This window comes from Phragmites australis, chromosome 5 (assembly GCF_958298935.1).
Source record: "Phragmites australis chromosome 5, lpPhrAust1.1, whole genome shotgun sequence".
Lineage (NCBI taxonomy): Eukaryota > Viridiplantae > Streptophyta > Magnoliopsida > Poales > Poaceae > Phragmites > Phragmites australis.
In genome coordinates, this window is record NC_084925.1 from 8,110 (window position 1) to 78,950 (window position 70,841).

Here is a 70,841-nt window from a genome sequence, read left to right on the forward strand (position 1 = left end):
AAACCCTAAACCCTAAACCCTAAACCCTAAACCCTAAACCCTAAACCCTAAACCCTAAACCCTAAACCCTAAACCCTAAACCCTAAACCCTAAACCCTAAACCCTAAACCCTAAACCCTAAACCCTAAACCCTAAACCCTAAACCCTAAACCCTAAACCCTAAACCCTAAACCCTAAACCCTAAACCCTAAACCCTAAACCCTAAACCCTAAACCCTAAACCCTAAACCCTAAACCCTAAACCCTAAACCCTAAACCCTAAACCCTAAACCCTAAACCCTAAACCCTAAACCCTAAACCCTAAACCCTAAACCCTAAACCCTAAACCCTAAACCCTAAACCCTAAACCCTAAACCCTAAACCCTAAACCCTAAACCCTAAACCCTAAACCCTAAACCCTAAACCCTAAACCCTAAACCCTAAACCCTAAACCCTAAACCCTAAACCCTAAACCCTAAACCCTAAACCCTAAACCCTAAACCCTAAACCCTAAACCCTAAACCCTAAACCCTAAACCCTAAACCCTAAACCCTAAACCCTAAACCCTAAACCCTAAACCCTAAACCCTAAACCCTAAACCCTAAACCCTAAACCCTAAACCCTAAACCCTAAACCCTAAACCCTAAACCCTAAACCCTAAACCCTAAACCCTAAACCCTAAACCCTAAACCCTAAACCCTAAACCCTAAACCCTAAACCCTAAACCCTAAACCCTAAACCCTAAACCCTAAACCCTAAACCCTAAACCCTAAACCCTAAACCCTAAACCCTAAACCCTAAACCCTAAACCCTAAACCCTAAACCCTAAACCCTAAACCCTAAACCCTAAACCCTAAACCCTAAACCCTAAACCCTAAACCCTAAACCCTAAACCCTAAACCCTAAACCCTAAACCCTAAACCCTAAACCCTAAACCCTAAACCCTAAACCCTAAACCCTAAACCCTAAACCCTAAACCCTAAACCCTAAACCCTAAACCCTAAACCCTAAACCCTAAACCCTAAACCCTAAACCCTAAACCCTAAACCCTAAACCCTAAACCCTAAACCCTAAACCCTAAACCCTAAACCCTAAACCCTAAACCCTAAACCCTAAACCCTAAACCCTAAACCCTAAACCCTAAACCCTAAACCCTAAACCCTAAACCCTAAACCCTAAAACCCTAAACCCTAAACCCTAAACCCTAAACCCTAAACCCTAAACCCTAAACCCTAAACCCTAAACCCTAAACCCTAAACCCTAAACCCTAAACCCTAAACCCTAAACCCTAAACCCTAAACCCTAAACCCTAAACCCTAAACCCTAAACCCTAAACCCTAAACCCTAAACCCTAAACCCTAAACCCTAAACCCTAAACCCTAAACCCTAAACCCTAAACCCTAAACCCTAAACCCTAAACCCTAAACCCTAAACCCTAAACCCTAAACCCTAAACCCTAAACCCTAAACCCTAAACCCTAAACCCTAAACCCTAAACCCTAAACCCTAAACCCTAAACCCTAAACCCTAAACCCTAAACCCTAAACCCTAAACCCTAAACCCTAAACCCTAAACCCTAAACCCTAAACCCTAAACCCTAAACCCTAAACCCTAAACCCTAAACCCTAAACCCTAAACCCTAAACCCTAAACCCTAAACCCTAAACCCTAAACCCTAAACCCTAAACCCTAAACCCTAAACCCTAAACCCTAAACCCTAAACCCTAAACCCTAAACCCTAAACCCTAAACCCTAAACCCTAAACCCTAAACCCTAAACCCTAAACCCTAAACCCTAAACCCTAAACCCTAAACCCTAAACCCTAAACCCTAAACCCTAAACCCTAAACCCTAAACCCTAAACCCTAAACCCTAAACCCTAAACCCTAAACCCTAAACCCTAAACCCTAAACCCTAAACCCTAAACCCTAAACCCTAAACCCTAAACCCTAAACCCTAAACCCTAAACCCTAAACCCTAAACCCTAAACCCTAAACCCTAAACCCTAAACCCTAAACCCTAAACCCTAAACCCTAAACCCTAAACCCTAAACCCTAAACCCTAAACCCTAAACCCTAAACCCTAAACCCTAAACCCTAAACCCTAAACCCTAAACCCTAAACCCTAAACCCTAAACCCTAAACCCTAAACCCTAAACCCTAAACCCTAAACCCTAAACCCTAAACCCTAAACCCTAAACCCTAAACCCTAAACCCTAAACCCTAAACCCTAAACCCTAAACCCTAAACCCTAAACCCTAAACCCTAAACCCTAAACCCTAAACCCTAAACCCTAAACCCTAAACCCTAAACCCTAAACCCTAAACCCTAAACCCTAAACCCTAAACCCTAAACCCTAAACCCTAAACCCTAAACCCTAAACCCTAAACCCTAAACCCTAAACCCTAAACCCTAAACCCTAAACCCTAAACCCTAAACCCTAAACCCTAAACCCTAAACCCTAAACCCTAAACCCTAAACCCTAAACCCTAAACCCTAAACCCTAAACCCTAAACCCTAAACCCTAAACCCTAAACCCTAAACCCTAAACCCTAAACCCTAAACCCTAAACCCTAAACCCTAAAACCCTAAACCCTAAACCCTAAACCCTAAACCCTAAACCCTAAACCCTAAACCCTAAATCCGATATCTTCCCAGTCAATTTTGAGGCCCTAAACGACGTTATTTTTTGGAAAAATGGATTTTTCTGTGCCTCGCGATGACAGTCAGATGCGTCCTTATGGTTATCCAAAATTACATCTTCCTTAGCTTTCCAACAAGCTAAAGTAGGCCTAAATTGAATAAGCACGTCAAATTTTATGGCCATTTTACTGAACAAGTCTCTTGCTCTCTGAGTTCCTGTTTGACAACCCAGTAAAATGTAAGTCCCTGTAAAACATATATTTTTCTTTTGGATGCCATATAGACCTTTAGAACTACGCTTGTCTAGAGCAAGACAAGCTTTGAACCGCATTTGCGGCCCCTAATTGTAGAACAATCACATGAGGAACGGTTCCGATATCTTCCGAGTCAATTTTGAGGCACTTAACAACGTTTTTTTGGAAAAATGGATTTTTGTATGCCTCGCGATGACAGTCAAATGCGTCCTTATGGTTATCCAAATAGCTCTCCAACAAGCCAAAGTGGTCCCAAATTGAATAAGCACGTCAACTTTTATAGCCACATTACAGAACAGCTCTCTTGCTCTCTGAGTCCCCGTTTGACGTCGCAGTAAAATATAAGTCCCCATACAGCATCAATTTTAGTTCAGGATGCCACAAAGACCAGCGAAACTAGCCTTGTCTAGAGCAGGACATGCTTTGAACCGGATTTGTGGCCCCTAATTGTAGAAAAATCACATGAGAAATGGTTCTGATATCTTCCGAGTCAATTTTGAAGCCCTAAACGACATTTTTTTGGAAAAATGGATTTTTATATGCCTCGCGAGAACAGTCAAATGCGTCCTTATGGTTATCCAAAATAACATCTTCCTTAGCTTTCCAACAAGATAAAGTAGTCCAAAATCGAATAAGCACGTCAAATTTTACGGCCATATTTCTGAACAACTCTCTTGTTCTCTGAGTTCCCGTTTGACAACCCGGTAAAATATAAGTCCCTGTAAAACATAAATTTTTCTTCAGGATGCCACAAAGACTAGCCGAACTACCCTTGTCTAGAGTTGACGTGCTTATTCGATTTTGGACCACTTTCGCTTGTTGCAAAGCTAAGAAATTGTTATTTTGCATCACCATAAGGGCGCATCTAACTGTCTTCATGAGGCCTAGAGAATTCCATTTTTCCAAAATAACATCGTTTAGGGCCTCAAAATTGACTAGGAAGATATCGGAACCGTTCCGCATTTGATTTTTCTCCAATCAGGGGCCGCAAATGCGCTTAAAAGCATGTCCTGCTCTAGACAAGGGTAGTTCTACAGGTCTATGTGGCATCCAAAAGAAAAATATATGTTTTATAGGGATTTATATTTTATTGGGTTGTCAAACGGGAACTCAGAGAGCAAGAGAGTTGTTCAGTAATATTACCGTAAAATTTGACGTGCTTATTCGATTTTGGACCACTTTAGCTTGTTGGAAAGCTAAGGAAGATGTTATTTTGGATAACCATAAGGACACATCTAACTGTCATCGCGAGGCATAGAAAAATCCATTTTTCCAAAATAAAACATCGTTTAGGGCCTCAAAATTGACTCGGAAGATATCGGAACCGTATCTCATGTGATTTTTCTATTACGGGGACTTATATTTTACTAGGACGTGAAACGGGGACTCGGAGAGCAAGATAGTTGTTCAGTAATATGCCCATAAAAGTTGACGTGCTTATTTAATTTGGGACCACTTTGGCTTGTTGGAAAGCTAAGGAAGATGTTATTTTGCATCACCATAAGGGGGCATCTGACTGTCTTCATGAGGCCTAGAGAAATCCATTTTTCCAAAATAACATCGTTTGGGCCTCAAAAATAACTCGGAAGATATCGGAACCGTTCTGCATTTGATTTTTCTCCAATCAGGGGCCGCAAATGCGCTTAAAAGCTTATCCTGCTCTAGACAAGGGTAGTTCTGCAGGTTATGTGGCATCCAAAAGAAAAATATATGTTTTGCAGGGACTTATATTTTACTGGGTTGTCCAACGGGAACTCAGAGAGCAAGAGAGTTGTTCAGTAATATGGCAGTAAAAGTTGACGTGCTTATTCAATTTGGGACCACTTTGGCTTGTTGCAAAGCTAAGAAATTGTTATTTTGCATCACCATTAGGGCGCATCTAACTGTCTTCATGAGGCCTAGAGAATTCCGTTTTTCCAAAATAACATCGTTTAGGGCCTCAAAATTGACTCGGAAGATATCGGAACCGTTCCGCATTTGATTTTTCTCCAATCAGGGGCCGCAAATGCGCTTAAAAGCTTGTCCTGCTCTAGACAAGGGTAGTTCTACAGGTCTATGTGGCATCCAAAAGAAAAATATATGTTTTACAGGGATTTATATTTTATTGGGTTGTCAAACGGGAACTTAGAGAGCAAGAGAGTTATTCAGTAATATTGCCGTAAAAGTTGACGTGCTTATTCGATTTTGGACCACTTTGGCTTGTTGGAAAGCTAAGGAAGATGTTATTTTGGATAACCATAAGGACGCATCTGACTGTCATCATGAGGCATAGAAAAATCCATTTTCCAAAAAAACGTTGTCTAGAGGCTCAAAATTGACACGGAAGATATCGGAACCGTTCCTCGTGTGATTTTTCTCCAATTAGGGGCCGCAAATGCGCTTCAAAGCTTGTCCTGCTCTGGACAAGGGTAGTTCAACTAGTCTTTATGGCATAATGAAGAAAAATTTATGTTTTATAGGGACTTATATTTTACTGGGTTATCAAATGGGAACTCAGAGAGCAAGAGAGCTGTTCTGTAATGTGGCTATAAAAGTTGACGTGCTTATTCAATTTGGGACCACTTTGGCTTGCTGGAATGCTAAGGAACATCTTATTTTGTATAACAATAAGGACACATCTGACTGTCATCGTGAGGCATAGAAAAAATCCGTTTTTCCAAAAAAAACGTCTTTTAGGGCCTCATAATTGACTTAGAAGATATCGGAACTATTCCTCATGCGATTTTTCTCCAATTAGGGGCCGCAAATGCGCTTAAAAGCTTGTCCTGCTCTAGACAAGGGTAGTTCTACAGGTCTATGTGGCATGCAAAAGAAAAATATATGTTTTACAGGGATTTATATTTTATTGGGTTGTCAAACAGGAACTCAGATAGCAAGAGAGTTGTTCAGTAATATTGCCGTAAAAGTTGACGTGCTTATTCGATTTTGGACCACTTTGGCTTGTTGGAAAGCTAAGGAAGATGTTATTTTGGATAACCATAAGGACGCATCTGACTGTCATCACGAGGCATAGAAAATCCATTTTCCAAAAAAACATTGTTTAGAGCCTCAAAATTGACTCGGAAGATATCGGAACCGTTCCTGATATTTCTCCAATTAGGGGCCACAAATGCGCTTCAAAGCTTGTCCTGCTCTGGACAAGGGTAGTTCGGCTAGTCTTTATGGCATCCTAAAGAAAAATTTATGTTTTACAGGGACTTATATTTTACTGGGTTGTCAAATGGGAACTCAGAGAGCAAGAGAGTTGTTGAGTAATATGCCCGTAAAAGTTGACGTGCTTATTAAATTTCGGACCACTTTGGCTTGTTGGAAAGCTAAGGAAGGTGTTATTTTGGATAACCATAAGGACACTTTTGACTATCATCGCGAGGCATAGAAAAATCCGTTTTTCCAAAAAAAAAACGTCATTTAGAGCCTCAAAATTGACTCGGAAGATATCAGAACTGTTCCTCATGTGATTTTTCTCCAATTAGGGGCCGTAAATGCGCTTCAAAGATTGTCCTGATCTAGACATGGGTAGTTCCGCTGCTCTTTGTGGCATCCTGAAGAATATTTTTGTTTTACGGGGACTTATATTTTACTCGGACGTCAAACGGGGAGTCAGAGAGCAAGAGAGTTGTTCAGTAATATGCCCGTAAAAGTTGACGTGCTTACTCAATTTGGGACCACTTTGGCTTGTTGGAAAGCTAAGGAATATGTTATTTTCAATAACCATAAGGACGCATCTGACTGTCATCGTGTAATGCCCTAAAATTCTGGAAAGAAATTGGAAGTCGTCATCTCCGGTTTTTTGGTATTGAATCGCTCTCGCCGGGAAAAAAAAGAAGAAGAAATTGAAGCAAATTGCAGCAGTGTATTTCTTTTAAAATAGAGAAGCTTTTAACAGGAAGTGGGCTGAGCCAACCTAGGCTTGGGCCGGTCAGCCCAACCCCTTCCCCTAGGCCCATGCGCCCCTTTTTTTTTCTTTTCCTTCTCTCTTCCTCCTCCAACCAGCCAAAGACCCTCCACCCGATCTGTTTTTTTGCCTCCACCCGACAGCCCTAGCTTGCCTTCTCCCGTGTGCCGCACCTCTCCCTCCCTTTGGTGGCGCCCCTGCTCCCTGCTCTGCCCTGCTGAAGGTGGCTGCTGCTGCTAGGATTTGGCTAAGAAGAGGAGAAGAAAGGGAAGGGAAGGGTAGCAAGGAAAACAAGGAGAAGAGGGGAGGAGGGGGTTCTGAGCTAGTGATTTTGGGGTTTTCTTGTTTGAGAGGTTTTGGTTAGGGGAATTTGTGGTTTGGGGTCGAACTGAGTGTTCTGCGCGCAGACAGATTGAGCAGTGTGCGTGTTCTTGATGTTTCGGCGACCTAGATGATTTTTCCTATGGAAGTAATCAACTAGAAAGTTGTAGCTAACTTCAAAACCTAGCTACCAGTGAAATTTCAGATTTTTGGCCATGTGGTTTAGGAGATATTGCTGTCTTAATATGATTGTTGTACCTCTATCGAATTTCTGTCAGTGTTGGATCTATTCTGTTTTTGGGCATCTTAGTTGCTAAGCCAATTTTTCAGAATGCTAGAAGGTTGTAGAGGATTCATTAAGCTTTCAAATGGTGTGAACAATGCAATTTTTCATTGGTTGTAGCTCTAGTTACGCTGTTCTGAACTTTTCTGCAATTAATGGTTGACAGATTTCGTTGTTGAAGTTCAGAACTTGATTAGGCCTTGTTAGAGATGTTTTATGTAGATCTGAATGATACAAAAGTTGAATCTTGTGTGATTATCTACATGTCCACAAAATTTTAGAATTTTTCGTTGCGTATTTCTGGAGATAAACAGGTTTGGGTGGCTGCTGTCTGAAAGTGATGACAGATTTCTAGAGCTGTTTTGTTATGGCATTTAGGAGACCTTAGAGGCATGAGAAAATTGTGTTATCACAACGAAAGTTGTAGCTCTTGTTCTGTAGTTTCTGAAAATGTATTCATTTGCTATTATATCTGTGGTAGAAAAATAGATACGAAAAAGATAAGTACTGCTGCTCCTGTCAAACTAATGCGTGTGTGCTGTTTTTAGTCGATATGTCTTGATTGAGGGTTTCGGGCGTAGGAACGCTTTGTTTTATGTATTTGCATGTTATGAGGAGTGTTGGTGCTGAGTTATGGTTATATTTAGGTGGTGGTTCTTCGTCTCACACTTGAAGTTGGCTATTATCGTCGGTAGAAGGCAAGTAAACGTAGCTATGTTGTTGCTACCGTTTTGACTTGTTATTTTCATCACCTACACCTTTATTTCAGAACCATGGCAATTTAACTGTGATCTGAACTTTTTGTTATGCTTTATGTTTAAACATGTTTAATCATTGACTTATATCTATCCTTACGTTGCTATAATTCTTGTGAGCTATATTGTTATTTGACTTGAGGATGAAGTTGAAGTATTATTGGTAGTATACTTTAATGCAATTGCAGCATATTTCTACCATGTGCACCTGCATTTGCATATGCATTAGAAGTTATGTCGTAAAGATCACACATCGTACGTTGCCCGAGGAGGGGTGCGATGTAAAAGAAGACATATCATTGCATTCATATGCATTCTTGGAAATTAATAACATTTATATGTTATTGTGGATATGAAGTTACACATGTGGTTGTGATCTTTATTTGAAGTTAATCTTTAATGTTGTTAATACTATCCTAATATGTCTTATGTCTTGAGAAAATTGTATTAAATCGATGCTTAATAAACTTGTGGTTTAAATAACTTGTCAAAATAAGTTTGCTTCCTGGGATTTATATCTCACCTTTGTATTACTCTTTCCAGGTATTTGATGCATGTCGTGAAGGGATGAGAATGTAGCAGCACGTTTTGCACTTCATGTCTATATTTTTTTTATCATTATGCTGTAATAATAAATAAAGTTTAGTCCTTAGAGTCGTACGTTTGAAGTTTAAAGTGTGGTGGTGAAGTTAAACTTAATATTTTCCTTTTGGTTCATGTTAGGATGTTTTTATCCGTTATTGTGATATTCCGCATATCTTGTTTATCTGTGTTAATGCTTCCGCGATGCTTATTTTTATAGAGGAGATGCTACCATTTTTTTTTATTATTATGGCAAGTTGTAGGCTGCGTAGTTTAGTGACATCCCAGGTTTTTTTGGCGGCCCTGGGGTGTTACACATCGCGAGGCATAGAAAAATCCATTTTTCCAACAAAACGTCGTTTAGGGCCTCAAAATTGACTTGGAAGATATTGGAACCGTTCGTCATGTGATTTTTCTCCAATTAGGGGCTGCAAATGCGGTTCAAAGCTTGTCATGCTCTAGACAAGGGTAATTCTGCAGGTCTTTGAGGCATCCTAAACAAAATTTATGCTTTACGGGGACTTATATTTTACTGTGACGTCAAACGGGGACTTAGAGAGAGCTGAAGAGCTATTCTATAATATGGCTGTAAAAGTTGACGTGCTTATTCAATTTGGGACCACTTTGGCTTGTTGGAAAGCTAAGTAAGATGTTATTTTCCATCATCATAAGGGCGCATCTAACTGTCTTCACGAGGCCTAGAGAAATTCGTTTTTTCCAAAATAACATCGTTTAGGGCCTCAAAATTGACTCGGAAGATATCGGAACCGTTCCGCATTTGATTTTTCTCCAATCAGGGGCCGTAAATGCGCTTAAAAGCTTGTCCTGCTCTAGACAAGGGTAGTTCTGTAGGTTATGTGGCATCCAAAAGAAAAATATATTTTACTGGGTTGTCAAACGGGAACTCATAGAGTAAGAGAGTTGTTCAGTAATATGGCCGTAAAAGTTGACGTGCTTATTCAATTTGGGACCACTTTGGCTTGTTGCAAAGCTAAGGAAATTATTGTTTTGCATCACCATAAGGGTGCATTTGACTGTCTTCACGGGGCCTAGAGAAGTCCGTTTTTCCAAAATAACATCATTTAGGGCCTCAAAATTGACTCGGAAGATATCGGAACCATTAAGCATTTGATTTTTCTCCAATCAGGTGCTGCAAATGCGCTTAAAAGCTTGTCCTGCTCTAGACAAGGGTAGTTCTACAGGTCTATGTGGCATCCAAAAGAAAAATATATGTTTTACAGGGATTTATATTTTATTAGGTTGTCAAACGGGAACTCAGAGGCCAAGCGAGTTGTTCAGTAATATTGCCGTAAAAGTTGATGTGCTTATTCGATTTTGGACCACTTTGGCTTGTTGGAAAGCTAAGATGTTATTTTGGATAACCATAAGGACGCATCTGACTGTCATCGCGAGGCATAGAAAAATCCATTTTCCAAAAAAACGTCGTTTAGAGCCTCAAAATTGACTCGGAAGATATCAGAAACGTTCCTCATGTGATTTTTCTCCAATTAGGGGCCGCAAATGCGCTTCAAAGCTTGTCCTGCTCTAGACAAGGGTAGTTCCACTGGTCTTTGTGGCATCCTGAAGAAATTTTTTGTTTGACGGGGACTTATATTTTACTCGGACGTCAAACGGGGACTCAGAGAGCAAGAGAGTTGTTCAATAATATGCCCATAAAAGTTGACTTGCTTATTTGATTTGGGACCACTTTGGCTTGTTGGAAAGGAAGATGTTATTTTGGATAACCATAAGGACGCATCTGACTGTCATCGCGAGGCGTAGAAAAATTCATTTTTCCAACAAAACGTCGTTTAGGGCCTGAAAATTGACTCGGAAGATATCGGAACCGTTCGCCATATGATTTTTCTCCAGTTAGGGGCCGCAAATGCGCTTCAAAGCTTGTCCTGCTCTAGACAAGGGTAGTTCTGTTGGTCTTTGTGGCATCCTGAAGAAAAATTTATGTTTTACGGGGACTAATATTTTACTAGGAGGTCAAATGGGGACTCAGAGATGAAGAGAGTTGTTCAGTAATATGGCCGTAAAAGTTGACGTGCTTATTCAATTTTGGTCCACTTTGGCTTGTTGGAAAGCTAAGGAAATTGTTATTTTGTATCACCATAAGGACGCATCTAACTGTCTTCACGAGGCCTAGAGAAATCCATTTTTCCAAAATAACATCGTTTAGGGCCTCAAAATTGACTCGGAAGATATCGGAACCGTTCGTCATGTGATTTTTCTCCAATTAGGGGCTGCAAATGCGGTTCAAAGCTTGTCATGCTCTAGACAAGGGTAATTCCGCGGGTCATTGAGGCATCCTAAACAAAAATTTATGCTTTACGGGGACTTATATTTTACTACGACGTCAAACGGGGACTTAGAGAGAGCTGAAGAGCTGTTCTGTAATATGGCTGTAAAAGTTGACGTGCTTATTCAATTTGGGACTACTTTGGCTTGTTGGAAAGCTAAGGAAGATGTTATTTTGCATCACCATAAGGGCACATCTGACTATCATCACGAGGCATAGAAAAATCCGTTTTTCCAAAAAAAAACATCGTTTAGGGCTTTAAATGTGACTCTGAAGATATCAGAACCGTTCCTCATGTGATTTTTCTCCAGTTAGGGTTCGCAAATACGCTTCAAAGCTTGTCCTACTCTAGACGTGGGTACTTCCGCTGGTCTTTGTGGCATCCTGAAGAATTTTTTTTTTACGGGGACTTATATTTTACTGCGACGTCAAACAGGGACTCAGAGAGGAAGATAGTTGTTTTGTAATATGCCCGTAAAAGTTGACATGCTTATTCAATTTGGGACCACTTTGGCTTGTTGGAAAGCTAAGGAAGATGTTATTTTGCATCAAAATAAGGGCGCATCTGACTGTCTTCACGAGGCCTAGAGAAATCTGTTTTTCCAAAATAACTTCGTTTAGGGCCTCAAAATTGACTCGGGAGATATCAGAACTGTCGGTGACATAGGAACCAGGGGTCCCCGAGTCCCGAGGCTAGAACAGCAGAGTGCCATGTGGCACCCTCCCTCGGGGATTATCTCCCCGAGGTCCGAGAAGATATCAAAACCGTTCCTCGTGTGATTTTTCTCCAATTAGGGGACGTAAATGCGCTTCAAAGCTTGTCCTACTCTAGACAAGGGTAGTTCCACTGGTCTTTGTGGCATCCTGAAGAAAGTTTTTTGTTTTACGGGGACTTATATTTTACTCGGACGTCAAACGGGGACTCAGAGAGCAAGAGAGTTGTTCAGTAATATGCCCATAAAAGTTGACTTGCTTATTTGATTTGGGACCACTTTGGCTTGTTGGAAAGATAAGGAAGATGTTATTTTGGATAACGATAAGGATGCATCTGACTGTCATCGCGAGGCATAGAAAAATCCATTTTTCCAACAAAACGTCGTTTAGGGCCTGAAAATTGACTCGGAAGATATCGGAATCGTTCGTCATATGATTTTTCTCCAGTTAGGGCCGCAAATGCGCTTCAAAGCTTGTCCTACTCTAGACAAGGGTAGTTCCGCTGGTCTTTGTGGTATCCTGAAGAAAAATTTATGTTTTACGGGGACTAATATTTTACTGGGAGGTCAAATGGGGACTCAGAGATGAAGAGAGTTGTTCAGTAATATGGCCGTAAAAGTTGACGTGCTTATTCAATTTGGGATCACTTTGGCTTGTTGGAAAGCTAAGGAAATTGTAATTTTGTATCACCCTAAGGACGCATCTAACTGTCTTCACGAGGCCTAGAGAAATCCATTTTTCCAAAATAACATCGTTTAGGGCCTCAAAATTGACTCGGAAGATATCGGAACCGTTCGTCATGTGATTTTTCTCCAATTAGGGGCCGCAAATGCGGTTCAAAGCTTGTCATGCTCTAGACAAGGGTAATTCCGCGGGTCATTGAGGCATCCTAAACAAAAATTTATGCTTTACAGGGACTTATATTTTACTACGACATCAAACGGGGACTTAGAGAGAGCTGAAGAGTTGTTCTGTAATATGGCTTTAAAAGTTGACGTGCTTATTCAATTTGGGACCACTTTAGCTTGTTGGAAAGCTAAGGAAGATGTTATTTTTTATCACCATAAGGGCGCATCTAACTGTCTTCATGAGGCCTAGAGAAATCCGTTTTTCCAAAATAACATCGTTTAGGGCCTCAAAATTGACTCAGAAGATATCGGAATCGTTCCGCATTTGATTTTTCTCCAATCAGGGACCGCAAATGCGCTTAAAAAGCTTGTCCTGCTCTAGACAAGGGTAGTTCTGTAGGTTATGTGGCATCCAAAAGAAAAATATATGTTTTGCTGGGACTTATATTTTACTGGGTTGTGAAACGGGAACTCAGAGAGCAAGAGAGTTGTTCAGTAATATGTCTATAAAAGTTGACGTGTTTATTCAATTTGGGACCACTTTGGCTTGTTGCAAAGCAAAGGAAATTGTTATTTTGCATCACCATAAGGGCGCATCTGATTGTCTTCATGAGGCCTAGAGAATTCCGTTTTTCCAAAATAACGTCGTTTAGGGCCTCAAAATTGATTCGGAAGATACCAGAACCGTTAAGCATTTGATTTTTCTCCAATCAGGGGCCGCAAATGCGCTCAAAAGCTTGTCCTGCTCTATACAAGGGTAACTCCGCTGGCCTTTGAGGCATCCTAAACAATAATTTATGCGTTATGGGGACTTATATTTTACTGCGATGTCAAACGGGGACTTAGAGAGTAGGAGAGCTGTTCTATAATATGGTTGTAAAAGTTGACGTGCTTATTCAATTTGGGACCATTTTGGCTTGTTGGAAAGCTAAGGAAGATGTTATTTTGCATCACCATAAGGGGGCATCTGACTGTCTTCAAAAGGCCTAGAGAAATCCGTTTTTCCAAAATTACATCGTTTAGGGCCTCAAAATTGACTCGGAGGATATCGGAACCGTTCCGCATTTGATTTTTCTCCAATTAGGGGCCGTAAATGCGCTTAAAATCTTGTCCTGCTCTAGACAAGGGTAGTTCTACAGGTCTATGTGGTATCAAAAAGAAAAATATATTTTTTTCACAGACTTATATTTTACTGGGTTGTCAAACGAGAACTCAGAGAGCAAGAGAGTTATTCAGTAATATGACCGTAAAAGTTGACGTGCTTATTCGGACCACTTTGGTTTGTTGGAAAGCTAAGGAAGATGTTATTTTGGATAAACATAAGGACGCATCTGACTGTCATCGCGAGGCAAAGAAAATTCCGTTTTTCCAAAAAAAACGTCGTTTAGGGCCTTAAAATTGACTCGGAAGATATTGGAACCATTTCTCATGTGATTTTTCTCCAATTAGGGGCCACAAATGCGCTTCAAAGCTTGTCCTGCTCTAGACAAGGGTAGTTTCGCTGGTCTTTATGGCATCCTGAAAAAAAAATTATATTTTAAGGGGACTTATATTTTACTGGGAGGTCAAATGGGGACTCAGAGAAGAAGAGAGTTGTTCAGTAATATTACCATAAAAGTTGACATGCTTATTCAATTTGGGACCACTTTAGCTTGTTGGAAAGCTAAGGAAATTGTTATTTTGCATCACCATAAGGGCGCATCTGACTGTCTTCACGAGCCATAGAGAAATCCAATTTTCCAAAATAACATCATTTAAGGCCTCAAAATTGACTCGTAAGATATCGGAACCGTTCCGCATTTGATTTTTCTCCAATCAGGGGACTTATATTTTACTGGGTTGTCAAATAGGAACTCAGAGAGCAAGAGAGTTGTTCAGTAATATGGTCGTAAAAGTTGACGTGCTTATTCAATTTGGTACCACTTTGGCTTGTTGGAAAGTTAAGGAAATTGTTATTTTGCATCACCATAAGGGCGCATCTAACTGTCTTCACGAGGCCTAGAGAAATCCGTTTTTCCAAAATAACATCGTTTAGGGCCTCAAAATTGACTCGGAAGATATCGGAACCGTTAAGCATTTGATTTTTCTCCAATCAGGGGCCGCAAATGCGCTTAAAAGCTCGTCCTGCTCTATACAAGGGTAGTTCTTCAGGTCTATGTGGCATCCAAAAGAAAAATATATATTTTGCAGGGACTTATATTTTACTGGGTTGTCAAACGGGAACTTAGAGAGCAAAAGAGTTGTTCAGTAATAAGACCGTAAAAGTTGACTTGCTTATTCAATTTGGGACCACTTTGGCCTGTTGGAAAGCTAAGGAAATTGTTATTTTGCATCACCATAAGGGCGCATCTGATTGTCTTCACGAGGCCTAGAGAAATCCGTTTTTCCAAAATAATGTCGTTTAGGTCCTCAAAATTGACTCGGAAGATATCGGAACCGTTAAGCATTTGATTTTTTCTCCAATCAGGGGCCGCAAATGCGCTTAAAAGCTTGTCCTGCTCTAGACAAGTGTAGTTCTACAGGTCTATGTGGCATCCAAAAGAAAAATTTATGTTTTACAGGGACTTATATTTTACTGGGTTGTCAAACGGGAACTCAGAGAGCAACAGAGTTGTTCGGTAATATGGCCGTAAAAGATGACGTGCTTATTCGATTTTGGACCACTTTGGCTTGTTGGAAAGCTAAGAAAGATGTTATTTTGGATAACCATAAGGACGAATCTAACTATCATCGTGAGGCATAGAAAAATCCATTTTTCCAATAAAAACATCGTTTAGAGCCTCAAAATTGACTCAAAAGATATCAGAACCGTTCCACATGTGATTTTTCTCCAATTAGGGGCCGCAAATGTGCTTCAAAGCTTGTCCTGCTCTAAACGTGGGTAGTTCCGCTGGTCTTTGTGGCATCATGAAGAAAATTTTTTGTTTTACGGGGACTTATATTTTACTCGGACGTCAAACGGGGACTCAGAGAGCAAGAGGGTTGTTCAGTAATATGCCCGTAAAAGTTGATGTGCTTATTCAATTTGGGACCACTTTGGCTTGTTGGAAAGCTAAGGAACATGTTATTTTGGATAACCATAAGGACGCATCTGACTGTCATCGTGAGGCATAGAAAAATCCATTTTTCCAATAAAACATCGTTTAGGGCCTCAAAATTGACTTGGAAGATATCGGAACTGTTCCTCGTGTGATTTTTCTCCAATTAGGGGTCGCGAATGCGGTTCAAAGCTTGTCCTGCTCTAGACAAGGGTAAGAAAAATATATGTTTTACAAGGACTTATATTTTACTAGGTTGTCAAATGGAAACTCAGAGAGCAAGAGAGTTGTTCAGTAATATGGCCGTAAAAGTTGACGTGCTTATTTGATTTCGGACCACTTTGGCTTGTTGGAAAGCTAAGGAAGATGTTATTTTGGATAACCATAAGGACATATCTGACTATCATCGTGAGGCATAGAAAAATCTATTTTCCAAAAAAACATCATTTAGAGCCTCAAAATTGACCCGGAAGATATCGGAACCGTTCCTCATGTGATTTTTCTCCAATTAGGTGCCGCAAATGCGCTTCAAAGCTTGTCCTGCTCTAGGCAAGGGTAGTTCCGCTGGTCTTTGTGGCATCCGAAAGAAAATAATATGTTTTATAGGGACTTATATTTTACTGGGTTGTTAAATGGGAACTCAGAGAGCAAGAGAGTTGTTCAGTAATATGGCCGTAAAAGATGATGTGCTTATTCGATTTTGGACCACTTTGGCTTGTTGGAAAGCCATGAGCACGAATCGATCTGTTCGGCTGCTCTGGCTAGAGGCGGAGTCATCGTCGCCACCCTCTTTGTTGTCAGTGTCCATGCATTGGAGAACATTAGGTTCCTTGAGATCCCACTCAAGATGTCCCGGCTCGCAGTATGCATCCAATGGCCTGGACTCGAGACATAGTCGATCCTGAAAACTAGAAGACCTCTACCCGCACCAATTATCAAAGATTTGTTCCTGACAATGTGTCCAGAAATAACAGGGTTACCTTCGTGGATTAAAGATCAAACATGAAGCGAGGCACACACGATGTATATAGGTTCGAGTCTCTGGTTGGAGTAATACCCTACATCCTATGTGGATGATTATGTGTATGTATTCACTTGAGTACAGTTAATATGACTAACCTATTACAAAGAGTAAATCGAATCTAGTCTAACTTAGGGCTAAAGTCGCCGAGTTCCTCCTACGCTAAGGTCTTGATATATGCCTCCAATATCCGAGCCAAAAGAGTCTTCCCAGGGAGTCTAGGTCCCCTCCTTATATAAGGATGATGTACCGGCTCCTATCTAGCCATAGTCGATACGGAGTCATTTTTCTTATTGTCCAAGTAGATAGATCTGTACTAAATACTAGTCTTCTTGAATTGGGTAAGCAATCGAAACTTTTCTAGTATACACCTTATGGATTCCGGACGTATCAGCTACTGCGGATTCGGTTTCATAATATCCGGAGTTATTAAGTATGCTCACGACATATCCCATGCATATATGATATACTTCTTATACGTATATACCTATAATTAAATATTTGACAATGTAATCTCGATCTTGTTTGTAAATTCATCTAAATTTCCAATCTATCTATCTAGGCTACCGCAAGTCAGAAAGATAGCCGTGAAGCAACAGCAACGTGACTCCGAAAGCACTACCAGTACTGCAGGAAAAGATCAAGGCTAATTAATACTACCAGGAAACCTAATTTCTTATGAATGATTGTAAGGGCAGAATTATTACATCCGCTTGACAAAGATGTCAAGTCCTTCCTACCTTCGTCCACTGCAAACAAAACCTAGCAATCGAAATGCCTTGCGTTTGTCAGCCGATCCATTTCCGTGGTAATGACTTGTTTCCGGCATCTTTGGCTGCATCTTCCGATTCACATTGCATAGATATTTCGTATGCCAATCATGTCTCTGTGAGCCGATAGCAATAGTAGACAGAAAATGCTGAGGAAAACTAGCCATGGAATTGTAGTATTTCCCAAGGCAGGAATTGGGTGACGGGTCATCCATTGCAACAATCAAGGACTGTACTGTGAGGTGAGATGCTAGTTGCAGTTAGCTAGTCAGTCAGTCTCGCGCTCCATCTCACTGTCAAATTAAACATGCAGTCTCAATTCCGGGTCCCCTTTCCCACCTCACCTCACCCTGCAGTCCTGCACCCCTTACCTTACAATCAGAGTCAGCTTATCAGCAGAGATTGATCGTCAGAGTGGTCTGATCCGTCTCCATCCGCTGCTTAATTGCTCTCGCTAGCAAATAGAAATGCATGACACACCACAATTAACCAACCATGAAAAGGCTGAAAAGAAAAAGCAGCGGCGGCACAAGTTTCTTCTTCACAATCACAAGCCTGCAGAGGTTTTCTGCAGGTTGCCATGGCTCATCACAAACCAGAGGTGAGCTGCTTGCTCTGCTCATCGATCATACCGACTTGCTTCTTTCCTAAAGCCACTCCAACTCCGTGTTTGGGCTTCCCTTAATTAGTTTGATCGATTGTGTGTGCAGGAGGAAGACAATGTTAGCAGCTATGCAGCTAGCTTGCCGATGGAAGGAGATGAAGAGCTTGCATTTTATCACCACCGCGGACACGGACCCTCCTCTGCCTCATTATCCGCAATCAAAGACCAAGAAGAAAATTCCTCCTCCACAAAGAAGCCGCTGTCGGTGACGAGCTGCCTGTTGCCAGCACGCAGCCTGAGATCAACAACGACTATAATCCCTGTTGCTCAAGCTCAAACCCAAGCCGACGGCGACGAGGCATCCGGCGGCTTCCGGTCGCTGTCCTTCTCCAAGCTGTTCAGCTTCAGAATGCCCAGGGCGCCGTCATCGCTGGATTACTTTGATCAACTTGATGATGCTGCTGCTGCTGCTGCAAGTAACTCCGCCACTCTGACCCTAGTAAGCACCGGCCGATCCAACTGTTTGTTTTCTTCAATGGGTGTGAACCTGAACCAACCTTGCACTTCCTCCCTCCGCTAATCGATCCCTTGATTCACAAGGATAACAAGGAGGAGAAGCTGAAGCAGATATGCCGTTCACAGTCTGTGCCTACGAGCGTGAGGCGATTCAACGCCAAAGCAGGGTTGAGAAGAGTGGCGGACTCCAGCTCCCTTGGCCTTGGCCCTGGCCCTGCTGGAGTGTTCCGGCTCAGAGTAGTATCACTTGTTCCTGCTGATCCAGAAGAGACAGGCGCCGGCAAGGAAGCAGAAGACATCGCGGCGGAGGAGGCGGTGTGCCGGATCTGCATGGTGGCGCTGTCGGAGAGGGCCGACACCACCGGCACCGGCAGGGAGGGGGAAGCAGTGTTGAAGCTGGAGTGCAGCTGCAAGGGCGAGCTGGCCCTGGCGCACAGGGGCTGTGCCATCAAGTGGTTCAGCATCAAGGGCAACGGCACCTGCGACGTCTGCAGCCAGGAGGTGCTCAATCTCCCCGTCACCCTGCGCCGCCTCCATGACCATCCGTCCACTCAGGTTCAGGCTACTCAGCAGCAGCAGCAGCAGCAGGCTGATTCGACCAGCGGCAGCGGCAGCAGCAGCAGGGGTCGATACAGAGTGTGGCACGGCACGCCAATCCTCGTGATCATCAGCATGCTCGCCTACTTCTGCTTCCTGGAACAGCTGCTGGTTGCTTGCTGCACTCTCTCTGCCAACCTATCGCTATCGCTATCGCTATTGCTATTGCTATTGCATGCTGAACTCCGAAATTACTGAACTCCGAAATGGAAATGAAAATGAAACGCAGGTCAGCGACCATGGCACGGCTGCTCTGGCCATCTCTTTGCCCTTCGCCTGCGTCCTCGGCCTCTTCTCCTCTCTAACCACAACAAAGATGGTGTCAAGGAGATATGTGTGGATCTACTCTGCGGTCCAGTTCCTCTTCATTGTGCTCTTCACCCACCTCTTCTACAGATACGTAAGGAAGCTTATCCCTTTTTTACCTTACTGAAACATCCGTCAGATGCAATGGCATAATCAAACACGTTTCCTTTATATCTACTGAACTGAACCAGGTGCGGATGCAAGCAGTGATTGCCATAATCCTGTCCACCTTTGCCGGCTTCAGCGTCGCCATCTGTACCAACTCCGTCGTCCTCCAGATTCTCAGATGGAGGGCTAGGCGTGTGGCGTTGCCGATCACAACCACAACCGGAGAAGAAGAAGAAGGCCGTGGTTCCAGGGAGCCCCCGGCGGCAGACCTTGAGATCGCTCTGCCTCCGCTGTAGCGAGCTTCATTTTGTCATCCAATCATCTTCAGTTCAGTTCAGTTCACTCCAGCTCCACCTCCACATCCAGCTTGCCATGGTTTGTATATAGCCCCATCCTTTGTTTTCTGGGACCTCGTTGTATGAATGAACCATTCTTTCTATGGTATAAATCTGAGACAGAGTGAGCACCAAATCCCTTTTTCTTCAAACCTGAAACGCTAAGAGAAGGCAGCACAACACATCCAAAACATAAAAAAGGAAATGATTTGCTTTTTATTCGATACTATCCCGATGTGTTCCAATCTGACCATACACATAAAAATCCTCAAGCTGACCACTCACTCTACTTAGCCAGCTAATAGTACTGCTTTCTCCTCCTCCCTCCTCCAGGAAAGAAGGATTGAAGCGGAGGATCCACCACAAAACTAGCAGCCAGCATTGCGCTGTTCCATGTTTTAATGCCCTACAGTTCGTCCTTCAGGTTTCTACCAGAGCTCTTATCACCCTCAGTTGAAGTTGAGCTCTGAGTGCTCTCAGTTTTCGTCGCTGATGAGTCTGAGCGCTTCAACTTGAAAGGGATGCCAGCATGATTCTTGATGAACTTGTACATCTCTACCACAGTCCGATCCCCCTCGAAAGTGATCTGCAAAGTATAGCAAAAACAAATCAACAAACTGAATCAATGAATGTTCATATCATAGAAGATGCAAACCCAATTATCTCCAGTTGCCTAGCCAATTAAGGCCCGATTCCGGTTCAGGAGAGCTGAACTTCTCTGAAAACCTCAACCTGGGCTTATTAGAGGAGCTAGGAGAGAGACGCTTAAACTCTTTTCCTGACTATGGCGAGCAAACCCTGAGCCCATGGGCCAAGGTGCTTCATGCCATTTTCAGCTCCTCCTGAGATCTTACGCTGGTTTTCTACTGGATGTGCCATTACTCAAATCACTAAATAGTGAACTGCATTTGTACTTTTGAGAGTGAATACTGCAGAGCAAAACCAGTGCTTAATCTCTATGATAAATGATGAAATGATTACAAGTTTGCAGGGCTGTAAAACGCAGGAATCTTGTTAATGAAGAGCTAGATTTATATTGCACCTAAGACAAGTGTTTCAGTACTAGCTGACTACAAAGAGTTTAGAGACAGTCCCCATGAAGCATAAAGATAGCACTGCTAAGAATAGTGTGATTAATGCCTAACAGTAACAGATACATCGCAAAACTGACAAGTGGAACAATAGAGTTATGAACTTACAGGCTCAAAGCTTTTCTTCCCTGCAGGATAAAAGAGGATTGTGGGGTATCCATCGGGCTGTAACAGGAAGAAAGAGTCAGTTTTGAACATATGCAAATGGGCAGGCAGTTAATCACATTTTCAATGCATTGAAATTCAAGATAATAACCCCAGGAAAAATATCAAATTGTGGCTACAATAAGATCCACGATTAAAGCTTCAGCACGTATGGAGGAGAAAGCGAAACAGGTCCATTGCATCACAGGTCATAATTCCCAGTGTCACGGTACCATGAGTTTATCTCACAAGTATTGAACCAAAAATCAAAGGGCACAAGCTTCCCCAGGCATTGCTTAAAAGGTACCAAAATACTGAAGCAATAATTTGCATATTGTTCCATGACACTGTATCACATGATACAAAGGTGGGAGGCAAATATATTTTGACATGCATAGTGCAGCAGAACAAGAACACATATGTAATCTTGTGAATTACAAAACGGTGCAACTTTGAGCCAAAAAGAAAAAGGTAAATGTAACTTTCACAGGTTTGACAAGTCGCGATGTTTCAGATCATACATTCCCAGGTTTGTGACTACCTGATGCACAGCACGATCAAACTCAGACACTGCAGTGCCTCCCAAACTTAGTACTCCCTTTGTTCCTTTTCATTTGACGATTTAGAATCTATGCAGTGAAACATTCCAAACTTTTAATTTCATATGTTTAAAATTATTGAGCAGGATATATGAAAACTACGTCACTAGACGTGTCAGTAAAATACTTTTGTGATGTTACAGTTTTATAAATCCTAGTGATGTAGAGTTACAAAGAAGTAATGATCAAAGTTACATCTAGGAGACTGTTAAATATTTAAAAAAGGCAATAAAAAAAAGAACGGATGGAACAATTTCATTTATAGCTCTAAAAAAGAACAGAGGGGAAAATTCTAGGATTAAACAAAACTGAAGGTAAACAGGCAACACAAACCAACACAAGCAGCAATACAGACCTTGGCACTTGGATGCTCGTTGGTAGTGCCATCCATTTTGGCTATTACAAGGGAGTCGATGCCACGGAGATGCTTGGCTAGTTTGTTGTAAGTAGGCTCAAGGGCCTGACAATGCCCACACCAAGGTGCATATATCTGCATTCGAAATGACGTGTCATTATGGATAAAAAAATAAGTCCAACTTTCCCAAATATCTGCCAAGAACATACCTCCAGAAGGACATCTTTGGATTCATCCAAAACTATTTGATCTAGATTCTTCCCAACAACAATTTTGACGTCCCCATCATTCTGTATGGGAACACAATGCAGAATGTCTCAGTTAAGTACAATGAATGAAGAAAGGGGATACCAGATGATTCTCGAGACTCACAGATTCAGGTACTGGTTCAGACTTGTAGAATGGTGTGAGCTTGTTCTCCAAGAAACCTTCAGCAAATTTCTGCGTACAGGCCAAAAAAAATTAAAGGTGTTAACTTGATGAGGTCTTCACGAACAAATATCGCTAACTCCCTAGTCCTCCCTAGCACTAGCAGAACTCCACATCAGCAATGGCAAAATACTGAAATGTGGTCACTATACTGATTTAAAAATATATATATCTTCTACAGCGAAGTGCTCATTTTGATAAAAGAAGCACATTACAATCTGTTTAGGAGAGTATTCACACATCAATTAATTGATAGTACACTACATATAATAAACTACTAACAGAAAAACATTGGGATCTGAAAGGACAACATAAGCCAAGTAATGGTTAGCAAGACATGCAAGTCAGCTTCAAATTAGTAACATAGCGAACATTCTTTGTAACCGTTGGCTACAGTCCTATGAATTTTTACTTCTAACAAGGTGCATAATGTCTGGGCATATTTCAGCAATTACCTTAATGGTGTCCTGTGACATCTCACCATCAAGGAAAAATTTCCTAGCATCTTCATTCCCAGTGTAAGCAAGAACCTGCAGAGCCATAGAATTGGAATTTACAAAATGATGTCACAAACACATGAAATCAAAGTCAATGATGGATACTATTTCTATGTAAGAAACCAATGGGCAAACAAAGATGACAAAAAACACGAGGCATTACTGTGGTCTCTTGTCCAGTAATACCAAAGTAGTTGGCAACTGGTTCACCAACTTCCTCATTGTCTCGCTCCACAAAGACAAATAAAAGCTGCACACAAGTCAGCACACCTCATCAGTGATTAGTAAAACACACAAGCACACCAAGAAAAATAATTAAAAACTAGTACAAGGAAAACAACTAATGAGTTGAATATGAATTTGAATATAGTACATGGAACAAGACAAGGAAAGAGTTCATAACAATATCGGATGGGAAAACAGAAAGAATTACCTTTCCCTTGAATGACTTTGCTGCTTCCTTAAAGATGGGAAGAAATTTCGAAGACTCATTTGCAACAGCAAATAGTAAAATCTGATTTACAAAATAACACAAAGTGGCTCAGTAAAGGAACAGTACATGGACAAAAATATGTTAGAGAATGCAGAAAAGAGATCCCATTGTAGACAACATGACATGCCTGCTTCTTGATTGGATTGTCAAAAATAGAAGGGGCAGTTTCCTGTGTTAGTGTGATAACCAAAGGAAGCTTGTTTACAGACACAAAATCGGCAATGGCAGATGCTTTGAACTCCCCATCTGCATGATACACACTGAATTATATACAACCCAGCAGTCAATACCTGCACAAAAAATGGAAGAAAGGGCTGCTACTGAAAGCTAGAGTAACTTAGAGATGAATATACATACCGTATAAGGTCAACTTCTCCTCCTCCTCTTTCTTGAGCAATACTACGGACGGGCGTTTTGCTGCTGGGTCAATGTCGAAAAGCTTAGCAACATCAGGACTTGAAGTCTGGTAAAAGTTAACACTATCCTCCAGCCTTGAAGCAGCAGCAAGCTCATCACTGTGAGCACCCTATAGCATTTGAAAAGAAGACAGTTCCCAGAATTAAAATAGCCTCCAAGGTCTAAACATACAAGTTCGTCATCTATTACTCCTTGTCTCCTTCAACCTTCACCCTTGGTAGTAGAACGTGCAAGGCCTAAATTGTAGCCATCAATGGTTATTTATTTATTAAAAACTAGTATAAGAAGCAGGGAGCGGTTTGAGATGTACTTATTCCCATCGACATTGTTAAACTCAAGAATAACTGGATTTGAAGGGGGGGGGGGGGGAGGTGGCTGTAGGAGTTTCGCACAAGAAAAGAAAGAAAGTAGTACTACGTATTTGGCTTTAGGAGCAGGGTGAGTCCTGTCCATTCCAAAGAGATTAGAGGCAATAGCATTGCTGAAGAATTAATGCAAAGAGAAAGAAGATATTCGTACGGATAGGGAGTCGAGGAAGGCGAGGACCGCCTTGTCATCCCCGGTGAGTATCATCTCAGCGTCATCGACGGCGGTGATGTTGTGCACCCCGGGGCCGAGCTTCTTGTTGATCCAGGCGACGATGGCGTCCTTGGTCCTTGCGCCGGTGTAGTCCTTGGGGACGCCATCGATGAAGAAGAGGATGGTGGGGAAGCCTTGGACGTCGTACTTCTGGGCGAGGTCGGTGTCCTCAGTGGCGTCGACCTTGGCGAGGGCGACGTCGTCCTGTTGGTCGGCGAGGAGGGCGGCGGCTGCGGCATAGTCCGGGGCGAGTGCCTGGCAGTGGCCGCACCAGGGGGCGTAGAACTCGACCATGACGTGGCGGCGAGCGGCGAGGAAGGTGGAAAAGTTGGAGGCGGTGAGGACCACGACGTGGGTCTCGTCGATCTGGTGGTCTTCAGGCTCAGAGTCAGAATGGCCCTCGAAGAGAAGGTCGTCGCCGTCGTCAGGCGAGCCCTCTTGGAGCCATCCGTCGGGGTCGTTCGCGGGGATGTCGTCGGCGTTGTCGATAAGGTACTGGAGGTCCTCCTCCCCATCATCCTTCTTCTTGTTGTTGGTGGCGGTGCTGGTGGAGGGGGCTGCGGCGGCGGCGAGGAGGAGGAGGAGCAGGACGACGGCGACAGATCGAGGCGACATGGCCGTTGATCTCATCTGAAGCTGGTTCTACTCTTCGATCTCCTCTGCCCCAGCAAGCTAGAGAGATCCAGAGCAGGCAATTGCTAGCAATAGAAGCGAGTCCACTCTCCGCCCGATGCCGCTGCTCTTCTCTCCCCGCCGCGTCAACTCATGCCTGTCATGGATGTGCGGCGCGGTGCGGGTGCCACTGCCGACGGACGGACCAACGGAGTCTGTTAGAAAAAGCAAAAAGGCACGGCCGAGGCGAGCAAAGTGTGAGCGACCCAAGGCCCTCATTCATATGGGCCTACCCCAGGCGCTGGCCCATCAGCAGGCAGTAAGTTGGGAGTTTTTTATTTTTATATTTTTTATTTTAATTATTTAAATAAATAGATTTCTGATAGCAAGATTTGCAGAAATAGCTGTCTAGTGCCCTTTGAAAGAGTTGATACCACGGTGGCACATTCACCCCTTACCACCCTCTCAGAGAGTGGGTGGAGCCTAGCCTCGCACCCACTGCCTTAACCGTCCTCTCAGAAAGCAGGTAGGGACCTCCCCTGCCCGCCACCCTTACCGCCCTTTGAGAGGCCACCACCGCCCCCCTCCAGCACTATATAATAGTCGAAATTTAGCAAAACTTCTCATTATAATCTGGAAAAAAGAAAGGAAGAGGAGATGTGAGGAGAGAAGAGGATGGAGAGAAAAGAAGAGAAGAGAAGAGGAGAGGAAAGGGAGGCAGTACGGCGAAGCTCTACTGTTTTTATCTGCGGATGTTGGACTTTGCTTTTCGGTAATTTTTTTAGACTTATATTTTTATTAGTAATTAAAGTACCACTAGATCTAGGGTTTAGTGGCATAACAGTAGTCATATTATATGCGACCTAGGGTTTAGAAATATAGGATATGCTGTGTTTTGTAGTATATTGTAAAGATTAATTTCGATATGGTAGGTTAGCCACCAAATGTATAGTAGTATTTAGAGTTAGTTTCAAATATCTAGATTTTACAGAATAATGATGTAAGTTATAATTATAGCTAATTAGAAACTTTATTAAATGGATGGATGATTAATTAGTTTAATTTGGTTAGTTTGCTTAGGAGCAATATTAAATAAACCTATTGTTAGGTAATCATCGGTGTCGATAGTTTTGTTAGAGTCATGCGGGGTATGAGATCCCTCCCACTTGTTGGAATTGTAGAAGGTATTATGCATGGGACTTGCAGATATTATATTGATTGCTACGCAGCTGCTTCGAAGGCAATGGAAGATAACCGTATGCTGTATGGATCGATACTATGTGAGTACATGGAGAAGGCCACAAAGAAGACACACAGGTCAATCAGGAGGGAACTACGGAGCACAGGTTCAGTGTCTTGTGTCGTGATAAGGCTCGTAGGGGTGGCAGACGTAAGCAACATGTGCAAGAGTGTGTGCTTAGGATTGGAACATGCATCTATACGTGCCAAAAGCCACAATTGCTACATAGGCCGTATACACACGTCACAGCTGCATGTGGGAAGCACAATATGCTACCTAGACAATATGTTTCTAAGTACTTTATGAAGGATTAGATACTGAACATATGGAACCATGAGCTGTATGGCTACAACATTGTTGATACGTTTATAAGTAATCCAGGTCCCTCACGAATCTATGTGCCAGACTTTGAGAGGATGAAGAACACACCGGGACATCAACAAACTCGGTGGATTCGAAATAATATGGATGAATTCGAGGCGGATCTAAGGGTGAAGTGATGCAGCAAGTGTGATGAAACGGGTCACACATATAAGTACTATGTATATCAATGTTATATTTGTAAGGTATTCGCCTTAGTTATCTATGTTGCATTTGGACCTTACATTTGTATTTGATTGTGTACCTACATGTTGTAATATATTCATGTAACTTTGTGTACATGTATGTTATATGTTGTTCACGTAACCGTGTGTATATTTTCATGTAACAGACTATTTATATTACTCATGTATATTTGGTTTCAATGTATATTATTCTTGTCTACATGTTGTAATATATTCATGTATATTTGGTTTCAATGCAGATATGGCGTACCCACCGACCCCCAAGCTTCTTGACCCTGCAGTGGATAAGAAGCACCGTAGCTTAGCTTCTTGTCTACCGTTCACCAGACGGAGTTCGGGGTTTTCCGACCATGTAGCCCTGGGGATCTACTTACGATCAACGATCATTGGAAGCACAGGTATGTCGCTAATTAGCTATGTATGTGCCAGTTTATTTATTTATTGCATACCTTACATTCACTTTATATTCCAAATGGTGCAGGTTGGCAGCATCTGGACTCCTACCGCTGTGTTGTTTGGTGGAGGCCCGAGCGACAGAGAACCCTGAGGCAGCAGTGAGGCGATTCTATTTTGACCACTCGCTGATCGCTACACTGGTTGATAGGTGGAGGCCTGAGACCCACACTTTCCACCTCCCCTGCGGCAAGATGGCTCCGACGTTGCAGGATGTAGCCTACCTGTTAGATTTACCTTGCGCCGGAGCTACCGTTGGAGTCATTGACGTGGATGCAGACTTGATGAACGTCATGCATCAGCGGTTCGCCCCTGTTTAGCGGACGGGTGACGCACCCGCCTACGTGTCCGAGTTCCTGTTGGATCTGTGAGGGCCCACGAAGAAGTGGATCCTCTAGTTCCAGGTACCTTGCAATTTACCTTCCCATTTACTTTACGATTTCAAAGAAATTTTACTCATCATCATTTGCATTACTTGTAGCTTGCATATATCCACCATGGAGGCCGGCTTATACTCGGTCTCAAGGCACTTGGAGGTCTACCTACTTTGGTTGTTCGACTGGGTTATGTTCACCAGCGACCAAGGCCACCTGGTGTCAAGGACCCTTGTTCCGTATGCGAGGTGGATCACAGATACGGAGCCTGATGATGTCCCCCAATCGAGCTAGGCCTTTGCTGTCTTTGCTGTGATGTATCGGGCCTTGTGCGACGTGTGCACGAAGAAGGAGCCACTAGCCACATTTGCTAGGTGCCCACTACTACTGCAGTTGTGGTCTTACGAGCAGTTCATGATTGGTCGGCCTGTTGTGGACCAGTCCAGTACCTTGAGGAATGGTACGGCAAATCCGAGGAGGACAGGCCCACCATGGGCTCGCTGTGGTGTCGACGCCGGGTACGTATGAAATATAGTTATGCTTCGCTTGCCACATGTTTTAGTTCTGGTTTCTTACTATTTTTCTCCACAGCCGCATTGGGCGCACGAGTAGGCCCACAGTGTGTATGAGCTTTTTAGATCGCAGTTCGACCGTCTGCGTCCAAACGACGTGGTCTGGACCCCCTACAGCCACTTGTTCATCCAAGCCCATGCGCCTGTCGGTATGTCTCCGTTGTATAGCCGCGACGAGGAGTACTGGCTTACGAAGAAGACGCTCATCTTCGACATCTACGTTGAGGAGTACTCACCCCACCGCATGATGAGGTAGTTCGGACGCTTCCATGCTTTCCCCCTTATCAACGTTCGCACGGTTTCGAGCCATGTCCATAGGTAACTAAAATCAAATAAATAATACATAGCATTCGTCTCACCGACAGTCTATCTAACGTGGTTGACTTGCAGGTATACATGAAAGGGACAGCTGGGTGGCAACCTCTAGGCAGATCTCTTGGTGCCATACCTCTCGACGTGGGCCATGACCTTAAGGATGTCATCGAGGAGCCTCATCCTTTTGCCGTGCTGAGCTTCGAGGAGTACTTGCGGTGGTACGTCCCGCGTACACGTACATGGGTCACCTACACCCCAAATATTATCCGACAACACGTTACGTCGACTACGGAGGCCTACCCAGGCCATTGGGACGAGGACGCTGCATTAGAGGTATGTGTAATTAATGTCTCATTTATTTATCATATAATCCCATAAGAACCACTATAAACTGAAATTCTCATTTCATGTTTGTTTCAACAGGCTGATATCATTTATGATATCCATAGGGAAGTAGCTGGAACCATGGACAGCCTTAGGCAAGGGGTGCAGCTTAGTATGGCGGATGTAGTGGGGTTTGTCAAGCGGGTTTTCAACAAGACCGCACGGGCCCTGAAGCTTACCTCTTGTCGATCCACCGCAGACGTTGCTGGTGCTCCTGCCAGGTCGAGTGGGGTACACGCAGAGTCGTCCAGGAGGTCCGATGTGCAACGTCGTCCACCGGGACCGACATCCACACTGCCACCTGGACCACGCCCTCCATGCCCGGACACAACAGGTATGCATTTTTCATACGCACAGCGGTTAGCTATATTCTTTTGTTACTGAGGCATTAATTTCAAACAAATATTAGGTGCACCTACATATGTCTCGACGCTACCACCTAGACCATGCCCAGTGCCGACACCCTCACCGCTTGCAAGCCTCTTAGGTAATGGGCGACAATACATTGCCATATTTAATATATTTAATAGTATATCTAATATATTCTGTAGGTTACTATGATGATGAAGCCGGGCTGTCTACATCTGCACCTCGACCGTTTGCACATCCACCGTTCGGAGCTCCACCGTTCGCACCCTACTACGGCACTCATGCCTGGCCATCTACTGCTGCACCTGCATACCATACATGTACAACATTGCATTTTATACTAAAATTTTCATTTGCACATTTACCGTATCTAATAAATTCATTTGTTTGTAGGCCCCTCGAGTGAGTATACATGGACGACGGCGGAACCTTCGCAGTCGTCATACCCAAGTCAGGAGGATGAGCCTAGGCTAGACCCCCTGTTCAACCTCGTGAGGGACTTCTTCGGGGCCACATCGGACTACGATGTCGTCGTATAGTCCCAGCTGCCCAGTGCTCCACTTCGGACACAGCACACCCAGGAGTAGGCCTTGACACCTTTGATCCCTACTAGGCCTATCAGACAGGTTGGTCCACCGGACACCCTGACCTACTCTAGGGGCCACGTGACGGCGAACCAGCGGCAGCGACTCTGGGACTATGATGGTGGGAACAGTCTACGGCAACGTGGGAGACAACAGTAGGATTTTACCTTTGCTTTTGTAACTTATATATCTGTTTCATGATGCATCTTTGATTCACGAACTAGTCTTACATGTTTGGACGTGTCTACTTTCTATGATCTACTTACCATGTCATAACTGCATGTCTTAATCCAACGTGACCGCATGCTAGTTGCATTTCTTCAACAGGTTGTCTCATTCCTCGTCCTCGGCTTTGTATGAACCGTTCACGACAAAGCTAGAAAAGCATTTCTTACAAAGCTACTTATACACGAAGTGACCACACGACACCTCTATCAGGATTCTGGCTTTAGACATGAAGTGACCACACGACTCAGCTTTAGACATGAAATGACAACACCTCTGTCTTGACATAAGCTGTAGACATGAAGTGACCACACGACTCAGCTTTAACCATGAAATGACAACACCTGTGTCCTGACGTAAGCTGTAGACACGAAGTGACCACACGACTTAGCTTTAAACAAGAAATGACAACACCTCTATCCTGACGTAGGATGCAGACATGAAGTGACCACACGGGAGATATTTAACCATAAATTAAATGACAACACATCTATCTTAACATAGGAAATCTCTGCCCAGCATTAATGCCACAACATTTCCATTCTTTAACAGGGAATCCAATGCTCCAGCCCCCCGCCAAGCCCATGCACTCAGTCCATGCACCAGCCCCCAGCCACCATAAATAACCCCACCTTCATCCATGGATAGACCACTCCTTCCTCAGCTCTCTCAACTGTAATATCTTCCTCAGCTCCACCAAGCCCACCTAAGAAACATTGGAGGATTTTCATCCCTCTAGGGGGTCAAACCACTGATGTGCTTCTATGACGATATTTGTAGGCTTCGCGAGTCCCAGAATATCTCCTATACCTATGGCCTACGCTTCTTCATGTGTGCCAACTACCAACACGACACGCCTCAACATGGACCGTATGAGTACCCATCGGTATAGAGATATAGATCAGTCATGTGGCACTTTCCACATCTTGTTCCCGATTTCATGCACTGTTTTACTAATCTCACATCTTGTTTTATTTATCCAGTCTCCTTCACCTATCTGTGACTTCATTGAATGGCTCAACATGGAGCAAAATAAAGACCAGAAGTGATGGGTTGAAATGAGAATGAGGTGGAGGAGGGAAGCATACGCACACTGGGAGTACGAGCAATAACAGAAGGAACTACGGCTGAAGCGACAGGAAGAGGAACGCATGAGGAAGGCAGCGTAGGACCATACCGTGGCTCAAGACAGCGAAGTAGAGAGGGCAAGAAAGCGGGAGAGGGCCCGTCGCGCTAAGGTGGCTGGCCTCAATGCCCTGAAAAAGGGTAAATATCCTAGGTGCACTCAGTAGAGAGCATCTAATGTAACCCGGCATAGTTTCACTCCCTAAGGCATGTTATGATTAGCAGCGGCACACTATTAGGTTGGTCTTTAGACGTACCGTACATGCCACCATTTGTTGTTGTTGTGTCTTTATGGTTAGGGTCCCATGTATTTGTCACCGTATGTCCCATGTAATGTTTGTCACCGTATGTAACCTCCGTGCCAGGTAATATGCTAAGAGTGCTTCACATCTACAATTGTTCAAAAAATTATATTTTGTATCCTCCCAACAATATGTCACTAAAAAATTACTCATACAATTTTACATCAAATAGAAAAACAAATATCGAGAAGTTTACATCGATCCAAAATTTTCAAAAAGTAACTACTTCGTGATGCCGTTTTGGCCACTTTTTGACCGTTTCGATCCAATTTCCAAAATATCGACAACTAACATTTTTCACCGAATGAATGTGCACTATTTTTCAAATTGACATTTGCAGAAGTTAAATTAAAAAACAAATTTCCCCACCACCCATTGGGAGGGCGGTAAGGGGCTACCCACCCTCTCATTGGGCGGCCAGGGGCTACCTGCCCTCTCATAGGGCAGTAAGAGGGGTGGCCAAGGGGGTGGGCCCTATCCGCCCTCTCAGAGGGCAGTTAGGCCCTACTCGCCCTCTCAGAGGGCGATAAGGATGGACATGCCACCATGGCATCCTTACCGCCCTCTGTAGGCACCTATTTCTGCGAATCTTGCCATCAGAAGTCTATTTATTTAAATATTTAAAATAAAAATATAAAACTCGTGAGTTGGGATCAAGTTGGGGTCAAGTTCCACAAGAAGGCATAAGTTGAATTAAGAAATTCAATATGCCAAGTTGGAAGAGCAAGGTCAAGACAAGTTTAGTGGATAATTTATATGCTTGATGCTTGCGGTTTGTGCTTTGGTGGTGAACCATATGAAGATGATGTGAAAATAGAAGTCTTTCACGCTTGGTGCATGGGAAGCTATCAAGAGAGCTTCCGGAAATCGAGTGATGATTAAAATGACAATGTGAAGAAATTGAAGATGCCGGATACAAAGTGGCTTTCTATGACAAGACGGTGAAAAGCAAGCGATGCTCGACTATCATGGACCATCTGGTGGTGAAGGGCAAGCAAAGGGCTTGACGTCAAAGGACCAATGCGGTGGTGAAGGGCGAGTGAAGACTTTGCGCCAATGGACAATGTTAGGCCATGTGAAGCTATGGGTGATTGCATCAATCACACGGAGAATTGTAACACCCTAAATTTTATTTTTTTGAAAATATTAATAATTTACCTTTACTTTAGAATTAGGTTGTTGTTCTTCTTCTCAAAATCCTAGGTGGAAAACTTATTTTCTAAATTAAATAATTAACTTAGGCTCTATTAAAAGTTTGATGCATTCATGCTGGAGTAGATACATTAGAGTTTTATTGTGTGAAAAATGATTTTTGAAAACTTCGAGGTGCATCATTTGAATTTCGAAAAGGTTTGAAGAAGGCTTTCATAAAAAGAAAATCAATTTGCCTCCCTTGGGCCAAATTCCCTCCCTTTCTCTTTTTTCTTTTTCTCTTCTTTTTCCGGACCATTTTATTTTTTCCTTCTCCCGACCTCCACCCCTTCCTCCCGCTTGGGTTGTGTTTTGGCCTAGACACCTAGCAGCTGCCGCCCGCTTCGAAGGCGCCTCCGCTTCATCCTGTTTCCTCACCACACGAGACTGCCAGGTGGGCCCTGCGCCATCTTCCCCCTCGCTTCCGAGCAAGACTCAAGCCGTGCCCGACTCAAATACAAGCGCCACCGCCTTATCCAAGCCATATCCCAACGAACCCCCAACCAAATCTGTTAGCCCTACGTGCGTACCTCCGCCTATATAAGTGCGACCCCCCCTCCTTTCGATCTATCTCGCCTCACATCGAGCCGCTGCCGCCATTGCCATTGCTCTCGGCCGAGCTCACCGCCCGTCGCTTCTGTCGCCTCTCCACCACGACTGAGCACATCCCCGACACCACGTGCTCATGGGGGTTCAGTTCCGCAGCTCCCCGTCTCCTCGCGGCCACCGGAACGTCTCCTCCGACGTGCTCTCGTGCGCCACCATCGCCTCTCTCACCGCCAGCGCGCTTCGCTGCTTCTCTGGCCATCCTGAGCACCTAGGTGAGTTCGCCGTGTGCTCCTCTCTCTTTTCCGCCGCTTGCCGTCGCCGATGGCGAGCTGAAGTGTGTTTCTAGCGAGACTCTGGCCGTCCATCGCCGCTAATCCTCTCCCACTGCCGTGCCTTGCCTTGTCACCGGCCACCTGACCCCTACTCTCTCATCTACCCTCCGATCTAGCTTGAACGGTCCAGAGTAGATCCATTATACTCCTCCACCTGAGCCAATGGAATTTCGCCACGTGGCATGTGTAATCCAGTAAGCACTTGTGGCACATTAGCCTACCATGTCAATAGCCACCTCAGCAAATCGCCTATGTGTCATGCCACATCACCATAGCTTTACGTAATCAGCTTTCTAAATTATTTTAATTTGGGAAAAGTGGAACTTTTGCACTTTAGCCCTTGGATTTTCCTATATTTACCCTAAAGCCCCTGTATTTTTACAGTTTAGTCCCTAAACTTTTTAATATTTGCAAATAGGTCCCTCTATTTTTACAAAAAGCCCCATGTCCCCTTTGTTTTATTCAAAATAAGTCCTTTTTTTCAGATTTAACCCTAAACTTATTTTTAGAATAATTGTCTCGTTTTAGCTCTGATTTAGGCAATTTTTGCGCTCTTGCGTTCGTAGCAGCGTGTACTATCTTTTAGTACCCTTTTCATAGATGTTAGCTATTGTTTGGTATACTATTATTAGCTAGTTATGTATGTGATTTTTCGGTGTGTTCCGAGAGCAGACGTAGAGCAGTTTAAGAATCTCCAGGACCAAGCCTTTCAAGAGTCTGAGCAGAAAGTTGGAAGCGGCAAATGTCCTTGAACATTTTGATCCAAGTTTTCAAATGCGTTATTTATTTCAACCATGCATGCTATTAATTTTGAATTCCATTTAATTATAGTACCATATTCCATATATTCCTTGTCGCCTAGCTGTTAGTAGTGGTTTATGAGTAGTTTATGCTTAGCTTTACACAAGGGTATGGATGGGTTATCAGTTAAATATGATTAATGAACTATGCAACTATGAGTTGGGAATTATGGTAACGTTGGTGGAAACATGGAACTTAGGGATGTCGAGCGGAAGGTTGGTTGATGATGGTGTGCGAGGCATAAGTGTGTGAAACACTTTTGTGGGTGGTAGTGTTTGTTCAGTGTCTTAAGGACCGGTTCGTGGAGTGACAACCCAAAAATTATCGTCCATCCACCAGGCTTATATGGGTACGGTCTGGCTCAGTAATTAGCGAATCCTCAGCATAGAATGAGCCACTTGTGGTGTAGTGGAAGGGAAGAGTGATTCTTTCCGGAGCTACAAGGCGCATGAGGGGGCTTCTGGGTAGTGTGACTCCACTTTGATAGTGGTGAAACCTTAGCGGACTTATTCTTGTTGGGAGAATGCTTTGTAACAGCCTTGTAGTGATCTCCAGGCGACACACCACTAGCATGTGTTAAGTGTTTACGCAACACGGCAACAAGAAAATTATGACTCGTGGGGAAAGTTGGACAACCTCTGCAGAGTGTACAATCTGATATATCAGTCGTGCTCACGGTCATGAGAGACTTGGATCCTCACATGATTAGTTGGTTTGGTTTAGTTGTTTTGGTTGGTTACCTGTGATGGGTATCAAGTTGGTTGGTTTGGGAATCTGATGTGGAATTTAGGTAGTTGGGAAACATGTGGAGATATTTCTAGGAGTTGGGAGTTTAGTGATGGTTCACATAGATAAATAGGTTGCTTTTATAATTTTTTTTACGATAGCATAGTTGGCATTTATGCAAATTTACCTGTGATAGCCTATTCCTTTAATCAAACTTGCATGTCATATATTTCCCACACTTGCGGAGTACGATATGTACTCACACTTGCCATTCCATCCAAATGTGCATCAAACTGCTGCTTAGACAATGGAGACATTAAAGGAGAACCAGACTTCTACATTAATGAAGATGAAGATTGCTAGGCTAGTGGATTCCCCCAGTCAATTTCCTGTGGAAGATGGGAGCTTCGCCGTGTATACTTTGTGTGCTTTAGTTAAAGACTTTGAGGTCTATCTATTTTATTTAAGTTAAACATTGTAATAATGGCACTGTGTGTGATACACTGATAAAGTTGCTACATGTATGAAACTTGATCCTAGCATACATGTGATTTGCATCTGGTTTTGTCCCTTTATAAAAGCGGGTGTGACAAGAATGCAAGAAGATACAGAGTGAAGAGCAAAGATTGGACTTTATATGTTGAAGGACATCAAGTGGCTTGAAGATAGAAGAAGAGGTTAAACTCCATGAGTTGATGAACATCAAGCCAAAATCCAAAGTGGACATTGCTCAAGGCAAATGTATAAATAATATGGGACTAATGTGCTCAATGGGTCGTTATCAGGTGGATAGTCCCAATGACGAAATAACTTTGACGTTGGTGCCTCTCAAGGTGAAGAAAGAAGATGGCATGAGGGTGTTCCCATTGGTATAGATTTTTTATTTGAATTTGAGTATAGGAATACCGTACTATTAAGATGGATGCAACATTGATAGCTTTGTTTATATCTCAGTGCTCAAAGTATCCATTTAACCTGAAGATGAGAGACACAAAACACCCCACGAACACCGGAAAACTCTAGTGTGCTAACTATACCTGGATGTTCCGGGCTGATCCGGAAGTTCCGGATAGCCGGAACCTCCGGATTTTCTCCGAAATAGGGTTCTCAAGTGAAAGTTCTTTCTGGACCCAGAAGTTCCAGATTGGGTTCGGAATCTCCAGATTCTGGATATGATATTAGGAAGGTCCAGATTGTTTCCGGTTGGGGTCCTCGAGTTGAACTAAGTTTTGGACCCGGAAATTTTGGGTGAATCCGGAACCTCAAAATTCTATTAAATCATTGAGGTTCTAAGTGAAGCTAACACAAGGCAATTCAAAAGTTCCGGATGAACCCAGATATTCCAGATTGAGCCAGATTTCTCTGTAATGGCTAGTTTTTTGGAGTTGGGTATATATACCCCCCTCACCCCTCCTTTGGCTGCTGCTGGTGCTCCCCACGAATATACTCAAAGCCAAATCCATTTGAGCTCTCTCCTCTCCAATTTAGTGTGAGATTTGAGAACAGAAATGATTTGGGTTGAGAGATTGAAAGATTGAGTGCAAGTGAGGTAAACTTCATTCTTAAGCACTTGAATTCATAGCAAGCTAAACTCTATTCTTGAGCACTTGAGTTCATAGCAAGAAAATCTTTGATTGTGTTTGTTACTCTTGGAGATCAAGGTCTCCTAGATGGCTAGGAGTCGTCAGCGAGAACCCAAGCTTGTGGTGTACCGTGGGAAGTTTGTGAGTGCCCGATTTCACCTCCGCAAGGAAAGAAATTAAGAGTAAACCCAAGGGACACGGTGATGTTGCCTTGGTGAGGAGAAGGGTTGAAAAAGACCCTACTCAAGTGTGACCGAGCTTCCTCAACGAAGACGTAGGAACCTTAAATGGAGGTGTCCGAACTTCAGGAAACAAATCGCGCGTCTCCTCTCTTGGTTTGATTGCTCTTGAGTTCTTGCTTTCTATTTGTGCCTATTTGCTTGATCTACTTGCCCGTGTTAAATTGATTGCAGGTGCTCCATGGATCTTCTTGGAATCATCTTTTGAAACAAAAACTTCATTTGGTTTGAGTTAGAACTCATTAAGGCATAGTTTAATTTCAGTTTCGAGCTCTGTGACTGGAACATCCAGGTTGAGCCCAGAACTTCCGAATAAGGTCGGAAGTTCTAGATTAAATTCGGAGGTTCCGGATTCTGTTTAATCTGCTGCAAAGTTTAAATTTCAAGGAACGCATACTCACCCCCCTCTAGGCGACATCTCGTTCCTTTCACATGCCCCCTAGGCCGACGAGAGGTGGCGCCACTAGCCACATATCCTCTCCCACCGGGAGAACACGAGGATACCTCCTCCACCCACCACCCTAAAGATAACCACTGTACTATAGCCCCCTCCATTAAAATTCCAAAACTGAAAGGAGGGGACAAGGAGGGAGACTAGAGCTAAGAATTCAAGAATTTTAATGCCTGGAGTTGTGGCTAATAACTTTTCATAATTGACCCACCTTTTTATTAAAAAAATAAGAAAATCGAGGAAGATGTAGATGAACTAGGGTGCATGGTTCTAAGGGCCCATTTTTAGGGATCTGAATTCTCCCAAAAACTTTTGATTCCAGATTCTTCCTATAAACATTTCTCTATTGAATCAGAATCACATATGAAAATCGTCTGGCTAGTTGGCTGGATTCGATTTCTTGAAAGAGATTATTATGGTGCAATTGACCATTTTACCCATGTCATGATATGTTGTTTTTTTTTTGCAATAACAACATCTAAAACAAGTGCTAACAACAATATGGTTCCAAGATGACATTACAAAATACAGAATACATGATTCCAAAATATAAGTACGGCCATAATGCAAGCAATGAAAATTGAGCTATAATCTAGATTTAGGGTTTAGGGATTTTTTAAAGATTTTTGGGAATTAAATTGAGCCCTTAAAAATTCATGCAGTTCTAAAAGCTGACAACTTTGAAGAATTTTAATTTAAATTTGACTCAAATTTTTGGGTCAGACCAGTTAAAATGGGTTCCATGTTGATTATAGTACCTGCATACAAAATTCTAGGATTTTTGGAGCTCAGGAAGCCCTTCGTTTGAATGGAGAAAGAGGGAAGCAGATATTTTTGCTCCTGTTGGGTATTGTTCATCATCTTCCTATGCTTCATCCACCTTATCCTCTCCTGGCCACCCCTCTACTCTCACTCTCCAAACAAATCAGCAGTAGCTGCAAATCCTCCTCCAACCCTCACTCTCACCAAAGTCCACATGGGAGAACCACTAGGAGCCCCTCTCCACAGCCAGCTGCTCCTTCATACCCTCCTCCTATGGCCGAGCTCACGCGTGCTAGCGTGCACGGCTCCTGCTCCAAATCCGATGTCGTTGCGCCAACCTCATCGGTGCCAACTCAAGCTACAGCCTACCCAAGCCGATTGACCCTCTAGTAAGCACTGACACGGCCTAGTGAAGCTCACATGTTGCTTCTCTTTCTCGCCAATATGTCAAGGCTCAGCACGGGAAGGAGAAGACAACTAAAGACCACCAACATGTGTGAGAGGGCCGTGACGATCCAGCTGCAAGCCACAAGCGAACTCGCGTGTCCATGGAGCCAAGTGGGTCAACGCGTGATGTGTTGGGCCCAACCCATGTAAGCGTGCATGTTTAAGTAGCAAGAGAATGGGAGAAGCAAGCAAGCTGTAAGACACAACTTGATCAGCAATGGTGTGAGATATTTGACTATCCTAAACCCAGAACCCTCCTTCGTCTCCTACCACAGTTCTTCTCCAAATAGACCCCTTTCTGCTGCTAACAATCTGGTATCAGAGACCCTCTTTCTTGTGCCAATATGGAGCCCCACCCACACTACACTGATTCTAGCAGCATCTTGGTGCCATGGATCCCCAAACCAAGTTGATCATTGACAAACTGAAGAACCTTAGTGACCGATTCGGAGTAGTGAAGAAATAGATCGATGGCGTTGAAACCACCACTACAAGAAATTCAAGCATCTATGACAAAAATGGTCATGACAAAACCTGAAAATGTCATAAAATGGGGGTTATTTGGTGATGTTCAAGAAATTCTATCATGAGTCCGTAGTGGGGGCAGTTTCGTTAGGTGTGTCTATGATGAACATGAGTTTTCGTCACAAAAGAGGAAACAAATAATGATGAACTGGTACCATCATCATCAAATGTCCACTATTTTGTGATGTTATTATATGTCATCATCACAAAAAATATTAGGTGATGCCTAGTACACCTCAATGATGAAATATGTTTTGTCACAAAATATTAGGCCCAAAAAAAATATAGGAAGAAACTTGATTTTCCCTGTTCCTAGATATGTTGTTATATTTCGATGCGATTGGTTTGATTTCGAAGGGAAAAGGACAACCATGAAAGTTGATGGGTATTTTAGAAGCGATGGCAGGCACTAGACATTCGGATAAAAAGGATTCAATCATTCAAATTTGACCTAATCTTAAACTAAGCCATTTTCTTCTAGATAGGCTATCCAAGTTTAGTTTAAAATCTGAAGACTCAAATTAATCCTCTCATCCAAACACCCATCTAGCAATAGTGCAAACACCATCCAACAACATTAAGAAGGTATAGTGCAAATTGCAAACACATGTGGCTACACTAAGCCTATGACTCAACTTGGTCCTGAGCTGTAGCACCCAATGGGCCCTGTGGGGTCAAACCATATTGGCCCACTTGCACCACTATTAAAGTGAGTAACAGCTCCATCTCCGCCCGCTGCGCTGCTGAAGAAGCATGAAGCTGAGTGGCTAGGGTTTATCGCCTCTACCCTAATCAAACACCTAGCCTTTTGCGCTTCTTGTGCATGAGAGGAGCAGAGAGGAATAGATCAAGATGTTGCGGCGGATCCAACGGAAGCAGTGGGAGTATATGTACGAGATTACCCTTGAGGGTTCCGAGCGGGCATGGTTCGAGAAGAAGTGCCGCCTCTGGGAGGCACTCGAGGAGGGCAAGCCCATCCCCACTGACCTCTGCAATAAGGAGCACGAGCTGCAAAGACAGATCGACCTCGACGACCAGGAGCGAGCAAGCACGTTGTTCCCAATTTCTTCTTGCTCAAGCGAGTGAAATGTAGTTTTGTTTTGGTGTGTGATGTGTTCTGATGATTGATTGGTGATTGGGTGCAGTTCCTAGGAGCAACATTGATGATGAGTATGCCATTGCCACCACTCGGGAACCCAAGATACTCTTGACTACATCTCACAATCCCAGCATGCCCCTGACTCAATTTGTCAAGGTATTTTGTTTTGCTGGAAATAATATGTTTTCTACAGTTTGAGATGGTGGATTGCATTGTGTTGATCAACCTTTCTTGTTTTGTTTGTTACTAGGACCTGAAAGTTGTATTTCTCAATTCACAACGAATGAACCGTGGTGGCCAGGTATATTGTGGCTATGTTACAGTGTTATGTTTCATGTTCATATACTTGTTTTCGGTTCCTTGTAAGAAAAATAAGAAATTGTTGTACATGTTGGGTTGTTGATTAGAAGTTAACACATTGCCATGCAAAATGCATTTGCTTAGATTGTATAGTTCTCTTTTAAATTTTGTTATCTTAGTCATTGTTTTTCACTTCTTAATTATCTGCATTATCTTTTAGGCATGTCATATTGGAAATTGTCCGAGTCATGCCATTCACATGATATCACTGATGCCACACCTGGTGGTAACATGAGGTTTTGTTGTTGTGCAGGTGACATGGCATGATATCAAGGACAGAAGGCAATGGGTAAAATGTCAGAAGGTTATCCCCATTTAATACCAGATAACTTCTCAACCCAGGTACCCAATACATGTTGGATGTAGCAATAATGTCTTTCTCGTTAACCTGAGACTTCTTTTGTCCATGAAAGACACTTCAATCCATTCAAAATTCAGGACCGAGAACCTCCACTTTCACTATTTCGCTACGTTTCCTTTCTTTTTCTTTGTTTTTTTTGGTGGTAGGGTGAGGGGGGCTCCATTTTATTCTTTTCCTTTCTATTTTAAACTAACATAATTGCATGTTAATCTTAATGTTTCCATAGAATTTGGAGGCTGTGATGATGTTTTTCTCGTTAACATGAGATGTGCTTAGTACTATGAAGGTCTCAATCCATTCAACCTACTAAACCGAGCATCTCCACTTCCACTTTCTTCTTGATTTAGCTTGAAACAATTTTTCTGACATTCATTTTCTGCTTGCTTCATAGAGTCTGCAGAAATTGGGTCCTGGTTGTACTAGAATACTAGTTTGCTATCTTTTTATTTGCTCTTTCTATGGCGTTGTGCGTTGTGTCAACCTTCGTCACCACAACGGTTTGACAAGTTTCTATCATTGCAATTGGTGAAAGGATGGCTAATATTCTCAAGCATCTCTTTCCTGTGCCAAAGCCAGATTCAAAGTGATTAATTACTCTTGCTAAAAGAAATGGCTACATCTCTTTCAGGTTCGCATTTCACCCTATTTATTATATAGCTTCTTCCATCAGCTCTATTTTGCTTCATCAGAAGCAAAAATTATTTTATGTGAAAAATGAAACACCTTACCTATAATATGTACAGATCTCTCAATACAACATGCTATAATAGCTATAAAAATTTTCTTTCTTATTTAGAGTTTCAGCTATCAAATATAGGATGAAATTACTGATGACAGATTCATAGCAAGGCATATCTAAGTTGTTAGATAGCACTTTCCATCTTTACATGCACTTCCATACATCCATGAGATGGATGAAATTACTGAAACATCTTGCATGCATATTCTTATATATATCATGGATAAAATTACTGAAACATCTTTCCATACAGTCAATGTCTATTTTGTATTTGTAGAAAATGTCTTGCATGCATATTCTTATACTTTCCAACCAATTTTAGGATGGCAATGATCCTGCAAGGGATCAAACTCTAGAAGAAGATGAACCAAAAACTGCAATTAAGATTGTGAATGATGTCATGTCTGAGTTCAGTAAATCAAGCAAGTTTTTTTTTGAGCATGGGTATTCATTCAGTTGGTTCAAGCCAAGTTGCCAATAGTTCATCTACTACACGTATAAGAGAGCTTGAAGAAATAGTCCAAGAACAAAGGCTGTAGGCACAAATTGCTAGAAGAAACGAGGAAGAGCTGCGTGCAACTGTTGGTTCTCAGCAGGAAGAAGTTTAGGGATTGAAGAAGTAAGTTGAAGGAGCAAAGGAGTCAAACAAAAAACATGAAGACCATATGTCACTTCTCATAGATAAGTAACATAGAACTTGATGTAATGAGATGGTCCAAATGTTCAGATTATTCTGTAATTTATTTCTATATTGCTATGGGATGTGTGACGATTGCATGACGCTTAATTGTTTCATCACAATCCATCAATGCAAGTTAGACCCTTAGTGGCGATACACAAAACTTCATGATGAATTGTTTTGTCACGATGATCATGCTTTGCATGATGATTTCTTTTTTCATCACGAACAAGCAGTGGCTGTGAGAATTTTAGTGACAAAACACAGGCCAATAATGGCATTTAATCTCACATTGCATGATGAATAAAAATATCATAGAATAGTCTCTCTTCCATGACGACAGTATAATATTCATGAAATGTAAGGCGTTCCATGACAATTTGATGGACTTTGTCACTAAGTACATTCTATGACGCAGATTCTGTGACGAAACACATGACGTGGAAAATATGTCATTATCATTATTCTGTGATAAAAATATCGTTATACCGTGACGATAACATTTCATCATCGATAGTCAGATTTCTTGTAGTGCACACTGGGAGAAAAATTCCAAGCATTGGACAAATTTATCAGCAGCATTGAAGTCTGGAAGTTGTAGATCGAAGCAACCATGGACAGCATGTGACTCAAGATTGGTGTTGTAGCAAACATGCCCTTGGGGAGACTGTAGCGACCATATTTAGGGTATATATATATATATATGTGATTTTAGTGATTAATGATAACATAGTCAATGGAACTAACATATTTGTCAAGTATATACTTTAGTAGATCTCATGGATGTAATACATGAATAAGCCACCGAAGCCGGAACGAAGATTGATCAAATTGGAGAAATCCTAGAGAAAGTGTACATGCCGGAAGGCCCGGCGTAGAGCAGATTGTACACGCCGGAGCATTTCAACTCATGACAACTGTACATGCCGGAAGGCCCGGTGTAGAGTAGATTGTACACGCCGGAGCATTTCAGCTCATGGCAACTGTACACGCCGGAAGATCCGGTGTATGAAGAAAGTGCACACCGGAATATTTCCTAAGGAAGCATTTGAAGATGCTACAAGCCGGATGGTCCGGCGCTTTGAATTTCTACACGCTGAAGTATTTCTTGCAAAGAAGACTTCAACAACAGTTTGGCATGGTTGTACACACCGAATGGTCCAGCGCTGAAGATTGGCTACGCCGGAGCATTTTGTGCAGAGAAGAAATGGCTTGGTCGGCCCAAGTGTACACGTCGGATGGTCCGGCGATGAAGCTGGTGAACATGCTGGAACATCTGGTGTTAATAGAGGATTTGAGTGGGGTTCTAATGGCTAGTTTTTGAAGGATGTACATGCCGGATGGTCCAGTGAGTACAATGTTGTTTACACCGGATCATCCGGCATATACAGTAAAGTTGAGCCGTTGGGGCAACGGCTAGTCCATGAGGTTGAGACTATAAATACCCCTCCACTCGGTCATTTGAAGGTGCTGAAGTTCAGAGGAAGCTCATATACAATAGTAAAGACATCCAAGCCACCAAAGTACTAAAAGTGATCATCCAAGGCAATTAGCACATAGATTAGTGAGTGATTAATTCAATTAGGCCAAGAGAGGGGATCAAGGAGTGATCCTAACTTGTACCAAGTGGTACACCGGTACCTTAGAGTCATGGTGACTTGCCAGCACCTTGGGCCTTGGTGGCTCAAGCTTGTTAACCCTCCGACTTGGTGTGGAGATGCGGCAATAAGCTTGTACGGGGACACGAAGACCTTTGCCTTGGTGGCTCAAGCTCCAAAGTGAAGACGGCGGCAAGTGATCGTAAGAGAGGCTTGGTGTGAGCCTTGCCTTCGTGGTTTGGTGGCTCAAGAGCCGTGACCGAAAGAGTGTTGGCGACCAGGAGCATATCCTTGGTGGAGCTCTAACATGTACTAGGGGTGGCATTTATGCCATCGATAACATAGGATAAAAATCACTTGCATCGAGTTTGCTCTCTCTAATTTATTTATGTTTCCACATTTACATACTTGCAATTTATCTTTTATCTTTCTAGATATGTTACAATCTATCTTGAACGGTAGAGGAGACACACTAGATAAATTTAGAGCATATTTAGATAGAAATTGATATAGATTTATCTTATGAAGTTTTTGGTGCCATTTAGGTAATTAAGTGTCCTAATTCACCCCCTCTTAGGACGTCACCGATCCCTATAATTGGTATCAGAGACTCGTGCTCTTGATAGGTTTAACTGCCTAGAATTGTGACGTTCGGGGTTGGGATGGATATCGGTAGGGCTCCACTTTTCGATGGCACTAACTTCTCCCTTTGGAAAACTCTAATATCTTATCATTTGCAAGCCAAAGGTTTAGATGTTTGGAGGGTCATTGAAGAGGGGATGATACCGCATCTCACAAACAAGGAGAGACAATACGATGCTATGGCAAAGAGTATCCTTTTATCATCTCTATGCACTGATGCTTTTAATCGTGTTAATTCTCTTACCAATGCATATGATATTTGGACTAGTCCCATTGAAATACATGAAGGTACAAAAGATGTGCGCAATGAAAAATATCATGTGCTAGTCTCTACGCTCAATAGTATTAAAAAAAACTTGCCCATAAAAGTGCTAATGACATGTACTCACATTTGAATGTTCTTTTCAATGAGATAAATGGGCTAGGTTTGACACAAATTGTAAATGATCAAGTGATGAGAAGGATACTTCAAGCTCTTCTTCCAAAGTACAAGTTGATAATCTCCATCATCTACGACAAGAATGACATCAAGAAGATGACTCCAAGCCAAGTAATCGGCAAGATCACCGCCCATGAGATGATAATGAACATGGGGGTGAAAGCTTCTTCCTCATCCGACACCAAGAATCTTGCTCTCACAAGCAAGCAAACACCATGCTCACACATGAAGGCAAAGATGAAGAGACAAGAGCAAGAGTCAAGCTCAAGCGAAGATGATGGTGATGAAGATGAAGAGAGCAATGAAGAAGATGAGCAAAGTACCTCAAGTGATGAAGAGATTGATTCCAAAGTCGCCAAGCTCATCTCACAAGTAGAGAAGAACATCAAGAGGATTAATGCCAAGATTGGTCACATAATATCTATGAAAGACTTGGTCAACACAATTAATCATATGAAGAATGAGAAGAAGATCAATAACAAGAGGGAGACAAGGGGAAAAGACAAAACATTTGCAAGCATAGGAAGATGGGTGAGTGAAGATAAAGATCCAAGCTCAAGTGATGAGAGCTTCACCATCCACTCCTCCAAGAGAAGCTCTTCCTCAAGGTCATCATCACACAAGTGTCTTATGGTCAAAAGTATGGAAAGCGATGTAAATGATGATGAGTCCGATGAAAATTTACCCTCTCAAGAAGAACTTCTTGAATTAATCAATGAGCAACAAAGGACCTTAAAGAAACAATCTAAAGAACTTAAGAAATTCAATACCCTTAGTGACATTCATGCTACCTTTGCGTCTAATTATAAATAATTATTGAGCAAATTTGAATTGCTAAATAAGGAGCATGAAGAGCTTAAGGTAAAATTTGAGTGCATTGAATCTCAACCTAAGGTCCATTTGAAGCAATCTATATCTGTCTTTAATTTCAATCCTAAGGTAGATGCTTCCATTTCTTGTGATGATTTAATCGATTTATCTATCTCACCCATTTGCAATGAGACATGTGTTGAGAATATTGTTGTAGAATCATATAATGATCTCATTGCATAAGAAAATGATGAGCTCAAGTAAGAAGTGAAGAAGCTCAAAAATAATTTGGCAAGATTAAAGGGTAAGGGACATATCCAACCTCCTCAAGATAACCGTGATACCATGATGAAGAAGCTTGCGGAGAGGTCAACCATGACATGCTTCAAGTGCCATCAAGAAGGTCATAAGTCCTTCTAATGCAAGCAAATTAAGAAGGAGACCAAGGATAAAAAGGAGAGAAGAACCTCTCCAATAAGACCTTCAACCTCTACACCAAGCCTAACTACAAGATTAAGATCAAGAGCAACTACTACAAGCTCAAGAAGAAAGACAATAGCAAGGTGTTTGCATATATGGTTGGGAGAAAAGACCGGAGGTGGAATTAACCCATTTGGGTACCAAGGAAGTCATCACCAACATGAAAGGGCCCAAATCGGTTTGTGTTTCAAAGAAGATTTGAAGTCCACGGGTCTTCTGGGATTCAGAGACTTGGCTCATAAGGTGGAGTGAAGATTCAAGCAAAGAAGTCAAGTGTACAAGTTTGGGCGCATTAATGAAGATCATGATCATCATATACCCAAATCCCCATCCAAAGGTAAAAGAGGTAATGATACTTGATGCAAAATCCTTTCAATTAATGAGTATCTTTGCCTTGTCTTGGATTGCATGCGCTTATATCAATTTATTACAATACCTAGTGTAGGTTTTCATATGGTAGGTTGTTTGTGTTTTCCTCGCTAACCTATGAGTAACCTACATGGTTTATTAGTTGTAGGTTCTTTACATGGCATATTTCCTCAATTGATATTCTTTATGTGCCTTGAGTCCAATCTATAGAATAAATTCTCCATTGTTATCAATGACAAGTGCATATCTCTCACAAGTATTCAACACTTGTATGCACTCATTTAGGGGAGTATATCCTATGGGTTGTGATTTTGAGACTAACATGTGTTGCAAGTGATATCTTTTGTAGTCTTATAGAAAAATCTACATGTCCTCAGAGGTACACAATGTCTATTTGTCAATTGATATCGTTATCACTTCATTTGTTCATTTAAGTTACCTCCATACATAATATGGATTAAACTTCCTATCTAAACAAATTGTCTATTGTGCATATGTTTCTATCTTATCATATGTATGCCCACATATATGAGGAGTTTATATCATATTATGTGAGTTCATGAATTGTGATCCATATGTTTTATTTTAATTGGTACCATATCCTTGAATTAAATCACTTCAATTGGTATCATTTTATTGGATCATGGTTCATGAAGCTCTCTCTCATGTGCACTAACGTTTTCCCCTTATGTCAACATGTGTCTGTAGCCCTTTTTGAAGATTGTTGATAAAGCAAGAGAATTTTGATGACCAAAGCAAGTACAAGATGGCATACCTAGTGGAGAACAAGCAAGAAAGCAAGATGCCTAAGGATGCCAAGGTTGATAAAGGGGAGAAGCTCTTGCATAGGTCAAGGGAGATAGTGACGATGGAGAAAGGGGGAGCCACAACAAAAGAGGGGTAAAGTGAATATAAAGTAAAGGTAAGAACAAAGGTTAGTTTCCTCACAATTGATATCATTTGTTGTTCTTACCATGCATCTAAGCAAAGTGGTAGGGCATTGTTCATTATTTGTGCCATTTACTTTTCGTACTATATATTTGCCACTTGCTTTGATTGTGTTGTTATCAATCATAAAAAATATGTAGATGTAGAAAAAATGCCCTTGGGGAGACTATAGCAACCATATTTAGGGTATATATATATATGTGATTTTAGTGATTAATAATAACATAGTCAATAGAACTAACATGTTTGTCAAGTATATACTTTAGTAGGTCTTATGGATGCAATATATGAAGAAGTCACCGAAGCTGGAACGAAGATTGATCAAATTGGAGAAGTCCCAAAGAAAGTGTACATGCTGGAAGATCCGGCGTAGAGGAGATTGTACATGTCGGAGCATTTCAGCTCATGGCAATTGTACATGCTAGAAGATCCGGTGTATGAAGAAAGTGCATGATGGAGTATTTCCTGAGGAAGGATTTGAAGATGCTACATGCCGGATGGTCCGGCGCTCTGAAGTTCTACACACCAGAGTATTTCTTGCAAAGAAGACTTCAATGGTACTTTGGCATGGTTGTACATGCCGGATGGTCCGGTACTGAAAATTGGCTACACCAGAGCATTTTGTGCAAAGAAGAAATGGCTCGGTTGGCTCAAGCGTAAACGCCTGATGGTCTGGAAATGAAGCTGGTGAACATGCTAGAACATCTGGTGTTAATAGGGGATTTGAGTGGGGTTCCACGGCTAGGTTTTGAAGGATGTATATACCGGATGGTCTGGTGAGTACAATGTTGTTTACGTCTTATACAGTATATGCCGGATCATTCGGCGTATACAGTAAAGTTGAGCCGTTGAGGCAACGGCTAGTCCGTGGGGTTGAGGCTATAAATACCCCTCCACTCAGTCATCTAAAGGTGTTGGAGTTCAGAGGAAGCTCATATACAATAGCAAAGACATTCAAGCCACCAAAGTACTAAAAGTGATCATCCAAGGCAATTAACATATAGATTAGTGAGTGATTCATGCTATTAGGCCAAGAGAGAAGTGTTGCTAGGTGATTGGTGCTTAGAGAGGGGATCAAGGAGTGATCCTAGCCTGTACCAAGTGGTACACCGGTACCTTAGAGTCTTGGTAACTTACCGGCACCTTGGGCCTTGGTGATTCAAGCTTGTTAACCCTCCAACTTGGTGTGGAGAGGCGACAATAAGCTTGTACAGGGACGTGGAGACCTTTGCCTTGGTGGCTCAAGCTCCGAAGTGAAGACGGCGGCAAGTGACCAGAAGAGAGGCTTGGTGTGAGCCTTGCCTTTGTGGCTTGGTGGCTCTAGTGCCATGACTGGAAGAGTCTTGGCGGCTAGGAGCATATCCTTGGTGGAGCTCCAACATAGACTTGGGGTGGTATTTATGCCATCGATACCACGAGATAAAAATCCCTTACACTGAGTTTTCACTCTCTACCTTATTTATGTTTCCGCATTTACATACTTGCAATTTATCTTTCTAGATATGTTGCAATCTCTTTTGAACGGTAGAGTAGATAAACCTAGAGCACATTTAGATAGAAATTGATATAGGTTTATATTGTGAAGTTTTTGGTGCCATTTATGTAATTAAGTGTCCTAATTCACCCCCCTTTTGGGACATCACCGATCCCAACAGGTGTGCTGCCCAAGCACATGTATCGCATGATCCTGGATCAATCCAACACCACCATAGGCCTTCTGTCAAGTCCAAAGATGGCTACCGTGCACCCACATGTCGGAGATCCAATCATCAACCCTCATGGGCACTGCATCAAGCACGATCATCAGGAAACTGTGTCGTAGGCGGACACTACCCTCTCACACCTCCCAGTCATAGGTACCCACCATTCCCCACCGCCTCCAAATTCCTTTGGATTTCATCTTGCTAAGTCCACCATTAGATCGTACTCCATGAGCACTCATCATGGCAAAAAAACTACCTATAATATACTTCCTTGAATTTGACGGTGAGAATCCCAAATTGTGGAAAAGTAGGTATAAAAACTATTTCGAGATGTATACAGTAGATCCATCCATGTGGATTAGAGTCACTTCTATGCATCTCACCGGAGTGGCGGTGCGTTGGTTGCAATCAATTGATCATCACATGCACCAAGTCACTTTGGAGTTTTGTGACATGATTTCATGTTCGCTTTGGGAGCGATCAGCATGAACTCCTGATTCGCCAACTGCTCCATATCCAGCAAACTAACATAGTTAAGGAATACTCTGAGAAATTCGTAGAATTGTCTGACCAAATGTCTGCTTATGAATCCAAATCTGATCCTCTATACTACACTACTCGATTCATTGATGGTTTGTGTGATGATATCAAATCATTCATGATGGTTCAGCTATAGGATCTAGGATACCGACTAGAGGGGGTAAATATGCGGTTTTAAAACTAATTGCTAAGCGATCAAGAAAACTTACGGAAACAAACTAAAGATCACTAGAACAATAAAAAACAACTAAGAGCTATGTGAAGGTTTGCAATCCTATGGTGACATACAACAATTTATATCCTAGGAAGATAAATTACATAAGATAAATTGCATGAAAGTAAATAGCTCAACAATAAAGTAAATAGCTCAAGATATGACACTCGAAGTTTATCCCGTGGTATCAATGATTTACCGATCACCCCTAATACACGTTGAGGTGAGTTCAAGCTTATAACTGCTTCTCTATCAAGTATCCAATTCTCACATAGAGAAAGGCTCGCACCGAGCAACTTGATCTTAAGCCAGAATAGAGCAATTAACTACTCAAAACTTTGATTCCACTAGAGTAGCACTTTGCCACTCCGGCAAGGCGTGCTCAAAGCCTCTCACAAACATCACCGTGGCTCCTTCACAATCTTCTTTGAAGGGCTCAACGGTGCAACCACCACCAAGCCATCTAGAAGGCAGCAACCTTCAAGAGTAACAAGTCGATAACGCTTGCTTGAAGGATCACTAGCGTCTCAATACTCAAACTCTTCAAAGTTATGCACTAGATGCTCTCACACTATCAAGTATGCAACCACTAAGCTAAGAGAGGGAGAGAAGGAGGGCAAGAGCTCAAATGTATTGTATTGAAGTGCTCGAGACCCCCCTTGAACCAGCCAAGCTTCTATTTATAGCCCACACTTGAAAATGTGGCCGTTGATGTTGATATGACAGCTCTGCGACTCTGACAGTCAGACCGCAAGTCATTTGGCGGTCAGAGCGCTGCCCTTACAATGGCTACAAAAGGTGTGATGATTACACTAACATGTGTTTGAAGATCAAACCACCCAATGTATCGGTTAGACCGAGAGCGAGGGACAGAGCACCAAAACTCTATGTTCCTGAGCGGTTAGACCGGCCAATCCTGGAGGTCAGACCACCACCCGAGCAAAGGGTCCAAATCCCTCTATTCGTTGATGGTCAGATTGGGCCATGCCCTTGGTCAGACCGGGGCTAAAGTTCTGCTCAACAAGACCAAGGTTATACAGCGGTCAGACCGGCCAAGCCCAGCGGTTTGATCACCACACATGAAAAGCAACAGAAATGCCTTTTCTATACATCGGTCTGACCGTCCCTTCTGGCGGTTAGACCGCCACAACACAAAACGACCAAAAGGCAGGTTTTCTTTGGTTCTACTCAAACTAAAAACCTCACTCTAGATGAAATGCAAGTTTGAGCAATTGTGGCACTTTTTATATCTCAAGTAAACGCACATCAACTCCTCTTAATAGTACGGCACTTATCCTATTAATTCGGTCAATTTTCTTCTCTAATCACCTTTAACCGGCAAAAGAAAATGACCTATATTTTATACATTTGCCCTGAGCTAGCCATTTGCATATTCCACACATGCTTCTTCTAGCTTCGTAACATCTTTAGGATTAACCTTTTTATAACTCATTTAAACATATTAGTCCACAAATTACATATTGTCATTAACTATCAAAACACAAAATAGGAACCTAGATGCTTCATCAGCGACCCCCGATTTGGATACTTCTTGCATTTTGGCTTCATTGCAGGAAGAGTTCAGAGACTTGACACAGCGATGGGAGTTCCGCAAATCGGACTAGACACCGTCAGGTTGAGCAGTACCGTAGGGAGTACTCCCATTACCTCCACCTCCGCCTTTCACACATTGCATCACATTTTGATCACAGTACTAGTCCTAGTCTTGCCGGATTTCCGCAAGCAATTCCACATTGAGATTGATGTGAGTGATAGTAGAGCAGGCGTTGTATTGATGCAAGACAGACATCCATTGGTGTTTGTGAGCAAGTCATTGGGGCCGAGGACGCGCGGACTCTCAACCTATGAAAAAGAGTACTTAGTGAATCTATTGGCTATTGAGCAATGACGCTCTTATCTGCAACATGGCAAGTTCATCATCCGAAATATGCTTACAAAGCAAATCATCACTTACGAAGTGAAATGAATAAACACACGATCATATTAGCGATAAATATATAGCATGCTTTCTTTCGTATACAAGGCATTCATGGCAGTTGTCGGTGACACAGGAACCAGGGGTCCCCGAGTACCGAGGCTAGATCAGCAGCTTGCCACGTGGCGTCCTCCCGCGGGGATCATCCCCGCGAGGTGCGAGAAGACTAAGTCCCGAGAGAGGATGCTCGGGGCCATGAACAGTGGTCCCCGAGTACCCGAGTTCCCCGATGACCCGAGAAGACCAAGTGCCGGGAAGTGAGTGCTCGGGGCCGTGAACAGTGGCCCCTGAGCACTCAAGTCCCCCGACGACCAGAAAAGTCGAGTACCAGGAAGGGGGTGCTCGGGGCTGCGAGCAGCGGCCCCCGAGCACCCGAGTCCCCCGAGGACCCAAGGAAGTCAGTTCCGGGAGAGAGTGCTCGGGGCCGTGAACAGTGGCCCCCGAGCACTCGTATTCCTGAGGACCCGAACAACCAATTCCAGGAGAGAGTGCTTGGGGCCGTGAACAGTGGCCCCCGAGCACTCGATTCCCTGAGGACCAAGAAAGGGCATATCCGAGAGAGAGTGCTTGGGGCTATGAACAGTGGCCCCCGAGTACTTGGTTCCCCGACGGCCCAAGAAGTCCTTCGCCGGTGGCCCCCATAGAGGTCCAGCGGTGAGGTGTCAACCAGTGAAAGGCCCGATGCCGCATTTAAGAGGGCGCGTGGCCTGTCACTTCCAACTGCTCCTGCCACGCTCGGTGTCAGTCCCTGCCACGGCCTGGCAGGGAGGCGTGTGGACATTTAATGCACGGGTCCCATCCCGCGTCATCCGGCGCGCCTCGGGATAGCATCGCAAAGCCCAAGGTGCCCTACCTGCCGCCCTGCTGTGTTAGGTGTACAAGACCAAGCGGGCATGCCGGGCTGCTCGGTGGTTGCCCGGTGGGCCCTCTCCGCGGCACCTGTTGCAGAACGACATCATGACGGTCCCTCCGGATCCCTGCTTGAGGAGTTCACCCTCCGACAGCTGGCGCGCCAGGTAGGGGGGTTGCATCCCAGAATTTGTTTTGTTTTCCTGCAGAAAAACGCTATGCCATAGTAGACGGGGGTCTCTACCGGCGTGGCACGGACGGTGTCCTCCTGAAATGCATCACCCGGGCAGAAGTCAATGAGCTTCTCACTGAGATCCATGAGGGCGAGTGCGGTGGCCATGCATCGTTCCGCACGCTGGTCGGGAAGGCCTTTCGGCAAGGTTTCTAATGGCCTACAGCTCTCCAGGATGCTTCTGAGTTGGTTTGGCGCTGCAGGGCATGCCAGTTCCATGCAAAGCAGATTCACCAGCCAGCTCAGACTTTCCACACCATCCCCCTATCATGGCCCTTCGCGGTCTGGGGGCTGGACATCCTGGGTCCATTCCCCCGAGCAATCGGGGCTATGAGTACCTCTACGTCACCATCGACAAATTCACAAGGTGGCCGGAGGCGGTTCTAGTCATCAAGGTTACCAAGAACACGGCGCTTCAGTTCATCCGCGGTATCACAAGTCGCTTCGGCGTCCCGAACAAGATCATCACCGACAATGGCACTCAGTTCACAAGTGCCCTGTTCGGGGACTACTGCGAGGACCTCAGCATCAAGCTCTGCTTCGCCTCTGTCGCTCATCCTTGAAGCAATGGGCAGGTCGAGCGTGCCAATGCTGAGATACTGAAGGGGCTAAAAACCTGAACCTATGACGTGCTCGCAAAGCACAGGAAAGGGGCAAGGGGCTACCACCAACCATGTAAGTCACCCAACCTTGTACAAATTGTCAATATATATTCTCATTTTCTAGTTCTTATTTCAAATTTTCTCTCTGGAATCCATATGTTTAATCTGTCGGGTGAGATGCTCGATTGTACGAGAAAAACATGCTCTCTCATTTTTTTCCATTGATAAAAGAATCCCGATAGGTATGCGCCCAGGCAGTTGCCGCTGACCTAAGTCTGTTGTGGTAGGCTGTGGTGTTCGGTGCCATGGCAGTACCCCAAGTATCACCGAGCCTCTGGGATTCTCGGGTAATCCTACCGCTTGAGCAAAGAGTGGTCGGGAGCCCAGACCCCAGGGGTAGGCTGTCGGTGCTCGATCTGGTCGGTCCTTCCTAGGCGCCACCAAACCATAGGACCTTTGGGTTATGCCTCTGTATGTATACTTCGCCGGTCCGGGTATTCGAGAGGTCTCGGGTCAAAAATGAGACCAGTCTATAATGAGTACCGCACTAACAGAGTGCACCAAACAAAGAATCTTTTCCTATTTTCTAAAGCTTACAGATCAACAACCGAGAATAAAAGCAGCTCGACCACGAGGGCCTCCATGCCCAGGGCGCTGCTCAAGCCTATAGGGTCCTCGGGCAGTCCTACCACTCGGGCACGAGTGGTCGGGACCACTTGGCCCCTGGCTCCCTCTCATGCTTTCCAGTGCTCAGGCGCTCCGTCCGAGGGAACCAATTTCCCGGGCACCCCGAGCTCGGAGCGCATACCCCTCCTGGATCGGTCAGCCGAAAGGCTGACAGCTGTCCGATGAGTGGCTAAAGTCATACGAATTTACATTCTTACTTATTCAGCAAGCTATTGTTCCCGAGCTATCCTCGGGACCCTCGCATTCTAATCTGTTTGGTGAGATGGTCTCCTCGCGCACAAAACCTTACCGGAATGATAGAACAGACAGTAGTTGGGTGTACCGTACGGACGGCGATGTCTGACCGAAGTCCTTCATGGTGGTCGTGGTGTTCGGCCAGCTTGGCAGTACCCCAGGCACTACCGAGCCTCTGGGGTTCTCGGGTAATCCTACCGCTTGAGCAAAGAGCGGTCGGGAGCCTAGACCCTGGGGGCGGGCTATCGGTGCTCGGTCCCGTCTGTCCTAGCCCGGACACCACCAAACCGTGGGGACTCTTGGTCGCATTTCCGCCCACACATGTCTCCGGTCTGCTTGTTTGAGTGGTCGCAAAGTGGAAAAATGTTCACTGGTCGTGGCGTGCTCCGTGCTGGATCGACCTATCTCCCAAGCAAGGAAGTTCGTGCCTTTGTCTCTTGAGTTAGCCGCTACAAACTCGTGAGGGCTCGGGGGTTGAACGCGCCGAGTGGTCTCACTACTCGGGCGATGAGTGGTCGGGGCGACTTCGCTCTCGGGGGGGGAGGTCGGGCTCGATCCGGCTAAGTATTCCTCGGGCATCAAGTGAAAAGCGAAAAGACTTCATCAAGCGTCAAGACAAACATTGGAGTTGCGATCCCAAAGAAAGGCTTCCATTATATTCAAAAAAGAAGAACCATTCGGAGGGATCACTCCCATATTTACAACAAGTCAAGAAACAAAAAAACAAAAGCCTAATCTCGGTCTACGGGCTCTGAAGGCGGCGAGGAGTCTTCGCTGCTGCTGCCACTGCTCGGTACCGGCGGCGGCTCTCGCGTGAAGCAAGCTGCCACCTCAGCGGCGACGCCCCGGACAGCCTCCCGAGCGGCCCCTTCCTCAGCCTTGACCACCCCCTGCCGGGCTGGCTCCAGCGAGAAGTTGGGGTCCCAGCTCTGGTAGCAGGCCAGGACGTGCTCGACCACCACATGGGCTAGAGCGCGCCCTTCCCAGGAGGCTAACTCCTGCACAGCCCGGGGAAGAGCCTTTAGTCGCCGGCTGATCTCCTCAAAGCCGAGGGCAATGTGGCCGATGGTCTCTTGATTCGTCCCCTTCTCGCACGAGCCCGGCCATCCTCACGGACCTCTGTGCTTGCCGAAGAATATCTCGCATCATCAGCTTGATGTTGGTCTGCTCGGCGACGACGGTCTCGAGCTCGTCCTTTGCGATCTGCAGCCGCTCCTCGAGGCTAATCCCCTCGGTCGAGCTAGTCGGGACGCCGCTGGTCGCCGGGGCTTCGGCTTGGCCCCACTTCACCTGCTCGGTGAGGGCAGTAAGGGCCTGCTCCCGGGCAGCCAGCTCGGTCTCCCATTTGGCGGCCTGCTCCTCCCGAGCAGTTAGGGCCGCCGACGCCATGGCAGCCTCCTCTTCGCGCAGGGTAAGCTGCTCCTCCCAGGCATCCTGAGCCGTCACTGTGATTTCAACGTCAGTCTCGCGGACCGCCACCACCTCCTCCCGACGGAGGACTTCGGTGCGACTTCGCTCGAGTTCGTCGTTTCGGCGGGCTAAGTCTGCCCGGGTGCTCTCCACAGCCTTCTCGCGCTGCACGATGGCCTCCTCCCAAGCACGGACCAGACATTCCCTAGCGAGCAGTTCCGCGGCCCGCCACCGTGATATCTCCCCCAAGCGGGTGGCCTCCTCTTGCACAGCGACGGCCTCCTCGCACACCTTCTCCAGGGCCTCCCGCTCCTCGGCCACTACGCGCATCGCCCTCTCATGGGTTGCGCGGGTCGAGGCGATGCGGGCCTCTAAAAGCCGGCCGACCTCCTCCAAACGCCCCCTCTCCTTGATGAGGGCAGCGCGGTTCGCCTCGAGCTGCGCTCCCTCCCCCGCCACGGCCGCCTCCAGCTGCTCGATCACCTCCCAGGCGCTTCCTAGCACGTCCGGGAGGGGCTCTGCGGCCTGGATGGACGACGGTCGGGCGCTGGGTCCCCAGCGAGCCCTCTCTGCAGAGGCGCTCGGGGTCCCCGATTGCTGCCACGTAGGCGTTGCCCTCGCCGCGGACATTTGCCCCATCCTCGAAGTGCTCGGGGCGGGCTCAGCCGGCGCCGGCTGCTCGGGCGCGGCCGCTGCCCTCGGCTCAGGGCAGGGCGGCGCCTGCGGCTCCGTCTAGGTCGGTGCGCTCGGCTCAGGCACGCTCGGCTCAGGGGCGGGAGCTAGCCTTGGCACCTCCGATCGCCTTTGGTCTCCGGCGGCGTCTTTGGGCAGCCTGAAAACAGAAAAAGATTAATCCCCTAACTTACATCCGGGCAAAGTGCACTCGGAAAAAGGAAAATACTCACGTCGATTTTGGTCTGCGGTACTGCCACCGGGACTCCGGGATCTTGAACTCCGGGCCCTGCGGCTTCGGCCTGGGGTCCGCCTTCCTCCTCTTCGGCGGGGGGCCTCTGTCCCTCGGGCCGTTGAGGGGAGGCTGCAGAGGCTGCCTCCGGCGGCGGGTCGGCCCGGGCGCCCGCTGTAGCGCCTCCACGCCGGCCTTGGTCTTCGGGCTCCCGCGCCCTGGACCTCGCCTCCGTCGCGGATTCCGCGCTGGACAACTGGCGCCTCGGCCCCCTCCTTCGCGCCGCCCACCAACGGGCGCTGCGGTGGAGGTGACGGCAACGACGAGGATGAGGGCTAAGGCACGAACGTCCGGGGACACTTTTCTTTGTCCCCCGGGGCCGCCGTTCCGCTGCCGGCGGCGCCTCTTACGCCGACCTGATGGCTGCTGCCTGCCGCAGCCCCACGGTCGGCCTGCGGCTTGCCGCCCACGGCGCCCCTGCCGCCGGCCTGCGTTCGGTCGCCCGCGGCCTCCTTGCCGCCCGCCTGCGGCCTGCCACTCGCGGTGTCCCCGCCGCCGGTCCTTCGCGCGCCGCCCGCCTCCTCGTCTACCCCGGGAATTTGAATGGTCCCGGGGTTCCGGCGCCCTGGCCGGTCGACCAAACCCTGGGCGTCGAACTTGGGTAGCGTCGCTTGCAGCGCCACCCGGCCCGGGTCCACGCAAAGCGCCAATTGCTCCCGGGGAAGGACCGCCCGGGTGAGGTCTTCCACGCCGGTCACCACCCGCAGTAGGCCCGCCAACGCTCCCTCATCCAGGTCCTCGTCCTCGCTGATCTGGGTCCTGGTGATGTCATTGGAGCCGGTGTACATCCAGCTGGGGCGGATCTGCTCCCGCAGGGGCGCCAGGCGGCAGCGCAGATAATCCGCCACCACCATCACCGACGTCAGTCCTGCCTGGCGCAGGTAGTCGATACGGTTCAGGACTGGCCGCATCCGCTCATCCTCCGCTGAAGCCGCCTCCCAGATCGACCTCTGGGGCTCCGTCACTGCCTCCGGCAGCGCGAGGCGATCATGGGGGCTGACATTGACGTAGACCCAGTCACGCCGCCAATCGTCCCATTTGCTCCGCAGCACTTGGGGGATGTACAGCTCCGCCAAGCCGTCCCGCAGCCGAAAGTTGCAGCAGTCGGCGACATCCGTGGTGGACGAGCCTCTCTTCTTCCCGGCCGGCCGTAGCATGAAGAAGTGGCGGAACAGCGCCATCAATGGCGGCACCCCCACGAACATCTCGCAGAAATGCGCGAAGATGGCCAAAATGACCACCGAGTTCGGGCTGAGGTGCGCCAGCTGGATCCCGAACGTGTCGAGGATCTGGAGGAAGAATGTCGAGAATGGCGGCACCAGCCTGGCCACCACGAAGGAGACGAAGATGACGATGCGCTCCAGCCGGTCCATGACGGGCTGGAAGCTCGCCGGCCTCACCACCAATGCCTCCAGCTGGCCTTCGGGCACCATCAGTTTGCGCACCTTCTGCGCCCCCTCCTCATTGACAATCCTCGACTCTGGCAATATGCTGTCAGGCCCCTTGTCACGGTGGCTGCTTCCTGCCCTCGGCATTGTTTCAGGGTGGGGAGTGTGCTGGAACGGTGGGGGAAGAGAGTGCGTTGTGGGCCAAATGGAGGGCGAGAGCTCTCGAGCGCAAGGAAGAAGAAGGCAAGAAGGTTTGATTGCAAAGATGGCGTAAAGGGGCAATGGTTCGCTCCCCTCTTCCTTTTATATCCTAGGGATTTCAAACGACGCCTGCCGCAGCGCGTTCGGCGAGACGAATTTCCTCGATCGGCGCGGGCGCCAGGCGAATTTCCCTCGATCTGCACGGTTGTCAGGCGCACTACCCTCGATCTGCGCGGTTGCCACACGCGCCGCCTGCCTCGTTATCACGCGCCTCAGGAGTCGGCTGGACGCGCTTGGGCCGTACCAGAAGCCTGAGCCTGGGAGACCAGCGCCTGAAGACACGCCACGTGGCGTCGGTGCTGGGGTTGGCCTCGATGAAGACGAGGGCCCCATCCGCAGTCTCTGGGCCATCGCCTGCCAATGGGCCCGGGGGCTGTTGTCGGTGACACAGGAACCAGGGGTCCCCGAGTACCCAGGCCAGATCATCCCCACGAGGTGCGAGAAGACTAAGTCCCGAGAGAGGGTGCTCGGGGCCATGAACTGTGGTCCCCGAGTACTCGAGTTCCCCGATGATCCAAAAAGACCAAGTGCTGGGAAGAGAGTGCTCAGGGCCGTGAACAGTGGCCCCTGAGCACTCAAGTCCCCCGACGACCAGAAAAGCCCCCGAGCACCCGAGTCCCCCGAGGACCCAAGGAAGTCAGTTCCGGGAGAGAGTGCTCGGGACCGTGAACAGTGGCCCTGAGCACTCGGTTCCCCGAGGACCAAGAAAGGGCATATCCGGGAGAGAGTGCTCGGGGTTGTGAACAGTGGCCCCCGAGCACTCGGTTCCCCGATGGCCCAAGAAGTCCTTCGCCAGTGGCCCCCACAGAGGTCCAGCGGTGAGGTGTCAACCAGTGAAAAGCCCGATGCCGCATTTAAGAGGGCGCGTGGCCTGTCACTTCCAACTGCTCCTGCCACGCTTGGTGTCAGTCCCTGCCACGGCCTGGTAGGGAGACGTGGGGACATTTAATACACGGGTCCCATCCCGCATCATTCGGTGCGCCTCGGGATAGCATCGCAAAGCCCAAGGCACCCTGCCTGCCGCCCTGCTATGTCAGGTGTACAAGACCGAGCGGGCACGCCGGGCTGCTTGGTGGCTGCCCGGTGGGCCCTCTCCGTTGCACCCGTTGCAGAACGATATCATGACGAACAGACCGGACGGGGGCGCGTTTTCAACCCTCCCCGTCACTTCGCGCAGTAGCCCATGATGGTTGCTTTCCATTTATGGTGCCTTAGAACTCGTGCCCTCCCTTTCTGGGCACGCCTCTGCCGGCGAGTATTTAAGGTGGGGCGGGCTCCCCGGAGAAGACAAGTAACAGAAGTGGGATTCTCAGAGAGAAAAAGGAAGCCGAGGAAGAAGACAGAGGTCCAGTACAAGCACAGAAGCTAAGATCACCGAAGAACAAGGAGCCCGAAGCTCTAGGATAGATAAATATTCTTGTAACCAGCAACATCTGTGAGAGACATTCTCAGAGCATTTATAGCATACACACAGGAGTAGGGTATTACGCTCAGTGTGGCCCGAACCTGTCTAAAAACCTCCAGAGCATTTACTGCATTCTGCATATGATCCTTCCATTCCATCCCACCTGCCATCGCATTTATGCCCATTTATTTCACCCGCAAAACAGATTCAGAATCATCCCCCCGGCCGAATCTCAAAGGGGGTCCCTCCGGATCCCTGCTTGAGGAGTTCACCCTCCGACAGCAGTAAAAAGTGTTCTCCAAACTCCAGGGCATGCAATACCGAATCATCTACAAGGAAGGCAGCAACAATAGAGCAGTGGATGCTCTATCACGCCATCCTAATCCAGATTTGCAATTGCATGCCATTTAATCCTGTCAACCAACTTTGCTCACTGAGGTGGTCACTAGATATGAGCACGATTCCAATGCTAAAAAATTATTGATTGAATTGTCCATAAATGATTTAAGTGTGGGTCAGTACACATTGCACCAGGGAATCATACGCTACAAGAACATGATATGGGTTGGACATGATACGGTATTACAACAAAGGATAATTGAAGCTTTGCACAGTAGTGGTCTAGGCGCGCATTCGAGATTTCTAGTTATGTATACTCGAATTAAGAAGCTCTTCGTGTGGAAAGGAATGAAATCTTAGATCCATAAGCTGGTGATCTCCTACCAAGTCTGTCAATAAGCTAAACTGGATTGCACTAAAGGGCCAGGCCTTTTACAACCTCTGTTAGTACCTAAACAGTCATGGAAGATCATCTCATTGGATTTCATTGAAGGTCTTCCATGATCTGGCTGGTACAATGCATTGCTCGTCGTGGTGGACAAGTTTTCTAGGTATGGGCACTTCATTCCATTGTTGCATCCGATCGTGATCGCATCTAGGTGCCCAAGTTTTTATAGATACAGTGTACAAGTTTCATGGCATTCTTCTTTCTATCATATCCGATCGCAATCGCATCTTCACCGGTGTCTTTTGGCGAGAACTTTTTAAATTTGTAGGAATTCAATTGCGCATGAGTTCAGCGTACCACCCTCAGATCGACGGCCAAATAGAGAGCTTGAACCAGTGTGTTGAAACATGTCTTCGATGTTTTGTCAATGCCTACCCGCACAAATGAAGCTCCTAGATCTCTCAGGCCGAGTACTGGTACAACACCAGTTTTCATTCAACTCTCAACAAGTCACCCTTCGAGGTACTCTATGGGACTTCGCCGCACCATTTAGGCATAAAAGACATGAATGGCTATGCAATCACTAATGTGACCTCGTGGTTAGAAAAACTATCTTTGTTCGATAGACACCTACACCAACACTTGTTGCATGCTCAATAGTGAATGAAGATTCAGGTTGACAAGAAGCATTATCAACGCCAATTTGAAATCGGTGATCTCGTCTTTCTAAAACTACAGTCGTATGTTCAATCTTTGTAGCGGTAAGATCCAACAACAAACTGGCATTCAAATTCTTCGGACCGTCGCCAAAATTGGATAAGTGGCCTACAAATTGGAGCTTCCACCTTCCAGTACCATCCACTCGGTCTTCCATGTTTCAAAACTAAAACCAGTTGTTGGCATCAAGACACAGGTAATTCCAGTACTACCTCATGTTGCCAATCATTGCAGGTGCTGGAGCGAACCCTGCAACGCCGCTTGGTGGATCGCGAAACATCTACAATCGCCAGGTCCTGGTCAAAGGTCATCAACGCTAGTCAAGCTCGCGGCGTGGGAGGACACTGATGTCCTACGCTAGCATTTTCCCTTCGCACCTGCTTAGGGACCCGCATGTCCATGGAGCCGAGAGGGTGAACGCGTGATGTGTTGGGTCCAACCCATGTAAACATGTGTGTTTTAGTAGCAAGAGAATGGGAGAACAAAGCAAGTTGTAAGACACAACTCTATCGGTAATGCCGTGAGATATTTGCCTATCCTAAACCCAGAACCCTCCTTCGTTCTTCCCCAAATCGATCCCTCTCCGCTGCTATCACAATGCTACCTGTTATGGACGACAAAAGGATTCTATTGTGTGCCTGGCTTTGGGATAGAGGGAATCATGCTCAAGCAGTGGCAACTGGCGAAAATATTGCACAACTCGATGGGGAAGTACAAAAGCTGAAAAAGAGAATCTGCGTGAAACGACCTTCCCACCGATTCACCCTAGCAGGTTAATCGAGTTGAAACATTTTGCCAATTCCGAGTAGAAACATTATTTGTTTCCGCGCGTTTGGTAACGATTCGGGTAAGAATCGGAATCGTTCCATGTATTCAAATGTCCCCTAAATTAAAGGACGGTGCTAAAATGAAGGCAATGTGTCCTGATAAGCCCCCTCTTTTTTTCCTTTTTTCTTTTGCTTTTTTATTTTTTTTGTCTCTTCTTGTTTTCCTTTTTTTTTTTGCATCAATGTAGCACACTGATAACGTGGGGAAGGAGAATCTCCGGTGCAAACGGCCCATCCAGTGTAAATATTAATTCTTGTCTATCCCATATAATCTCTCCTACTTAAAAAGACAATAGTTTCCTTCCTCTCGCGTCACTTTTTTCTTTCCCTCCCGAAATTTTCGCTTCTCCAATCATCCGCTCCGATTTTTGTCTGCCCGCTCGCACCTTCATCCGTCCGCACCCTCACTTGTCAGTCTCCACGTCATTGTTCGCCCGCAGCTCGCCTGCATGGCCATGTCCTTCGTCTGCCCGCCCTTGTAGGCCCATGTCGCTCCTTCCTCGATCCTTCGTCCTCCCGACCACATCCAACGACCCTTCGTCCAAACCCTAGTGATGATGGCCATGGCCCCACTGCCCACACATCGACACCGGCATGACACGAATCGAGGCGCCCCTCTACCCTGCGGTGCCCTCAAATGTGTGGACGACCTGCCCACCTCGGCGGGTTTGATCCCCAATAAGCTGGCTAGTCAGTGGCAAGAACCGCATCCGTGGGATGCCGAGTCGTTCGTTTGCTTGAGCGAGTTTTGGTCTTCCAGCACAAGCGCTCCATTTGCTAGCTCGAGGAAGCCGACAAGGAGGGCAGTGTAGTCGTGCTTGGCGTCGATTGCAGCACATCCATCTTGATGAAAGGTAGACAGCTGACGGCAAGGTGCGGCCTTTATTATCTAGATCCAGCGATACCTCATGCTTGCTGTGAATGAATCCAATTCTGCTGGTGCTTGCTCATGTCTAGCTGATAGGGGTTTATTTTTCTCTTGCAGCTAATCAACTGTCCAATGCATCGGCCGGGTCTGGCGGACATGGCCAGGGGCTCCTCCCAATCCTCCTCTGCCATCACGTCGCTATCCTTTGCCCCCTTTCCTCCTTTACCCTGATGCCTTCTCTAGGTTCTTTTTTTTTTGGCTGGAATGATGTTTTCTTGATGGCAGTAAAGGCTTCAATAGTGAAGAATCAAGATATGATCGATTCTTCTACTGCTCCCATGTTGCCATATCTTTATTGTTCATTTTTTATTTAATGAACCATGTTTTGTATGTATATGTCCAGCCTATGATTTATTTATGGCGAAGTGTGTCAATGATCAGGAGAGAAATCAAGGAGCAGGGTCTGAAGATGATTAGTGGTTTCAATTCGATTGCTAATCTAGAATTGTTTGGGGAGACACAGGAACAGCTCTGCTCACCATATAGGCTGTATCTTATTGTCACATCTTTGGCTGGTTGGTCTTTGTGTCAAGTTGTCTCCCACTGTATTCTTTTCTAGGAAAAGTATTCGGTTAATTTTATTAAGGAATTAGATAGTTCTTTCTATATTGATAAATCAAATACCTTATATATGTGTTTACTAAGCATATTTCTCCTCTTAGTTGCCTTATGAAATTTCTTTGTTCTTCCAAATGCAATGTCAAAGTTCTGAACATAGATTACAAGATGTTGTTATATAAGATACACTTGGACTTTCTTTCCAAATTACAAGAGCAAGACCTTTAGGATCTCCAAGAAGTTCGCAAAGAGGACTCAAAATGAATTTGAGGCCACACTTGTGAAGATTCGGAGTGACAACAGCACGGAGTTAAGAACACATATATTGAAGAATTTTGTGATGATAGAGGCATCAAGTATGAGTTCTCATCAACCTACACCTCTCAATAAAATAGCGTGGTGGAGAGGAAGAACAAGACCTTGATCACTCTTGCAAGAGCAATGTTGGATGAGTATGGTACGTCACAGAAGTTTGCGGCCGAAGCAATCAACACGGTGTGTCATGCATCCAATCGAGTGTACCTCCACCGACTATTGAAGAAAACGCCATACAGGTGTTCGGGTGTAAGTGCTTTATCTTAAAAAAATAGAACGCCTAGGAAATTTTGAAAAACGTTGTGATATTGGTTTTCTTGTTGGTTATGCATCTAACTCCAAAGCACATCGAGTATTCAACAATGCCACCGGTCTGGTTGAAGAAACATGTGATGTAGAGTTTGATGAATCTAATGGCTCTCGAGGAGAAGGTGTTTCTTATGATGATGTAGGTGACGAACCCTTGAGAAATACAATGAAGAATATGGCAATTGGGGATATCAAGCCTAAGGAGGATGATGAAGATGTACCTTCCACTTCCACTCCATACACCTCCATGGCGCCTCAAGTTGATGAATATGAGGACAAGGATGACCAAATATTTCTATCACATGATATCCATACCTCTCAAGAGGAATCTCAAACTCAAGCTCAAGATGTTGCACCACGCAAGATACACCTCAAGAACCACAAGTGAAGCATACATATATTTTCAAGGATCACCCCATTGACTTGATCACTGGAAGTCCATCTAAGGGAGTGCGAACTCGTTCTCATCAATATGCTTCATTTTGTGAACATTACTCATTTGTCTCTTGTTTGGAACCCATACATGTAGATGAGGCTCTTAAAGATTTGGATTGGGTGATGGCAATGCAAGAAGAACTCAACTATCTCACCCGTAATGAAGTATGGATTCTTGAAGAGAGGCCTCAAAACAAGAATGTGATTGGAACCAAGTGGGTCTTCCGTAACAAGCAGGATGAACATGGTGTGGTGGTACACAATAAGGCAAGACTCATCACACAATGTTTTGCACAAGTTGAAGGTTTGAATTTTGGTGAAACATTCGCTCTCGTGGCAAGGCTTGAGGTCATTTGTATCCTTCTTGTGTTTGCTTCACATCATAACATTAAGCATTATCAAATGGATATGAAGAGTGCATTCTTGAATGACTTCATCAATAAACTTGTTTATGTTGAACAATCCCCTGGTTTCGAAGATCCTAGATATCATAACCATGTCTATAGGTTGCACAAGGCGCTTTATGAACTCAAGCAAGCCCCAAGAGCTTGGTACGAACACCTACGTGACTTCCTCATCAAACAAGCATTCAAGATCGGAAGGGTGGACGACACAATGTTCACAAATATTATCGACAATGAGCTTTTCTTGTGTCAAATTTATGTTGATGATATAATATTTGGTTCAACTAATAGAGTTTTGCAAGAAATTTGGTGACATGATGTCTAGAGAGTTCGAGATGTCGATGATTGATAAGCTCAACTACTTTCTTGGATTTTAAATTAAACAATTGAAAGAAAGGACATTCATCTATCAAGAAAAGTACACGAGGAACATCCTCAAGAAGTTCAAGATGGATGATTGCAAGATAATCAAGACTCTAATGCCTACAAATGGACATCTCGACTTGAATGAAATGGGTAAACCGGTTGACCAAAAGCTTTATCGTTCTATAATTGGATCACTTTTTTACCTTACCGCATCTAGGCCCGACATTATGTTTAGTGTATGTATGTGTGCTCGTTTTCAAGTTAATCATAAGGAATTGCATCTTAGCGTGGTTAAGAGGATCCTTAGATACTTAAAGCATACACCTAGCATAGGCTTGTGGTACCCGAAAGACACTAGTTTCTTAGTCTTGGGTTACTCGGATTCGGATTTTGCCAGATGTCGTGTGGATCGTAAGAGTGCTTCCGGTGGGTGCCACTTGCTAGGGAGATCCCTAGTTGTATGGTCTTCTAAAAAGCAAAACTCCATAGCCTTTTCCATCACGGAAGCCGAATACATTGCCTCGGTGCATGTTGCGCTCAAATCCTTTATATGAAGCAAACCTTGTTAGACTTTGGTGTTCATCTAGAGAAGGTTCCACTCCTTTGTGATAACGAGAGTGCCGTAAAAATTGCAAATAATCCCGTTCAACACTCTCTCACAAAGCACATTGGTATTTTCCATCACTTCCTTAGAGACAATGTGACTAAAAATGATATTTTTTCTTGGTAATGTAAGATCGAAAGATCAATTGACGGATATTTTCACAAAACCTCTAGATGATGCCATATTTTGTAGATTGTGAAGTGAGTTGAATGTGATAGATGCTTCAAACATCATGTGATGCTTGTCATATAGATGCATTCATGATAGGTGCTTGTCTAACCTTCTCAAGATAGTGGTGAACATGACTTTTACTTGAGTTGGTGGTCCACCTAGTTTTTTACTCAAGACATGTTGTTGGGTTCACCAGAAGAAGCTTGAGAAGGGAAGTAATATGACAATATAAATTTATTTTATGCTATGCATTCATATGTCATATAGCTTGCACTCACGTTTACTTTCATGCACTTGTTATACTTTACATGTGCATTGGTGGTGGAGGGATTACAAAGGAGGATATCACTCTTTGAGAATATTGTTCGCTCTCAATGTGAACATACAACTCTATAAGTGTGCTTAAATTGATGTAAGTGCTTAATACCTATTAAGTCATGTCATATTGAATTTAAAACTTTAATCTTTAAGTTCATAGGCAATATGGCTCATACTGAAGATGATATGCCCTAGAGACAATCATAGAGATGATTGTATCACACGTCTATGTTCATGTACTACCGAATAATGTATTATTCTAAGAATGACTATCATTTACATTGATTAGCAAGTATGTGACTTGTTCATAAAACTATTTGCTTATATCATGATATTATTCTTAGTCGATCGCTGGTCGTATATCATTGTGATGATACATAAGACCAACATATGTATTGATTGATGATCATGTTTGGATCATAGGTATAGAGATACCGGGTCAATAATGTGGACATTTATGTTAGAGAACATGATGTTGGATAGACCCACCTTGAGATACTGCTGGGATTGTTATTTATGATGTGCCATCAGTTGTTATCTCAAATAGTGTACCTGCAGGATCCTTAGACCTGAGATCATAATTGATTCTTAGAATGTGCAGTGGCATACTTTGAGGCTGTCAAACGCTATTTCATAACTAGGTAATCATAAAGGTAGTTTTTGGGTTTGTCATGAAACATGTCGTGGGGTATGAGCGATCAAGATGGAATTTACCCCTCCTTGATAACGGGAGAGATATCTCTGTGTCCCTCGAGATAGTTGGATTGAGAAAGTGCATAGCCATGCCAATATGATTAAATAGTTAATCATGATGAATCCACTATTTGATCAAGTGAATGGTCGAGCTATCACAAGGGTGGCACGTATCTCGCCTTGAGCTTGACTGGTATCATGAGGCAAAAGGATCTGTGCATGTGTATATCAAGGTTCAGCCGATATGATCTTTTATGTATACTCGGGAGTCAATATGTCATGCTAGGGACCGCTATTGATTTCGGTTTGGAAAGGGTTTCTGAGTCGTAGCCGTTTGTACATGAACCTAACGGGTCACACACTTAATGGGTTGAAACAAAACATGTGAATTGGATTCGTATATTGGTTTTTTATTGGATTGTGATCCATGAGAAGTTAGAGTTCTAAAGGGCTTCCAACGTGGGAGCCCATTGGTGAGATCTATATAAGGAGAGGTGTGGGTAAGGCATGTCAAGGTTGAGCCACTCCAAAACCCTAGCTGCTACCCTCCACATGATCTCCCAAAACCCTAGCCGTACGTGCGGTGCTAGCACATTGGCGCTCGGCGTTTCTCCTCAGTACGTGTGGATACCGTAGAGGCGCTGCTGCTATTGCAGCGCTGATTTTCTCGGTGAGTCGATCGGGAGTTGGTCAAGGAGCACGGCCACCTGCTCAGAGTTGGTCGAGGAACACGACCACCTGCTCGGAGTTGGTCAAGGAATACGACCACCTGCTCAGATTTTAGTCGAGGAGCACGACCACATCCTCGGAGTTGGTTGAGGAACGTGACCACCTGCGCAGGGCTGGTCACAGATCTAATTGAGAAGCTGTTCGAGGAGTTTGACATGCACGACATTGGATCGATCTACTCCAACTCTTCTTCCGCTGTACTGCGCGTCAAGCGGTAACGATCTATGATCTCCTACTAGCATGATTTCCTGGGTGAATGTGGTAGAAATTTTTTTGTTTTAGGCGAGCATAGCCTGCCCGTTCCCTACACATACATTTCCTCGGAGTTTCTCTCTCTCCTTCTTTATTGGTTCTTATTGCCTATTGCGAAAGTTATATATCATATAACCATTTCGGTAAATATTTGCAAATGAGTGTTTGAGAGTGTGAGATCTTCACTCAGATCTGGTCCAAACAAGTGTTTTTGTTGTGTGTTTGTTCGAAGTTTGGACTCAGTGAGAGATTTTCGTTCAGCAGAATCTTTTTTCTTTTCACCGGATGATCCTGCGTTCCTCTCTTCTTCTCAGCGGATCATCCGGTGCTCTGAGTTTCTGCCAGTGTTTTCAAAATCTCTTGGAGATATTCCAGCGAGTTCTTCCGGTGCTCTGTGAAAATTCGCCGCAATAACCGACGTTCGGAAGTCGGTTTTCATCAGAAAATGTTTCGACGATTAGTGCGAAGGTTAGCGGTATATCCGGCGCTCAAATTAAGGTTTCGACTTAGTTTGGGATGCTCTCTCTGGAAATTTTGGTCTGGCGTAACCTTCCGGTGTTCAGATGTTTTTCACCGGACCTTCCGGCACAGTCATCTAGTTTCCAGCTAATTTTTCCAACCTCTCTAGAAATATCAATCCGACGTTGAGTCATGTCATCACCGAAGTTGAGTCGTGTCATCACCGGAACTTCTGGCGTTCGAAATTTTTGCAGGTCCCACCTGTCATATATCCTTTCGTCCCGGCTGGTCTCTATTTTGATCTGCCACCACAGCCCGAGCTCTCCTCATCGATTCGCCGAGTAGCCGTCGTGCTCCCACCTCCACCCCCTCCTAGTGCCTCCCTGTGCCGCTGCTCCACCTGCTCCACCGCTCATCGTTGCCAGTGCGCCGTCGCTCCTCCGCAGGCCAGTGCCCCATGCCCTCGCACCCAAAGTCATCGCCGCCGCCCCAACGTCGCTGCTCGCCATCGCAGTCGCCGGCCGCACCTCCCTCACCACCATTCCTCTTCTGATCATCGTGGTGAGCATCTCTTCGGCCGGTTCTTAAATTTGCAAACCCTAGATACATTTTCATGCAAATTTGTCCTAAATCCTTGCAATGTTCTGCAAAATCTCTCCAATTTCTTTCAATTTGTTGCAACTTAAGTCCTTTTTGTCATGAATTAGGAGCATGTTGATGAAATCTTTGCTTAATTTGCTCAATCATTCAAATCTAAGGTAATTCATGCAAATTGGTCTCAAATTCATGTCTTTTTGATCAATTTATTCAAATTCGAGTCAAATTCTATGCAATTGATCAATCCTTGTGTCACAATCCTTAATCCTAAGCATGTTCATCTAAATGCATATCAATTTCATGCTTTGAGTTTCGTTTTCGGGTAATTTTGTTGTCTATTCTTTAAATCCGAAGCACTCTCTCATCCTTTTGTCATCGTGCTTTCTCTTAGATGGGTCGTGAGTGCACTGACAAGGGCAAGGGCAAAGCAGTTGAGCAGCCAAAGAAAAAGAAGTCAAAGGCTCAGAAAGAGATGGATCGTATTGTTGTCGCTGCAGATGCAACGGATGCTCAGAGAGGGTTTGAGATCAGGGATGCCTCTACTCCGTCATTGCGTTGGTCCGTCTGCACTCGTGGATGGGGCCCGACGGCTTCCAGGCGGTCAGGGGGTCAGAAGAGGGCTTGTTAGGAGCCAGATTCAGAGAAGGAGGAGGAGCAGCAGCAGCAGTCAGAACTAGAGCAGCCTCACCCTGAGGGAGAGCTTTGGTTGCATGACTTGAAGTTCGTCAAGGCACCGAAGATTAAGAAGCTGAGGTTTGTGCCGGTTAGTGAGTAGTTTCCTCCTGAGAGAGAAGAGGAGGCAGATCCCAGATTTTGGACCATTCTGCAGGAGAGTTTCTTTTGTTCATATATAAGGAAGAAGGTCAGTTTAAGCAAGCATAAGACGCTCAACTGGGATCACATGAAGGTGGCTATAGGAGGAGTGGACTTGAGACCGTACTTCGACACCATTCCTCGACTTACAGGTCTTCTCACAGATGTGGATCGGTATGTTGAGGAGTGGGTCCGAGTGTTCTATGCAACAGTTTGGATCTCCCATGACCGAGGTTTCATTCAGTTCATGTTTATGGGAGAGCAGTTCAGACTCTACAGAGATAACATGTTGAGAGCGTTGGGGTTTAGGCTAGTGACAGGTGTCTTCACGAGCTCACTCATCCGAACGCCAATCCCCCTCGCCATGCACTCACTAGAGGAATCTTTCCGACAGATGCTGAGGTTGGGAT

At 44.8% G+C, this 70,841-nt stretch overlaps 4 protein-coding genes across 6 annotated transcripts; 3 read left to right on the plus strand and 1 right to left on the minus strand.

Moving 5' to 3' along the window:
• Positions 1 to 17,588: 17,588 nt before the first annotated feature.
• LOC133918154 (uncharacterized) lies at positions 17,589 to 21,975 on the plus strand. Of its 3 annotated transcripts, none has more exons than XR_009909726.1 (6): positions 17,589 to 18,004; positions 18,114 to 18,506; positions 18,608 to 19,231; positions 19,350 to 19,520; positions 19,618 to 19,909; positions 21,095 to 21,975. XR_009909726.1 is itself a non-coding variant. In XM_062361886.1 (5 exons), the coding sequence occupies exons 1-5, from the start codon at positions 17,984 to 17,986 to the stop codon at positions 19,828 to 19,830; spliced, it is 1,422 nt and encodes a 473-aa protein (XP_062217870.1). In that variant the 5' UTR covers positions 17,590 to 17,983; the 3' UTR covers positions 19,831 to 20,005. The 3 variants fall into 3 exon arrangements, 1 of the variants encoding a protein (XP_062217870.1); XR_009909725.1 differs by lacking the exon at positions 21,095 to 21,975 and adding an exon at positions 20,203 to 20,294; XM_062361886.1 differs by lacking the exon at positions 21,095 to 21,975 and having other exon boundaries at positions 17,590 to 18,004; positions 19,618 to 20,005.
• On the minus strand, positions 20,063 to 25,304 carry LOC133918153 (protein disulfide isomerase-like 1-4). Its single transcript, XM_062361885.1, has 11 exons — positions 24,414 to 25,304; positions 23,835 to 24,003; positions 23,605 to 23,723; positions 23,418 to 23,498; positions 23,148 to 23,234; positions 22,943 to 23,017; positions 22,431 to 22,499; positions 22,268 to 22,348; positions 22,059 to 22,193; positions 21,069 to 21,125; positions 20,063 to 20,455 (listed from the first exon to the last, which is right to left on the minus strand). The coding sequence occupies exons 1-11, from the start codon at positions 25,101 to 25,103 to the stop codon at positions 20,276 to 20,278; spliced, it is 1,743 nt and encodes a 580-aa protein (XP_062217869.1). The 5' UTR covers positions 25,104 to 25,304; the 3' UTR covers positions 20,063 to 20,275.
• Positions 25,305 to 28,209: 2,905 nt separating this feature from the next.
• On the plus strand, positions 28,210 to 29,897 carry LOC133917278 (uncharacterized). Its single transcript, XM_062361191.1, has 5 exons — positions 28,210 to 28,236; positions 28,681 to 28,938; positions 29,029 to 29,323; positions 29,541 to 29,678; positions 29,752 to 29,897. Exons 1-5 carry the CDS (start codon positions 28,210 to 28,212, stop codon positions 29,895 to 29,897), a joined length of 864 nt encoding a protein of 287 aa, XP_062217175.1.
• Positions 29,898 to 40,052: 10,155 nt separating this feature from the next.
• LOC133917279 (uncharacterized) lies at positions 40,053 to 42,298 on the plus strand. The gene is made up of 5 exons (XM_062361193.1): positions 40,053 to 40,248; positions 40,346 to 40,455; positions 40,550 to 40,600; positions 42,082 to 42,172; positions 42,216 to 42,298. Exons 1-5 carry the CDS (start codon positions 40,053 to 40,055, stop codon positions 42,296 to 42,298), a joined length of 531 nt encoding a protein of 176 aa, XP_062217177.1.
• Positions 42,299 to 70,841: the final 28,543 nt, after the last annotated feature.

Excerpts from the sequence above, each read along its gene's own strand:
- LOC133918154 (XM_062361886.1), top strand. The coding sequence starts at position 17,984 with ATGGCTCATCACAAACCAGAG. Across the intron at positions 18,005-18,113 it reads TGGCTCATCACAAACCAGAG|GAGGAAGACAATGTTAGCAG; the intron begins GTGAGCTGCTTG and ends TTGTGTGTGCAG. Across the intron at positions 19,521-19,617 it reads CCCACCTCTTCTACAGATAC|GTGCGGATGCAAGCAGTGAT; the intron begins GTAAGGAAGCTT and ends GAACTGAACCAG.
- LOC133918153 (XM_062361885.1), bottom strand. The coding sequence starts at position 25,103 with ATGAGATCAACGGCCATGTCGCCTCGATCTGTCGCCGTCGTCCTGCTC. Across the intron at positions 23,235-23,417 it reads CAAAGTCATTCAAGGGAAAG|CTTTTATTTGTCTTTGTGGA; the intron begins GTAATTCTTTCT and ends ACTTGTGTGCAG. Across the intron at positions 22,349-22,430 it reads CTGAACCAGTACCTGAATCT|AATGATGGGGACGTCAAAAT; the intron begins GTGAGTCTCGAG and ends GTTCCCATACAG.
- LOC133917278 (XM_062361191.1), top strand. The coding sequence starts at position 28,210 with ATGGGCTCGCTGTGGTGTCGACGCCGG. Across the intron at positions 28,939-29,028 it reads ACGAGGACGCTGCATTAGAG|GCTGATATCATTTATGATAT; the intron begins GTATGTGTAATT and ends TTGTTTCAACAG. Across the intron at positions 29,324-29,540 it reads TCCATGCCCGGACACAACAG|GTTACTATGATGATGAAGCC; the intron begins GTATGCATTTTT and ends TATATTCTGTAG.
- LOC133917279 (XM_062361193.1), top strand. The coding sequence starts at position 40,053 with ATGTTGCGGCGGATCCAACGGAAGCAGTGGGAGTATATGTACGAGATT. Across the intron at positions 40,249-40,345 it reads CGACGACCAGGAGCGAGCAA|TTCCTAGGAGCAACATTGAT; the intron begins GCACGTTGTTCC and ends GATTGGGTGCAG. Across the intron at positions 42,173-42,215 it reads TGATGTCATGTCTGAGTTCA|TTGGTTCAAGCCAAGTTGCC; the intron begins GTAAATCAAGCA and ends GTATTCATTCAG.